The sequence below is a fragment of the Anabrus simplex genome, chromosome 13, assembly GCF_040414725.1.
Source record: "Anabrus simplex isolate iqAnaSimp1 chromosome 13, ASM4041472v1, whole genome shotgun sequence".
NCBI lineage: Eukaryota > Metazoa > Arthropoda > Insecta > Orthoptera > Tettigoniidae > Anabrus > Anabrus simplex.
Genome location: NC_090277.1, coordinates 49,498,537 through 49,570,625, shown reverse-complemented (window position 1 = coordinate 49,570,625; position 72,089 = coordinate 49,498,537). Strand labels below are relative to the sequence as shown.

General features: G+C 40.6%; 1 protein-coding gene across 2 annotated transcripts; it reads left to right on the top strand.

The window, feature by feature from the left end:
• The first annotated feature begins 36,023 nt into the window (after nt 1–36,023).
• LOC136884957 (heat shock factor 2-binding protein) lies at nt 36,024–70,370 on the top strand. Of its 2 annotated transcripts, none has more exons than XM_067157301.2 (5): nt 36,024–36,177; nt 40,450–40,682; nt 51,805–52,061; nt 62,443–62,647; nt 70,068–70,370. In XM_067157301.2, the coding sequence occupies exons 2-5, from the start codon at nt 40,452–40,454 to the stop codon at nt 70,278–70,280; spliced, it is 906 nt and encodes a 301-aa protein (XP_067013402.1). In that variant the 5' UTR covers nt 36,024–36,177; nt 40,450–40,451; the 3' UTR covers nt 70,281–70,370. The 2 variants fall into 2 exon arrangements, with proteins under 2 accessions (XP_067013402.1, XP_067013401.1); XM_067157300.2 differs by lacking the exon at nt 36,024–36,177 and adding an exon at nt 39,068–39,319.
• The last annotated feature ends 1,719 nt before the right edge of the window (nt 70,371–72,089 follow it).

The following is a 72,089-nucleotide window of genomic DNA, read 5'->3' as shown; positions in this document are numbered from 1 at the left end:
CTCCATATAAACACAACACACATTATTAGAAAATGTCACAGAAACACGCTATATTGAAATATACATCCACATTATTATTATTATTATTATTATTATTATTATTATTAATCCAAAAACCCTATTTTACATGTGGTATATTAGGGCTATAGATAAAAAACTAGATGAACTTAAAACTGGGACGACTCATAAATAAAATGAAGAAATTTAGCAAACGCACTATAAAAAGCATTTTTTTAAAAATAAAGCATTAAAAGGTGCTTGATATTGTATGTCGTCCGCCTCTGTGGAATAGTGGTTAGCGTGATTAGCTGTTACCCCAGGAGGCCCGGGTTCGACTCCCAGCTCTGCCACGAAGGGGGCCCACTCAGGCTCGAGGCAGAATGAAAATGGAGGAGGTCCGATACTTGGAAAAATGAAGGTATCGGAAAAAAGTAAAGTAAATGACCACGAAGAGCGCGAAAATGAAAGACTCCCTAGGCCTCGCAAATCTAATACCATCGGGGTCGGAAAAGAACAAGAGTTGACCAAAGGAGGTCAGACAGGAAAGGTAAGCGCTAGGAACCTGACACACTGGTAAGTGGAAGCAACACCAGACTCAGCTAGGGGAACCGTGGTCGCCAACCCACACTCCCAAGTTGAGAGGCCTTGGTCCCCCTTTTAGTCGCCTCCTCTTACGACAGACAGGGGATACCGTTGACGTGATTCTATCAACCCCCACCACAGGGGGTTGTAAGATTAAGTGCTAAGTACGTCAACCTCATGTCGGTAGATTTACTGACACGTAAAAGATGTGTGTTACATAAAAGCACCTTTATTATTTTTGTGCCAATTTTTGTCATTATAAATGCCTATTTTAATTAATTTACTGCCTATTTCCTAAATATTGAGTGCTTATTTGCCTGCCTATTTTAGCAAAAATAAATGCCTGAACGTCCGGGCTTTAGTTATCAGGATCATAACAGATGTAAGGCTGCCATCTACACTCCGATGACGTTGAATACAGCTGTTAGCTGGAATGGCAAAAAGAAAAATCGCACCACTCCTGTACCCGGAATGTCAAACAGATTAGAAGAAGTCAAAGGTCATCAAAATAAAGATTTTAAGAGAATGTTTTGTTTGAATGATGAGTAGAAATGTGCAATCGCTTATTTATTTATTGATTTATCTATCTATCACATGCCAGTTATATAAAAAAACAATGAAAGTAAGAAAAATACAAAACAGAGACTAGAACATTTTGTACAAAGTTATACAGTATGAGGCAAAATAAACGACACTGAATTACAAACGTCATTAACTCATTATAACATACAAAACGTATCTAACTGCGTTGGTACAGCACGTGTTCAAACTGTTCAACCTTACGTATTACGCATCATTATTCATAACGGTGTCTCCGAAAATCATAAAAAATATAGTTAATGGGAAGTGAAATCTACGTCCGCCTCTGTGGTGTAGTGGTTAGTGTGATTAGCTGCCACCCCCGGAGGCCCGGGTTCGATTCCCGACTCTGCCACGAAATTTGAAAAGTGGTACATGGGCTGGAATGGGGTCCTCTCAGCCTCGGAAGGTCAACTTAATAGAGGGGGTTCGATTCCCACCTCAGCCATCCTAGAAGTGGTTTTCCGTGGTTTCCCGCTTCTGAATTAAAATTAACTTTAGTCGGCTCTTTCAATCGTACTTTTTTTACCCCTCCTATTAACCTTTACTGGAATTTCAACATTGGGGTTACCCTTTAGTTCCGTCGTCTATTTTGTGCTTTAAGGCTTTAAGTTAATAAAACTAATAGCCTTCAAAGCTATAAATAAAGACAAAAATCTTTAAGCCTTAATAGTTTTACCTACTCCTTTAGAATTGCAGTCTAATATCATTATTGACCTAACTTAAGGCCACGGCCGCTTCCTTCCCTCTTCCTTGTCTATCCCTTCCAACCTTCCCATCCCCCCCCCCCCCGCAAGGCCCCTGTTCAGCATAGCAGGTGAGGCCGCCTGGGCGAGGTACTGGTCATCCTCCCCAGTTGTATCCCACGACCCAATGCCTGAAGCTCCAAGACACTGCCCTTGAGGCTCTAGAGGTGGGATCCCTCGCTGAGTCCGAGGGAAAAACCAAAATGTATAGACACCAAAAAGTACCACTACCCGGGTTTGTGGGATATAGTGGATGGGGTGCGGAGTATATACCGCTACATCAAAACTTTAAAAAATAACCCTACAAAATAGTATTTTTTATAATGCTCTCGCAGCGAATTTCGACAGAGAGGTAAAGTTTGACAGTTTACCAACTTAAGTGTGGTAATAACAGTTTTTTGAGATTTTGATTCACAAATACAAGTTGTTTTACGTCGCACCGACAAACATAGGTCTCATGGCGACGATGGGAAAGGCCCCGTGTCTAAAGGAAAGGGTAATAGACATAAAGCTTAAACTTACAGGCCAGTCAGTTTGACATGCATTGCATGTAAAATTTGGGAAAGCATTCTTTCTGATTTTATAAGACATGTTTGCCAAATTAATAACTGGTTTGACAGAAGCCAATTTGGGTTTAGGAAAGGTTATTTCACTGAAACTCAACTTGTAGGATTCCAGCAAGATATAGCAGATACTATCCTGGATTCAGGAGGTCAAATGGACTGTATTGCGATTGACCTACCTAAGTCATTTGATAGGGTAGATCATGGGAGACTACTACCAAAAATGAGTGCAATTGGACTTGACAAAAGAGTGACTGAATGTTTGGCTATATTTCTAGAAAATACAACTCTGAGAATTAGAGTGGGCGAAGCTTTATCTGACCCTGTAATAATTAAGAAGGGAATTCCTCAAGGCAGTATTATTGGACCTTTATGTTTTATATATATCAATGATATGTATCAAGAAGTAAAATCAGAGATAAGGCTGTTTGCAGATGATGTTATTTTATACAGAGTAAGAAATAAGTTACAAGATTGTAAGCAACTGCAAAATGACCTCGATAATGTTGTGAGATGGACAGTAGGCAATGGTATGATGATAAACGGGGTTAAAAGTCAGGTTGTGAGTTTCACAGATAGGAAAAGTCATCTCAGATTTAATTACTGTGTTGATGGATTGAAAGTTCCTAGGTGTTATTATAAGGAAAGATCTTCATTGGGGTAATCACATAAATATGATTGTAAATAAAGGGTACAGATCTCTGCACATAGTTATGAGGATATTTAGGGTTTGTAGTAAGGATGTAAAGGAGACAGCATATAAGTCTCTGGTAAGACCCCAACTAGAGTATGGTTCCAGTGTATGGCACTCTCATCAGGATTACTTGATTCAAGAACTGGAAAAAATCCAAAGAAAAGCAGCTCGATTTGTTCTGGGTGATTTCCGACAAAAGAGTAGCGTTACAAAAATGTTACAACATTTGGGCTGGGAAGACTTGGGAGAAAGGAGACGAGCTGCTCGACTAAGTACTCGTAGTATGTTCCGAGTTGTCAGTGGAGCGATGGCGTGAAATGACATGAGTAGACGAATATGTTTGAGTGATGTCTTTAAAAGTAGGAAAGATCACAATATGAAGATAAAGCTGGAATTCAAGAGGACAAATTGGGGCAAATATTCGTTTATAGGAAGGGGAGTTAGGGATTGGAATAACTTACCAAGGGAGATGTTCAATAAATTTCCAGTTTCTTTGCGACTAGTTAAGAAAAGGCCAGGAAAACAACAGATAGGGAATCTGCCACCTGGGCGACTGCCCTAAAGGCAGATCAGTATTGATTGATTGATTGATTGACTGATTGTAAGGGCTACGAGTGGGAAGGAAGCGGCCGTGGTCTTAATTAAGGTACAGCCCCAGCATTTGCCTTGTGTGAAAATGGGAAACCACGGAAAATCATCTTCAGGGCTGCCGACAGTGGGGTTCGAACCCACTATCTCCCGAATACTGGACACTCACCGCGACTGCAGCTATCAATTAATCACTACTGATCTGCATTTAGGGCACTCGCCCAGGTGGCAGATTCCCTATCTGTTGTTTTCCTAGCCTTTTCTTAACTAGTCGCAAAGAAACTGGAAATTTATTGAACATCTCCCTTGGTAAGTTATTCCAATCCCTAACTCCCCTTCCTATAAACGAATATTTGCCCCAATTTGTCCTCTTGAATTCCAGCTTTATCTTCATATTGTGATCTTTCCTACTTTTAAAGACATCACTCAAACATATTCGTCTACTCATGTCATTCCACGCCATCGCTCCACTGACAACTCGGAACATACTACGAGTACTTAGTCGAGCAGCTCGTCTCCTTTCTCCCAAGTCTTCCCAGCCCAAATGTTGTAACATTTTTGTAACGCTACTCTTTTGTCGGAAACCACCCAGAACAAATCGAGCTGCTTTTCTTTGGATTTCTTCCAGTTCTTGAATCAAGTAATCCTGATGAGAGTGCCATACACTGGAACCATACTCTAGTTGGGGTCTTACCAGAGACGTATATGCTGTCTCCTTTACATCCTTACTACAAACCCTAAATACCCTCATAACTATGTGCAGAAATCTGTACCCTTTATTTACAATCATATTTATGTGATTACCCCAATGAAGATCTTTCCTTATATTAACACCTAGGAACTTTCAATCCATCAACACAGTAATTAAATCTGAGAGGACTTTTCCTATCTGTGAAACTCACAACCTGACTTTTAACCCCGTTTATCATCATACCATTGCCTACTGTCCATCTCCCAACATTATCGAGGTCATTTTGCAGTTGCTCACAATCTTGTAACTTATTTCTTACTCTGTATAAAATAACATCATCTGCAAACAGCCTTATCTGTGATTCCACTTCTTGACACATATCATTGATATATATAAGAAAACATAAAGGTCCAATAATACTGCCTTGAGGAATTCCCTTCTTAATTATCACAGGGTCAGATAAAGCTTCGCCTATTCTAATTCTCTGAGTTCTATTTTCTAGAAATATAGCCACCCATTCAGTCACTCTTTTTTCTAGTTCAACAGCACTCATTTTTGCCAGTAGTCTTCCATGATCTACCCTATCAAATGCCTTAGCTCAGTGGTCTCACAAATAACCCACGGCACCGAGCTCGATAGCTGCAGTCGCTTAATTGCGGCCAGTATCCAGTATTCGGGAGATAGTAGGTTCGAACCCCACTATCGGCAGCCCTGAAAATGGTTTTCCGTGGTTTCCCATTTTCACACCAGGCAAATGCTGGGGCTGTACTTTAATTAAGGCCACGGCCGCTTCCTTCCCACTCCTAGCCATTTCCTGTCCCATCGTCGCCATAAGACCTATCTGTGTCGGTGCGACGTAAAGCAACTAGCAAAAAAAAAAAAAAAAAAAAAAAAAAAAAAAACCACGGCGCAGATTAAATACATTTACTTAATAAATAACATAAAGGAAAGAATTTAGTCCAGTGAAGTGAAAGTTGGTATTATCTCCCGCTGAAATTACAATTACGATTAAATGGAAGTACGGTGTGATTCTTCTTCTTCTTCTTCCTCTTCTTCGTATTCTTATTCTTATTCTTTTCCTACCGCTTTTCCCACATATGTGGGTTCGCGGGTGCGAACTGCGTCGCACATGTGGATTTGGGCCTGTTTTACGGCCGGATGCCCTTCCTGATGCCAAACCTCTATGGAGGGATGTAATCACTTTTGCGTGTTTCTGTGGTGGTTGGTAGTGTAGTGTGTTGTCTGAATATGAAGAGGAGAGTGTTGCGACGGACACAAACTCCAAGTCTCCGAGCCAGAAGAATTAATCAGAAGCAATTAAAATCCCCGACCCGGCCGGGAATGGAATCCGGGACCCTCTGAACCGAAGACCAGTACACTGACCATTCAGCCAACGAGTGAAAGTACAGCGTGATTATACAATTAAAAATATTTAGTATTTGACTACACACTAAGAATAATGAAATGGCGTATGGCTTTTAGTGCCGGGAGTGTCCGAGGACATGTTCGGCTCGCCAGGTGTAGGTCTTTCAATTTGACATCCGTAGGCGACCTGCGCGTCGTGATGATGATATGATGATGAAGACAACACAGACACCCAGCCCCCGTGCCAGCGAAATTAACCAATAATGGTTAAAATTCCCGATCCTGCCGGGAATCGAACCCGGGACCCCTGTGACCAAAGGCCATCACGCTAACCATTTAGCCTTGAAGCTACACACTAAGAAACTAACAGACACTAAAGAGACTGCCAGACTGACGAATACCAGGTGAATAGGCCGTGCGGTTAGGGGCGCGCAGCTGTGAGCTTGCATCTTTCATTTACACGGCACACCCTACTTTTCCCCTCATAATTTGATTTGCAGTACACTACTACAGTTTTCTCCAATTTTTCTGGTATAAATCTGTGGCGTCATGGGCGCCCGCAAGGGGGGGGGGGGGCAAGGAATTCTAAAAAGTTGATGTTCAATTGTTTAATATCATACCAGATTATTTCATAAACTGAACTTACTGACAGTCAACCAGCATCTGTTATATTCGTAAATTTCTGTAAAAAAAAAATTATTGTTGCTGACGTTATATTGATATTTATATTCAAGAAAATTGTTAATGTGCCCCCCCTTGGAAAAGATCCTGCGGGCGCCCATGTGTGGCGTTTGTCTGTTAAAACTAACTTCAATGCGGAGAAATGATCTCTCCAAATCTACGGATGTGACAGGATAGTACTTGAATTCGGGAGCGAGTGTAGGTGTTAAACATTCGGGTAGATCCACATTATCAGTGCCAGTAAAAAATTTGTTTATAGCTGCCATGATGGCGTAGCCCAGATTTTGTTTAAAGACATATCCGAGGTTTCCTGGGATACTTTTCAGTTCACGCTTCACGTTTTCCATAACGCCCAGCGAATCACTTTTTTTTTTTTTTTTTTGCTATTTGCTTTACGTTACACCGACACAGATATGTCTTATGGCGACGATGGGATGGGAAAGGCCTAGGAAGTGGAAGGAAGCGGCCGTGGCCTTAATTAAGGTACAGCCCCGGCATTTGCCTGGTGTGAAAATGGGAAACCACGGAAAACCATCTGCAGGGCTGCCGATAGTGCGGCTCGAACCCACGATCTCCCGATTACTGGATCCAGCGAATCACCAAGATATAACCCACGTATATATATATATATATATATATATATATATATATATATATGCACTATTAAACTTAATAATTAATCCAATTTCACCTTCAAACGCACTTTCTTGTCGGTTTTGGAGGTCTACTTATCGGCAAACAATATGCATTTGCATACACATTCGATGTCTACTCATGGTACACTCTGGACACGGTTGCCCATGGAAGGTCCATACATATGGGACAGACAATCTGGCCGCAGTCAAACGTGCCGAGATCTCCTGTCTTACCCATCCTGTGCCAACGCCACCTAGATTACACCTTGATTGATTCTGGTACCGTACATTTGATATTTGGAAGTGTGTCTTGATGCTTTGATGTCATTTTTCTTCGAATCATTTCATTACCTAGATTACATCTAGGCGACGTTGCCTGTGCTCACCTATTGCTTACACGGCTAGTATGAGGTATGACGACATCACAGTCATATACCACACCGAACTGTTACATTTGAGGGCCGAATACAGCGTCATTTTGCCAAACAGGCAGCTACCGTAAAATGGAGTGAATAGGGACAAAAACAGGAAAAATAATAATTTATTCTTCAAAATGTCAACTAAAGATATTTTGTTCATTTAAGGGAAATTGAAGTGTTCTTCATTCGTTTACCTTTTCAGAAAGTCTAAGGATTTATACAAAAACAAATATTTGTCACGGTGGCCAGCCTGTAAGGCAGTTGATGTTTTGGCGCCATTTTTTTGGTTCAGGAAAACTTTAGTTGCTGAGCTAATTTCAGGGGCTGAAACGGTGTGTTAGTATTATAATTACATTCGGTGATATTCTTTGACTACTTCTGAAGTTTCTAGAAGATTCCTATGACTAAACGGTGTGTTAGTATTATAATTACATTCGGTGATATTCTTTGAACTACTTCTGAAGTTTCTAGAAGATTCCTATGACTAAACGGTGTGTTAGTATTATAATTACATTCGGTGATATTCTTTGAACTACTTCTGAAGTTTCTAGAAGATTCCTATGACTAAACTGTGCATTATTTAATTTTTTTTTTTTTTTTTTAGAGACTTGTACCATATAACTTGAAAGTGGGGTGAATAGGGACAATGAGAAAAAAGTATAAAGGCCGGTCTCCACTGTTTAACATTTAACACCAACATGTTAAATTTAACATGTTACAGTTGACATGTATATTGTGATTGTGTCTTCCAATTGACTTTGCATGTTAACTCAGAATGTTGAGTTAACACTTTTAACATGTTGGCGTGTTTTCCGCTCCACTTGGAGCGGAAAACATGTCAAGTCAATTCGTTGTTCGTGCGATTTCGGCAACTTCCATGCTGTTTCCATGCCAACACGTAGCCCAAACGACGCAAAAGGCGTGATCCTCATGAAGTAGGATTATAATTACAACACTCATTCTCTTTGTTATAAGCTACTACGCGCACGTGTGTCGTTCTCTCTGCACTATACTAAAATGAAAAATCAGAAATGGAGTAGAGCAAGGAGATTACTCTGGACTTAATTAATGATATAATAGAAAGGTCTTATTTGTGGGATGTCTCATCAGAGGAATACAGATATAAAGCGAAGAAAGCCGACAGTTTCCAGGAACTCGAAAATATCGATAATGTTCCCGCGAGTAAATCGAAAAAAAAAGAAAAAGAAAAAAAACTAGCGTCCCTCCGCTCCTGAGCTTCTTTCCCCGGTTTTGGTCAATTTTGTTAAATTTCCATAAATTATTTTACTGATTCACACACTCATAAAACAGATAGATGCACGAAATTCAGCACACTCTTTGACACGACCATTGGCCATATGTAGACCGACCATCATTATTCTAGCTGCCTTGAATGTACGGGAAAACGGAAGGAATTTTTGGAAACGCTAAAAAAAATTGCAGCACAATGTATGTTTCTTAAGCAATTTATGGCGAAGCCCAGGGAGATACGGCAAAACCTCAAATAACCAAAATTCTAAGTCGTTTCACCGTCGACCTGCCTTCCAAGTTTCAAGACTCTAGCTGAGTGCTAAGGTGGCAAAATTATTTTTCAACTGGTTTTAAGCGGACGAAATTTCATGTGGATCGAAACGTTCACTTCTTTCTTTGATATAAATGGGCAAGATACGAGAAAATGGTTAAGACAGTAATGGAGACGACTAAAGGGGTCGTCGGATGATGCAATCCGTATTTTCATACGACGTACCGTTTTGCCGCATTAAATTTCTAAATAAAAGTCTGCACTATTTTGCGTGCACATTGCCTGGCTGTATATTTATTATATGAATAAAACCGTTTGCCTCACGGGCTGACACAAATGTTTACCCAATTCGGCATGAGCTAGAAACTTGAAATTTGGCAATATGATAGCTGTTAGGCTGTATTGTGGAAAAGTTCCAAATGTTCTTTTTTTTTTTTTTTATTATTATTTTTCCTTCCCTTCCCTAAAACTAAATTGTGGACGATATGTTGCAGTGCGCCAGAAAATTAAAATTTGTCGCAGTTACAACTTTGGCCTGCAACCGACGGAGAAATTCGAGTTACATTGTTTAACGTTTATCTCCAGAAATTATCGCATTCTGGAAGCAATTCTCATTATGGTGCTAACTAACGTTTCGAGGATTTTGGTGGCTAAATTGTAAGTCGTACCGCCAAATGGACAAGACGTTCGGATCCTATCATGAGAGATCTACAACTTCGGTCCAGGGAATTTAGTAGTATCTTGATCCCTTATGCCTTAGATAGAGCTGCGTTTTTCAGATTTAACGTCATTTCTTTACATTTTCCGTAATTAATTTTACTGTTTTACACACTTATAAAACCGATAGAATCATGAAATTTGGCAGGCTCACTGGAATGTTCATGGGTCACATGTGAGAAAAATGCATGATTCTAGCACCCTGTAAAAATGGAAAAACGAAAGTAATACGTAAACACAGTAACCCTAATCCAAGGTTCTAATCCAATCTAGGGTGAACTCGATGCAGATACGACAAAACATCAAATAACGGAAATATAGAGCGTTTGAATCACGATAAACCTACCAAGTTTCATGACATTAGCTCCCCGTTACGTTAGGAAAATAATATCTTTTCTTGTGAGAATCGTACGTAATTTTCACCACGTAGAAACGTTTAAAGCTATCTTTTCTATAAATCGTGAATATACGGTACGAGAAAATATTAGACGACCTAATATGTACGCGAATATATGGGTCGTATGGTGCCGTAATCCGCTTTTCGTAATGACGTACTGGTTCGTCACAGACGTTTTCCAAATGACCACCTCCAATGTAGAGGAATTGGGGGTTTGGGGGCGGAGCCCCCAACGAGCGAAAGCGAGTGTGCCTAATAAAACTGCATTTCTAAATCATGACAAGAAGCAACAGTGGCAATAACCAAGGCCAATTCCTCTTCATCTGAGTCCATTGTCCTTATTTAAAAATACTAGACACCACCTAAATGTATTACATAAATTGACATGATGAACTACCTGTATATAAACAAAAGGTGTCAAGTTTAACATGTTTATTAAGTGTGGACACAATGTTAAATGAAACAATATTTGACATTTAACATTTAACATGCTGATGGTGTCACCAGTTAACATTTAACACTTTACATTTAACATGTTGTTGTTAAATGTTAATCAGTGGAGACCGGCCTTAAGAGAGACCCTCATTCAAAAACTCATTTACCTGTGGATGCTGAAATAGTGGAAAAGGCAGTTTTGAAAGTGAAAAGAGGTATGTCAATACTTTCAGCAGCGGAGAAATTCAACATTTCAAAATCTGCTTGACAAAGATATGTTGGTAACACGGATGGAGCCGTAGGGTCTATGGAGAAGAAAGGTGGGCAGACAATTTATCATATGATTTCGAGGAGGAATTGGTTGAGTGTATTCTGACATGTTGTAGAACGAGGAATAGGCGAAGGAAGCTGGGGGAAGGTAAAGTTTTTATATGATCGAGGTGTGGAAAAGGTCTGTGTAGGAAAGGTACTGAAAGTGGTAAACCCAGGACTAAATTACATAGGAACATTTCTCAGACAGTCTACGAAAGTGTCTGGTATTTATCTGTTCCCAAATGTAACTGATGATTTTGAGTTCGAGCAGACACAGGTGGCAACATTCTGAAGCCACCGGTTGTAAAAAGGGGAAGATATACTTTCAGTGAATTGTAAAGTTTTCTGTTTGTTGTGCCAAACATGTAAATTCTGCACCCATAATAAATACATTGTACATTAAAAGCTGTTTAGAAACTTACATTGTGTCCCAAGCAACCCAAACACCGGTTAGAATAGGGACATCCATTTAAAATTCCGAGTGTCCCTATTGACCCCATCACTCGGGTGAATAGGGACAGCCCTTTTAAATAATATATACAGTTCTACAACTACATGAGAATATTCCGTGTGTATAAAATATAAACACGCGAGTTCCATTTTAATAGGGAAAATTACCCCATTAAAGTTAACCAGTTCCTTCAAAAGTTACTAAGTAAAATCCGAAAAAAATTGTCCCTATTCACCCCATTTTACGGCATCTCTAATTCAATTGCTCATCAATGTAGATTTCGTATAGGCTATGTATTCAAGTAGGAGATCGACAGAACGAACCTCTTTTGTAATTTAATGCACGATATGATACTCTTGTTGGATTGGTGGAGGTTTCTTGTAAAATTGCATATCCATCCCCATAACTGAGACGTTGTCAAATTTATCGCCCCACGGAGCACAAACCGTGTATTTCCGTATATGGGTAGCCTCTTGGAAAATGATCAGTTTGATGTCCCGCGCAACATACTAAGGTTTGGCAGTGTATGAAAGTATCCATACAGGATGTTTGAGACTTAAATACAAATAACCTTACGGAATATAGGGGTGAATTTCCGCAGTTCGTGTCCGACTCGTTGGCTGAACGGTCAGCGTACCGGCCTTCGGTTCAGACGGTCCCGGGTTCGATTCCCAGCCGGGTCGGGGATTTTAACCTTAATTGGTTAATTCCAATGGCACGGCGGCTGTGTGTATGTGTTGTCTTCATCATCATTTCATCCTCATCATGGCGCGCAGGTCGCCTACGAACGTCAAATAGAAAGACCTGCACCTGGCGAGCCGAACCCGTTCTGGGATGTCCCGGCACTAAAAGCCATACGACATTTCATTTTTTTTTTTCCGCAGTTCGTAAAATATTATAGATTTAAAAATTTAGCCGAGGAAAGAGCTTGAAGTAGAGTGCGTTGTTTGTGAGGTAGGTAGTAGCTTCGTTTCCCCTCAGCTTATTAACACCTTTCATACCATCCTTCAGACAGTACGCAATAGTGTTGGCTACTGAATTCGAAGCAGTGTATCGATTCATTCAAGTGTCCGAGTGAATCGATTTACAGGAACGGCGAGCTCACGGCACACGATTCAGCTTACTCCCAGCGGACAGTGCTGAGTGGCGCACTCACTGGACGTTGACGAGGAGCCGAGCTTCCGCTGCAGCGAGAAAAGTGAATCATGGCACATCGAAAGAATCGTGAACGAGCGCGGCTCAGTGAGACACATAATACACACGGCTCCTTATCGGCTCACTGGACACGCGGAGAGCCGAGCTTCCGCTGCAGCGAGACATACAGTGAGCCATGCTACACTGAAAAAATCGTATGCTATAATAGACTCTCGAGCTCAGCTCATTTGAAAATAATACCCATTCGCATTCACTGTCCTCTTCTTAAAGGGAGGTTTAAATCATAGATGGATTTATTTGCAGTGTTAAAAAGGTAGTCACAACATAATTCTGAAGTAACTAGTAAGTAGGTAGGCTATTAGGTTATACTATTTATTAGTTTAATGAATCTTAGTATTATAACTTAGTTGACATTTGACAATTAAACTCGACTCTAGCCTGCCCTATGACTATGAGTCATGCTCATGACCACTCAAAAGTACCTGTTTTATATTGGGAAGAACGGCTCAGTATTCTCTCAGTTCATATGTCACATCGTTGCACAAGACTTCAATCATATGTGGGCAGACGCAATAACAGTATGTTGAATCAGAAAACCAGCGGGCTACTGTACATCTCGGGTAGCCTATACAAAATATGACGATTTAAAAAAATCCTCAGCTGATAGAAAAATACATATTTTCAAAAATGACTGAGCGAGTTGTCGTGCGGTTAATATCGCGTGGCTATGCGCTTGCATTCGGGGGATGGTGGGTTCGAATTCCACCGTCGGCAGCCGTTAAGATGGTTTTCCGTAGTTTCCCCATTTTCACACCAGGAAATGCTGGGACTGTACCTTAATTCAGGTCATGGCTGCTACCTTCCTAATCCTAACCTTTCCCACCCTGCGTCGCCGGAAACCTTCGATGTATTAGAGTGACTAGCATTTTTTTCTAAGAAAGGAGTTCATAGTATGAAGACCAGATGGCAGCTGCGAGCACTGAATGCTGTTGCTGCTGTCTTACCAGCACATACTACACAGATGCAGTAGGGGCGGTGACCAATGAGCCGTGAATCGGATCACTGTATCGATTCAGTAACGTGAACGGAATCAAATGAATCGATTCAGTAAAATGAATCGAATGTCCCATCACTAGTACGCAAGTGTAATGTAATGTTTAAGTACATCACTGCACTGCAGCGGTACACATCACTTCACTGCGGCTTCAGGACGTACTATATGAATCCGGAAGTTGCATGAAAACGTTCTACGTTCAAGAAGCGTACGTTTTCACGCTGAAAAGTATTGTAATGTATGTGAGCAAAGCCCGAAGTCGTTCACGATTAAATACTACCGGAGATAAAAACATCAACTTTAAACTTCATTTCTTTATTTTCGAAAAATAATATTATTTTGACGTCATGTATACTCAGGGCCGTACCAATTACCAGCAGAAAAATATATTTGTTCTATTCTCCCAAACACCTGTATTTTAATTAATTAATTAATTAATTAATTAATTCATTCATTCATTAATTAATTAATTTGTTTATTTATTATTCGTTAATCGGACAACTAAGGATCACGATAGGTTTCTTTATACATTCTGGTGAATTTTTGGTTGATCCAGTAGGTCTTTATTATTATTATTATTATTATTATTATTATTATTATTATTATTGATATAAATATGTCTTATGGCTGGTGATCATCTGAAATTAACAGCCGTTGATGGATGGCCATGACTGGGAAACGTATTTTTTATGATCATTAGATTTTCGCAAAGGGTAAAGTGGTTTCTTTTTCTTTTTTTAAAAATTCTGCTTACTGTAGCTACTATCAAATACAGTAGAGACAATACGCGACACTTACGGATTTAGCCTTGCTAAAATGGGAGACAATTCGACGGTGGCGCTCCTAGTGACTTGACCTGAAAAGTCGCGCTAAATTCAAATATCAATGGAAATGTATATACGGAAATGGATAAATAAATTACGTCTAGAAAGAAAGTGTTATTGAGATATTAACTTCGAAGTTGCTAAAGCAATTCTGGATAAATAAATGAAGAATTATTTAAAAGGTTATTATTCAAAGACTGAAATTAGACATATAAACAAGATGTGAAATGGCTTGATCTTTCATTTATGCATTACTTTTCTAGCTTTAGCATTCCTGCCTGGACTCTTACGGTTGGATTTGTCTTTTTTCTCATTTAAGAAACATTGTATCATCACATTAAGACACGTGTCAATAAAAATATCGGCACATTCCTTACACGTACGATGCAATGAATTAACATTTAATAGCTGGACATTTTCCTCTTAACATGAAGCCTACTAACAGAAAGAAAATCTATAAAATCCCGGCTTTAATCTGAGAAGACGGATAAAACAAAGAAAAGTATGAAAATGTTGTCGATAGTGATGCTTTGATGAATATTTACGTACAATTAGAGTAAAAATGTAAGATACCCTTGGCTGTATAGTCGAGGATTTTTAAAGTCGCTGGCCTGGAAATGATCTGAACAGATCTTATAATTCTTATATAAGCGTAACGTCCCTTCTTTCTTGTACATCTTATCCAAATCACTTCTGTGACATTTCAAAACCCACAGATCACACCTACAACAACACATCGGTATCAAAGGTTAACAGCTGCACTATACAATAAAATAAGCGTATTATATTTTAAGCCAGTTAAAATATGGGTCGAGCAGGTCAGAAGATTATGAAGTACTATAAAGATCTCTGTCACTGTAAGAATATATATGCAAACAATATTACTTACATTTTCTTGTCACGAGGGAACCTGAAGAACGACCGCGCATTCTTCTCTTCCTCATAGTTACTGCAGCCAAACGCAGCACATACCTTTCCCCTCATGTTGAGAGGAGATATCAAGGAATGACACACGCTACTATTTAATTATGTCAACTCACTGAAAACGCATAAATAACACCAAAAACTTCACACAAAAATATACGTGCTCTTATGACAGAATCAGTAGTTTTCAGGTCTACTCGCTGGAGAGAGCTCCAATAGCTGTCCCTGGATATCTCGCTCAGTGTCGCGTATTGTCTCTACTGTATTTGCTACTATGTTCCAAAGACTCCGCGATGTCTTACGATGTCTTCTGTGATTAGGGTTGCCATACGTCCTGGAAAAGCGGGATTGTCCTGAATTTCAGCATGTGTCCCGACGTCCTGACTGAATTTTTAAAAATCTCAAAATGCCCTGAATTTTAAAAATCAGAGCAAATTATTTAAAATTTTGCTCAAATGTTTTTGAAAGGGAATGGAATTTTCTTGGTTGGTCATCCTGAAGCAGAGTCTGACGTCATCACCTGACGTCATGTTAACATACTTCATCTACGTGAATGCTATCTACTTCCGCCCAGGAGCAGCGTGTGGAATAATGATGAAAATGATTTTGTGTCCATGTTACCTGGTAATAAATGGGTTCAGTTTTTAAAGCAATGTAAATCCAGTGAACAATATTCTGACTTGCTTAAATTAGCTCAGTTCTATTTCTGTTTACCAGACCATAATGCATGTGTAGAAATAATTCTTTCTTTAATGAATTCGCAATGGACAGATTACAGAAATAGACTGAAAGTAGTATCTGTTAAATAAATACATATTGCTGCAATACAATTTTAAAGAAATATCTTGGCAAGAATTTCATGATTACATTTAAAAAATGATGAGTTGCTAAAACGTGTGTCAAGTTCAGAAAAGTATCATTGGTATCAGCATCAGGGCACTTCGGTGTCATAAATATCTTTAAGCAAAGGGAAATAAATGATGTTTTTAGTTTTCATTTATTCGTGTTATTTAAAAATGAGTAATTCCACGTAAGCTCTCCCATCTGTTACTCAAAAATCAATTTAAATAACATTGAATATTACATAATTTTGGAGTGGTCTGTAAAGTAAGTGTTTTACATAAAGTATGATTTCTTCTTATTTCTCTGTTTGATTTTTAACATGAATATCATATAACAAGTGTGTCTTTTGGTAACGGATGGGACAGTTCATATGGAATTACCCAAATACACTAGTTGGAATCATAGACGCTAAATTTGGTCTTCAACACGCGGGAAAGGATGAAAATATAAAACTTACTTATAAGGGCAAAAACACGATTGAGTGCCCGTACCACTATACAGTATGTATGGGGGCAAGTGCTCCCGCGGAGTCGGCACCTGTGGTTGGAACTTGTCGATGTTGGTGTTCTGAATTTAATCCTGAACCTTATGGCTACCCTATCTGTGATGTTCATTTCTTGTGGATCAGAATTATTAGACAGGAATCCGTTCAGTTAAAAGGTAAACAGATGGGTTGTACAACCAAAAAGTGAAATTCCAAAGAGACCAGAAACCAAGTGGACTGAAGAAAGTAAGAGAGCCCACAGAGAAAAAATGAGAGCCTACGGAAGATTAAAAAGGTGAATCATAAAAGCACTGCGTGATCCAACATGATCCATTAGCAAATAATAATAATAATAATAATAATAATAATAATAATAATAATAATAATAATAATAATAATAATAATAATAATAGGTTTGAAGATATCCGGAAGAGACAAAGAAAAATGCTTAGAAAAATTCCAGGCCCATGTGTAAAAACTGGGGAGAGAAGACTCAAATCTAACAAAGAATTGTATCAAGCAACAGAAGGAGAGGTTGAACTGATGAAGAGAAAGTTACAGTTCTAGAACACTTGTTAAGGAGAAGCCAAGAGAATCTTTAGAATTTTTCAGGAAGACGGAGCTCAAAATTGTTTCGAGAAGTGAGGTTGGATTTGAAGAAGATGATATAATGGACGAAAATCCATTTACACAACTCGTTAAAAAGCTCCGCGGTTTCCAGGAGACTGAAGAGACACGGGAGAGCAGAAGAAACTGGCAGAGAGCGAAGTGCACAGATTGTCAAACTGGGACTATAAGTGGACGAAACGAAAGAAAAATGAAACAATACGAAGGATGAACGACTCTCGATGAACAAAATGCTTTTTTGACAATTTTGACTCAAAACCAAAAACGTCAATAAAGACCTCCATGAAATGGGCCTACTAGGCCTACTAGAAGAACTTCCCAATACAAGCATCTTGACTTCTGCGTCTTTCGGGATGGGAAGTGGAAAATTGGTGCAAACTGGTGGAATGAAAGCCGTGCTTGCTTGACACAGCGAGCTACTGAAAACCTACCGGCTCAAACAGACATTGAATAATCGACCTCGATAGCTGCAGTCGCTTAAGTGCGGCCAGATTCCAGTAATCGGGAGATAGTGGGTTCGAACCCCACTGTCGGCAGCTTTGAAGATGGTTTTCCGTGCTTTCCCATTTTCACACCAGGCAAATGCTGGGGCTGTACCTTAATTAAGGCCACGGCTGCTTATTTCCCATTCCTAGGCCTTTCCTATCCCATCGTCGCCATAAGACATATCTGTGTCGGTGCGACGTAAAGCAAATAGCATTTTTTTTAAGGAAATTGAATAAACGTCAGAATGTATAATGAAACTTATCGTGGTCCCTAGTTGGCAGATAAGTGAATAAATAAATAAATAAATAAATAAATAAATAAATAAATAAATAAATAAATAAATAAATAAATAAATAAATAAATAAATAATAGCTTCCCACCTAATTTCAGGTTGGCGTTTACTGGTTTACATCCGTAAATGTGTTAGTAGTCCGCCTCTGTGGTGTAGTGGTTAGTGTGATTACTTGACACCCCCGGAGGCCCGGGTTCGATTCCCGACTCTGCCACGAAATTTGAAAAGTGGCCCGAGGGCTGGAAAGGGGTCCACTCAGCCTCGGAAGGTCAACTGAGTAGAGGTGGGTTCGATTCCCACCTCGCCATCCTGGAAGTAGTTTTCCGTGGTTTCCCACTTCTCCTCCAGGCAAATGCCGGGATAGTACCTAACTTAAGGCCACGGCCCCTTCCTTACTTCTTCCTTCTCTATCCCTTCCAAACTTCCCATCCCCCCGCAAGGCCCCTGTTCAGCATAGCAGGGCGAGGTTCTGGTCATCCTCCCCAGTTGTATCCCCCGACCCAGAGTTTGAAGCTCCAGGACACTGTCCTTGAGGCTGTAGAGGTGGGATCCCTCGCTGAGTCCGAAGGAAAAACCGACTCTGGAGGGTAAACAGATTAAGAAGAAGAAGAAGAAGAAGAAGAAGAAGAAGAAGAGTTTATGTATTTTCAGGGAACGAACTTGAAGCTGACCGTATGTTAGGTATTATTCCGATATCTCCCTGAAACATGAACCTGAATAAAATTATTTCTAGGGTGGCTGAGAGCGGAACTTTATCCCAGTTTCGTGTTTAGAGCAGTTAACCGAAGTCGGATCAACTAGTTCCTAGTATAAATAATGAAAGTCGGAAGCTATAGATGAATCCCCCATTTTAACCGCAATGAACAGGCATTGATTCACTCGTTGAGGTTTCCTTCTTCTTATCAGTATTATGGTAAGAGCATAAGTCACCCACATAAGTCACACTCATGTTTACTTAGCTATGGTAACCACATTGCTCAATATAACGAGAATTTTGAATCATCTCATGGCCAACAGACCTAGCAGCTGCAGAGAGATTCTTTATCACAAAGAGAAACTTAATACTCCCTTAGATTGACATTCATGGGTCGTTCAATTAATTCGTATGCTACAAAGAAACTTATTCTGAGTAGCAACATCAGTCTTCTTTACTAAGTATTAGTAGATAGAAAAAGCGACATATATTTTCTTGACTGTTCGGTGATATGATCATATTACAATTTTTTATTATTATGGACACCACACCGACCTTTACGAGGCGAAGAGTGTTTATAGAGGAAATAATTCTTATAAGGCCACAGCGCGCTTACTATACAGAAAACCTTGAAAGTCAAGCAGTTGTCTTATAACGTAGGCCACGTATAGGACAGTGCTAGATAAACAGAAGTGAGGAGCCAATATTGTTCTTTTAAAAGGAGGGGGAGTAAGCATAGAGAAGGGGAAAAAAAGAAGGAAAAGGCCCGATCAATCGAAATTTCGGCTAGTAAAAGAAAAATCTCTTAAACTACAGCCCATTCGAGAAAATGTTCAAATTGGTATTGATTTTGTAGGTACCCATGTAGAATAACCTCCCGGGAGCTTGACAAGATTGATGTCCGTCACATTATAGAGTCCCCCTTGTAAGTAGAGAAACGCGTTAAAATCTCTTCCTCGGACATCCAGAGAGCAATTTTCTGTCGTTTGCCACTTCGACTCCAGAAAAATATTGGCATTGTACCTACACCTACCTAACATTTACTAGAAGTGATAATCGAGAAAGTGAACATTCATTATTTGTTCATAACATCACCAATTCATAATCGCTGACTGCTTTATGCAAGGTAAACAACATTGTAAATCATGCGCATATATGTACATTTACAGTGATTTGTAGAACGAAGGATGTCATTCTTTGTTTAATCGTGCGTATTTTTTACAGGCATGTTCTAGTCCTAGTGTTTTATATTGTGTTCTGAACTAATGTGCTCCACCGATTGAAAATCTTTTAAGCATACCTGTCAACTCTCCCGATTTAGGCGACATACTTCCGATTTTACACCATTTCTCCCGCCCTCCCGCTTAACGTATTGATTCTCTCGATTTTTCAAAAATCCCGCGCCTAATTTCGGAATAAAAGTGCGGGATGACAAACCCCAGTCGTCCTTCGAATAGATAGATTAGAAATTGATTTTCCATGTTTTGAAGTGTGTTTTGATACCTCAGTCAAGACCGACTCCAATCCTCAGACCGTAATATAAAAAACATGGCGGCCGAAGTAGCCGGATTGCTGGTATTGGCTAACACGAAAATATCACGTACATATTATGTTACCGTGTTTTAGCGGTAGGTAGAGGTGAAAGAAGGTGCGGGTGTGAATGGATCTCAAGCTACGGAATTATAGTGCCCGTAAAGTAAATTTAAAATTTAATACGGTTATATTTTCTTTTCAAAATAAATAAGTAACAAGCATGGCAGGTACAGAATAGCAAGTCAAAATAAGGTAGTTACAATATTTACAGAATTTGGGCTTCGCGCCCCGAGTTCACAATGCTTGGGCAATCAGCTCAGTTTTACCCCAAACACAAGTTTTAACAGAGGGGCAGAAAACCCCATTCATACCTAGGAGCCCTTGCTCCAAATTACACTGAAAAGCCTCATCGAGGCATACAACATACAATTTTCAAAAGAGCCACTCGCTCTCAAATTTAAGCCTCTCCCAGGCCACACCAAACTCCACCTTCAAGCTGTCCTCAACGGACATAAACACAGGGGTAAAATACCCAATCTACTGAGGTCTATTAAACGAAAAGAATGTTAATTAAATGACCTCTAAAATAACAATTTGAGAGGAGGCGAACTTGCACTCCTAATACACTAGATTAAGACCTACTTGGCGCTAGGCCGTAAATACAAGGGCTAATCCCATACTAAAGAGGTGACTTAAGAAGAGAACAATTGGTTTTACATTAACGAAGAATAGGTTGAGAAAAATAAGTTCACCTCAAAACAATATGAGTGGGAGCTCGAGAGGGTTAGCACTCTCTATCCCAGAATGTAGCTTTCCAAGAGAATAGATGAAAAGAGTAGTTACATTTACATTTTAGGAAAAGGTTACATGGTGGAACGCTTCGCACCCGCCCCGAGAGTTAAACTGCTGAGCTAGCAAAGAAAGAATATATTAATCGGCCATTACCTTATAGTTGACCGCTGCCGGAGAAAGAGGCGCTTCCCGCCTCCTGCTATGTACTTAATACACTGAAAGATGGAACAGAAGTGGCCCGGAGACCCAAAAATCAGCAGTTTATATCCTCTCGCGGAAGGTTCTAGGTGTTAGGGGAAAGAAAACACCCTCCCACAAACTTTTTATTGGCTAGGGTATAGAAACATATTCAAGTTGGGGGAAGATACCAATGATTGGTCAGAAATTAATAACAGAAATTCGGGATTGGTCAAATACAAAACAAGGGGAAAGAGAGGGGTATACAGCCAACTTAAACAATAACAGAAAGAAATTTAACAAAGAACAAACTTTTGAAATAAAATTTTCTCCAAAGAACAGTTATTTTTCTTCCCACTAGGGTGCACTATTGTAGTTTTTCAGTGGTGTCCTCTAGAAGAGAAAGTTCACACTTCTTACTTCAAGCAAAACAAAAGTACGTCGAAAATGACACAGTTCACAAACTCAAAAATTTCCAGGTGGTGACATCTTCTGAGAAACCAGAAAATTAATAGGGTAAATAAAGTTCAGACTACCTCCAGCAGAGGAGTTTCCACAGGCGCACATTTTAAATTAGCGGAGTGGAGGTGTACCGCCCGGTACAGACCTCCCCCCCCCCAAAAAGTTCCACGAGGGATGACACATGAAGTCAGTTTGAAACAAGTTCCAAGTTATGATGTAAATATGAAGATAGATTGCAGAAGCATTTATGAGATTTTCTTAACTTGGTTTGTTTCAGTTTCAAAATTTTGTTGTTGCAAGTGAAGTAAAGTCTTTCTGTTTGTAGTAGTTGAATTCTGAGGATAAACTTTTAATACTTAAAAGTGAAGAAAAATTTTGCAATGTCCACCAAATATTGCTGTTGAATTCCCATGAAACGGTATTAAGGTTGAACAGGAATGTCTATGTAGTTGATGTAGGCAAGGTTGGATGGCCAGACCGGCCGTTACAGCTTGCGTCCAAAGGAAGCCGCTCGGACCCCTCAAGTACCCTGAGATACCGCTCGCCCGCACTATGAGGGGAGCAGAGGTGTAGAAGCACGCCGCACCCGCGGTGAACATATACAGGCTGCGGGCAAGTAGCAGGTCGTGCGCCGCACATCAGCCTTGGCCGGGAGGAGAGCTCCGGCTCGCCGTGCACATGTCGTCCTCGCTGGGGCCGAGGGGGCCCGTCCTCGAACCCAGCCGCGGCACAGCGCCACTCGGCTGCGGGGGCACTGAAACATTAAAGCTAGGCGGCAGAATTGTGTTGGACCATCATTTTTCTTTTGAGGGCACAGGCATGTAGAGAGATTGAGGGGCCAGCGGCGTGCAGATATCCATGGCATTTCATCTAAGCCAGCCACTGTGTGTAGTGGAGCAGGAGACGGGAGCGTGGTAATGGCCGTGACAAGGACAGGATGGCAGTTTAACAATCGGGGGAGGTTTACAAGAAATGCTTACATATAAAATAAAATAGAAGGAGCAGAATGCCTTAAGAGTGGAACTCAAAAAAAAATATAACCATCATATTCCTATCAAATTATATGAAGCAAGTTGAAACAAATTTACACCGGTTTCACCTGGGACAGGTGAACCCTAGATATCCTCTCGGTGGCTGGATTGCTTACTAACAATGTAACCGGAGTAAGAAAATCGAGAATGATGCATGGCCCATGAAATCTGGGGGCAAGCTTGCCCGCGGGAACAAAATTCTTGACCATAACCTGGTCACCTACCTTCAAAGGGGTGGGTCTCCGTCCACGATCATACCTTTCCCTAACCTTTTCATGAGACACTTTAAGATTGGCTTTAGCCTTCTTCCAAAGATCTTTAATGTTGTCCGGATCTATTGTCTCGGGTAGAATGTCACTCAGAGACCAGAGGTTAGAGAGCGGCGTGTTGGGAACAAACTTGAACATCAAAGAAGCTGGAGTAAACTTGTGAGATTCATGAACCGCCGAATTCAAAGCAAAAGCTATCCAATGCAGGGACGTGTCCCACCTGGAAGGATCTTCATGATGATAGGCAATAAGTGCGGACCTGAGATTACGGTTAACCCGTTCAGCCAGAGATGGTTGAGGGTAATAAGCCGAAGTAGTTACATGAGAGATGGACAAGTCAAAACAGAATTTACGAAATAAATTAGATGTAAAAGCCTTAGCATTATCAGATACCATATATTGGCACGGACCAAAAGAAGCAAAAATAGAATTTAAGCAAGTAATGGTGGACTGAGCGGTAGCCAGCTTAGTCGGAAATAACCAAGAAAATCTGGTAAAACCATCTACACACACAAAGATGAACTTGTTGGCATTACCCTTTGACTGGGGGAAGGGTCCTACATAATCAATATACAGGCGTTCCATGGGGCGCGACGCTTGCTGAGAAGACAAGAGGCCTACCTTGGTGGACATGGTCGGTTTACTAAGCAAACAGGATTTACAAGCCTTTACTAGTTCACGGATTTCACCGTCCATACCTTTCCAGATGAACATATCACGAATTTTTTCACGAGTTTTAAAGATACCAAGATGCCCTCCTAATGGGGTCTCATGATAATACTTGAAGATCATAGGTACAAGAACAGCTGGAACAACAACTTTCATCATCTTATCATGCCTCGAAGGGCAACATAGAACCCCATTCCTCAGAACATAAGGGACAACATGTTCCCCAGAAGAAAGGGTTTCCATTATCGGAGCCAGCGTCGGATCTTCACGTTGGTATTTCTCGATATCCCTAAAAAGCATGGGAGCATCTGTTAGGATGGCATTAACCTCAGATAGTATGGACTCGGAAGGTGATGAACTGTCGACCGGTTCGTGGGTCTCGACGTCGTTAGAAAACATACGGCTGAGTCCATCAGCAACAACATTTTCGATACCTCTGATATGTCTAACATCAAATTGGAAGTCAGAAATACGGATGGCCCAACGGGCTATACGACCAGTACGACGCGGTCTACCTAAGACCCAGCTTAAGGCTTGATTATCTGTCTCCAGGTCGAATTTGACGTGTTCCAGATAGAGACGGAACTTTTCTAAGGCGAATAAGACTGCCAAACCTTCAAGCTCATATATGGAGTACTTTGCTTCTTGAGCCGAGAGAGTCCTAGATGCATAGGCGATGGGGCGCCTCCCTAGTTCAGTCTCTTGGAGAAGGACTGCAGCTACCGCCGACGACGATGCGTCGGTTTGGACAATGAATTTCTTCGAGAAATCAGGCATAGCAAGTACAGGGGCATTACAAAGTGCTAATTTAAGGTCTTCAAAAGCGGCTTGTTGAGAAGGTCCCCACTCGAATTTGATGCCTTTCCTACGAAGAAGGTTTAAGGGCGCCGCTCTATTAGCGAAGTTAGGAATAAACTTCCTGAAGAAATTCACCATACCAATGAACCTGGCGATACCTTTAATGTCCTTGGGAGGTTTAAAATCACGGATGGCCTGTGTTCTAGAATGATCGACTGCTACACCATCGGGTGACACAATATGCCCTAGGAATGACATAGAGGGCTTAGCAAAGGCAACCTTGGACAACTTAACAGTTAACCCAGCCTTACGAAGGCGATCGAGAACTTCTCGCAGATGATCTAGATGTTCTTCAAAAGTCTCTGAAAATACGACGACATCATCTAAGTAGTGATATAAGTACTCGAATTTGATGTCGGAGAAGACCCTATCTAGTAGCCTAGTGAGCACAGCTGCCCCCGTGGGGAGCCCGAAAGGTACGCGGTTGTATTCATATAAATTCCAGTCCGTGGCAAACGCTGTAAGGTGTTTAGACTCTTCGGCAAGGGGAATTTGATTATAGGCCTGATTCAAGTCCAAGATGGTGAAGAACTTGGCCTTACGAAACCATGAAAAACAAGAATGTAGGTCAGGAAGGGGCACAGATTGCAACACCACCTTCCGATTGAGAGCCCTGTAATCAATGACAGGCCTGAAGCCTCCTTGGGGTTTCGGGACTAGAAAAATAGGCGATGAATACGCCGACTTAGAGGTCCTAATAATACCATCCTTCAACATCTGATCGATAATTTCTTTCAGAGCCTTCATTTTAGGTGGAGATAGCCTATAAGGTGGAAAACGGACAGGAATCGAATCCGTGACCTCAATTTTGTATTCAATAAGGTCAGTAACACCAAGAGTATCAGAGAACACCTCGGGAAACGACAGACACAGTTTGCGAATACTATCAGCCTGCTCCTCAGGTAGATGTCTAAGGTCTAACAACATCTCATCCTGGGTAGGCGAAATAGAAGAACATGACACAGAATTACACTTTAATAGTGGGATTTTACAATTAGAAGCAAATTTGAATGCGCACGACCTAGACTGGAGATCGAGCACAAGACCAGTGTGAGAAATAAAGTCAGCTCCCAATATAATGGGGCAAGACAATTGCTTGGCCACAAACAATTTAACTTTCCATGTAAACTTAAAAATACGAATTTTGACCAGTAAGGAACCTAGAATTTCTAATGGAGATGAATTAGCCGATACGTATTGAACAGGAGAAGAGACATAGTCAGGAAGTTTACAAACCGTTTTCAATTTAGAATACCATTCAGCCGAAATAATCGAACAAACACTGCCTGAATCTAAGAGAGCTGTTATAGGCTCGTTATTTAACTCAATCTTAAGAAAAGGAACAGGTGCGGGGGTATCCGCCGCAATCCTAAGACATTCTTTAGGGCATTCAAAAGATGAATTTGAAGGCTGATCGATCTCTGCATTTACAACCTGTTTACTAGGGTCTGAGTCTCGGGAAGATGGATTAGTCGACTCAGCCGAAGCCACTAGTCACTTTTTAGTATTGGCATAGGTGGAATTTGCACCAGAAGTTGAGCAGGAGGGGGTGCTATTTGAGTTTGGGCAATTCTTGGCGATATGTGAGAAGGCCCCACACTTAAAACAGCCTTGTGATGACCCGGCTCCATTCCTTGTCCCACTTGACTTGATCAGTGGACACTTGTTGCGCAGATGGTCAGGCGACCCGCAAGCATAACATTTACGGGGATTGACTGGTCGGCGAGGTGGAGGCCGAGTATTACTAAAGGAAGGCGGGGGTTCTTTCGCGACACGCAAGGAATCGGCGTATCTAACTCCTTCCGCTGAGACGGCCAACGCTTCAAGTTCAGAGAAAGTTTGCGGGCACGCCGCGAAACACAAATATGACCTGTAGGGTGGTGAAATCCCTTCCACAATAGCTTGTACAATCTGATCCTCAGGGAAATGAAGAGCAAACACCCTAGTATAAAACTTAATGTCCTGTATGAAATCAGCCAAGTTTTCATCCAAGCGTTGTACACGGTAATAGTACTTCTGAATAAGGGAGGACCTGGCCCTAGCCGGGATGAAGTTAGCTAGCAAATGGGCATGGAAATCCTCAATAGATGATTGCTCGGCAATGGCTCTTACGATTTTATCTGAGAGAATACCAATAGCATACGGATAGATAATTTGCAAAATTTGACATGGAGAAAGAGAAAACACAAGGGCATGATCCTGAAATTCAACTAGAAATCTTAAAAAAGAAATTACATCACTGGTGGTATTAACGGAAAACTTAGAGATACCTCTCAGCAACATTGCCAATGGATGAGGCAAGCTGCTAAACCCGGGTGACATAGTAGGTAAAGGTTTCAATGGCAAGGAAGTTAATTCAGAACGGATGTTACTCAAAGATGCACGACGTTCAGATTCGTTGTCCAATGGGGCAGGGATAGTTTGAGCAGCAACGGTTATCCTATTAACTTCTCCCTTGGGAGGCGCTTCCTCACTACCTCCATTCACTATGGTGGGTTGATCAGATTTGGGAGGAACTTCCCCAGTTAACAATTGAGTGACCTTACTAGATAATTCGGAAATATTTTCCAGGAGCGTACTAGCTTCCTTCCTCTGACCGTCATTCAGTTTTAGAGACAACAGATCGTTAACCCTATTCGAAAAATGATATAGCCTGCCTTGCACACGCTTAATTTGATTAGGAGACGGATCATTTTCATCAAAAAAACTAACTACAGAAGCTAGCCCAGTAATATTCTCGACGATCGTGGAAAGAGAGTCATCAATTTCTTTCTCTCCCAAATTGGGGATGGAAATGGGCAAATCAAGGGACTCTCTAAGCTTGTTAGTGTCTACTGCAACCGTGCCTCCAGATTGCACATTTCTGATAGTTAATTCATAGATCAACTCCTCTTTGCGCAAATAGTTAAGATGGAGAACATCGCGAGGGCCGGGCATGGTGACAGAACAATTTTGAAAAACTCAAAATTTCCAGCAACTGGGAAAATAGTTAGAGTTCGGAACAAACAATGTTTAGCCGTCAAAAGGGGCTAAATTGAGACCCATTCAACCACGCTCTGCTACCACTTGTTACCGTGTTTTAGCGGTAGGTAGAGGTGGAAGAAGGTGCGGGTGTGAATGGATCTCAAGCTACGAAATTATAGTGCCCGTAAAGTAAATTTAAAATTTAATACGGTTATATTTTCTTTTCAAAATAAATAAGTAACAAGCATGGCAGGTACAGAATAGCAAGTCAAAATAAGGTAGTTACAATATTTACAGAATTTGGGCTTCGCGCCCCGAGTTCACAATGCTTGGGCAATCAGCTCAGTTTTACCCCAAACACAAGTTTTAACAGAGGGGCAGAAAACCCCATTCATACCTAGGAGCCCTTGCTCCAAATTACACTGAAAAGCCTCATCGAGGCATACAACATACAATTTTCAAAAGAGCCACTCGCTCTCAAATTTAAGCCTCTCCCAGGCCACACCAAACTCCACCTTCAAGCTGTCCTCAACGGACATAAACACAGGGGTAAAATACCCAATCTACTGAGGTCTATTAAACGAAAAGAATGTTAATTAAATGACCTCTAAAATAACAATTTGAGAGGAGGCGAACTTGCACTCCTAATACACTAGATTAAGACCTACTTGGCGCTAGGCCGTAAATACAAGGGCTAATCCCATACTAAAGAGGTGACTTAAGAAGAGAACAATTGGTTTTACATTAACGAAGAACAGGTTGAGAAAAATAAGTTCACCTCAAAACAATATGAGTGGGAGCTCGAGAGGGTTAGCACTCTCTATCCCAGAATGTAGCTTTCCAAGAGAATAGATGAAAAGAGTAGTTACATTTACATTTTAGGAAAAGGTTACATGGTGGAACGCTTCGCACCCGCCCCGAGAGTTAAACTGCTGAGCTAGCAAAGAAAGAATATATTAATCGGCCATTACCTTATAGTTGACCGCTGCCGGAGAAAGAGGCGCTTCCCGCCTCCTGCTATGTACTTAATACACTGAAAGATGGAACAGAAGTGGCCCGGAGACCCAAAAATCAGCAGTTTATATCCTCTCGCGGAAGGTTCTAGGTGTTAGGGGAAAGAAAACACCCTCCCACAAACTTTTTATTGGCTAGGGTATAGAAACATATTCAAGTTGGGGGAAGATACCAATGATTGGTCAGAAATTAATAACAGAAATTCGGGATTGGTCAAATACAAAACAAGGGGAAAGAGAGGGGTATACAGCCAACTTAAACAATAACAGAAAGAAATTTAACAAAGAACAAACTTTTGAAATAAAATTTTCTCCAAAGAACAGTTATTTTTCTTCCCACTAGGGTGCACTATTGTAGTTTTTCAGTGGTGTCCTCTACAAGAGAAAGTTCACACTTCTTACTTCAAGCAAAACAAAAGTACGTCGAAAATGACACAGTTCACAAACTCAAAAATTTCCAGGTGGTGACATCTTCTGAGAAACCAGAAAATTAATAGGGTAAATAAAGTTCAGACTTCCTCCAGCAGAGGAGTTTCCACAGGCGCACATTTTAAATTAGCGGAGTGGAGGTGTACCGCCCGGTACATATTATATAAACGGCGGTAGTTTAACATGTTAAATGTAACATCATACGGAAAATCACTTTTTTCACGTACGAAAACGCTTCGCCAACAAGTACGCACCACATATAATCAACTAGAATCGCATAAAGACTATTCTACTAGAAAAGAGAAAAACAAGCTTATTATTTATAAATTTCAATTAGGCAAATAACGGTTTCTCTTAAAATTCGCTTCGCTGGATAGAAGAATATACTGTACATGATAAAACTTAAAATGATATTTATCACGTCATTTTAAATTTTTCAATATAAATTAAGGTGTGAAATCCCTCAATTCATTCGCTCTCATGAGAAGTATGAAACCTAATTTGTTGCCTTAGTTTTGAAGTGTTGGACAATTTCTTATATTCAGCACACAGATGAAAAGGGAGTACACCCGAAATAATAATGTTATTGGCTTTACGTCCCATTAACTACTTTTTACAGTTTTCGGAGACGTCGAAGTGCCGGAATTTAGTCCTTCAGTAGTTCTTTTACGTGCCAGTAAATCTACCGACACGAGGCTGACGTATTTGATCACCTTCAAATATCACCGGACTGAGCCGGGATCGAACCTGCCAACTTGCGGTCAGAAGGCCAGCGTCTTAAGCGTCTGAGTCACTCAGCCCAAGTACACCCGAAATGATTATATTAGCCCAATGAACGGCCCTGGTAATGTTAACATAATGTTGACATATGGCATAGCAGCACTTCACACAATGATGGTAACGTTAGCAATGAAACATTCAGGCACTAAAGGTATAATAGGTTTTTACCCATTAAAGAACATGACTGCAAAAAAACTCTATTAATTCTAAACATTGATATTTAACCACATGGACGAGCTCCAGTTCGGTGTAGTCTGCTTAAACAGATAACCACAAGCATGAATCGGAAGATGTTGGTAGTGTAAAAACCTGCGTTACAATCCTTCCAATTCACCATTTCTTATGTGAAACAGTATATAGATTGCTCCATCTGTCACACTTATAAGTTTTGGTATACTCCAAGATCCAGCCAAACATTTCCACAGGCAAGTGCAGATGATTGTAAAATACACTTTCATCTAAATCACTCGACACTCTGAAGCACATAGACACTGACGGAATATCACAATATCAATGATATTCTATCTAAATTAATATTTTTCGAGGAACAAAAATCGTTTGCAATTGGAGAAAAGTCTTCCCTAACCTCAGACTTATTCTCAAAATGGTGTGTGCACACTACAGTTTTGTCATCGACTTCATAATAATCACGATCTATATTCCTAAACCATTTCTCTTGTAATTTTTTATTCCGTAGAAAACTTAAGAATAATTGTACGAGAGATATTGTCACAGTTAGAATAAAACCTGGTTCACAATACGTTCAAAACAAGCACATTCTCACATTGTATGTTGGGTATTCAGCTCGAAGGCTGGTTTGATTCTCAGCAGCTCTGCCAACAGCTGTCATAAATAGCTTAGGCGTCACTGAAGAGGCGTATTAGGGAAATGAGGAGTGAGGTAGTTTCCCGTTGCTTTCCTCACCGAGCCAGCCGCTGCTATTACATATTAGTCTGCCAAGCCCACTGAAATGCATGCACCAACCGGCCCTATGAGCGATATTTTCACACCATTCATAACAGGGACTGGCTGCAATTTACTGCGTATAATTACAGACCCTAAGTATCCACTGACTCATACAAATACATTCGCACACTTACATTCTACAAAGAAACTAATATGTATTGTCAAATTTCATGAAATTACACCGACTACATACGATAACAACAAACCAAAACAAACCCACACTTCCAACATTTCCGGCTACTCGATTCGCCATCTTTGAACGATTGAGAGTAGCATTAAGGTCTGAGGATTGGAGTCGATTTTGCCTCAGTGTCACATTGTATCGATAATTTATCGATTATTCTCCGTAACAGTGTGTATCTACTATACACATAAAAAAAGTTTTGCATGACCCCTGTGTCTTATTTAACTGTGTTGCTATCTTGGTTTATCCTTTGCATAGGGCCTACTGGAAAGACGTCCGACTCGTTGGCTGAATGTCAGCGTACTGGCCTTCGGTTCAGAGGGTCCCGGGTTCGATTCACGGCCGGGTCGGGGATTTTAACCTCCATTGGTTTTAATTCCAATGGCCCGGGGGCTGGGTGTTTGTGCTGTCCCCAACATCCCTGCAACTCACACACAACACATAACACTATCCTCCACCACAATAACACGCAGTTACCTACAAATGGCAGATGCCTCCCACCCTCATCGGAGGGTCTTCCTTACAAGGGCTGCACTCGGCTAGAAAAATAGCCACACGAAATTATTATACTGGAAGGACGATCCTTAAGATGTTTGTAAACATACTCACAATTGCACGTACCCTAACCCACGTTTTTTATAGAACGCCATGCTCAAATGGGACATAGTATTTCAGATTAAGTTGTAGCACTAGTGTGAAAGCATTCCAGGTGTGTTCTAACCAGTGTAGTGAACGTCTAGGATGGCACGACGTGCAATGACGATATGTTAACGTATGCATAATCACATTATGTCAAGGATGGTCAACAAGGGCACTTGCTTGACGTGTGGGCCGAAATGAAAGTTATGTGGTTCGAATATGGAAGCATGAAAGAAATTGCGTATGGCTTTTAGTGCCGGAAGTGTCAGAGGACATGTTCGGCTCGCCAAACATAGAAGCAGTACAGGGAGACAGGAACTGCTGATGATTTGTCTCACGCAGTTCGTCCAAAGGCTACGACTGCAGTCGATGACAATTACCTTTGTATCTTGGGACAGACACAGGTCACCGCTTTTTATCTCAAACTGTGAGAAACAGGTTGCACAAGGCACAACTTCACTCTCGACGCCAAAGGCGAGGCCCAGCTCTCAAATCTAGACATCATGATGTGCAGTACAGGTGGGCTCAGCATTACGTTGAATTGTCTCTTTAGAATCGGCATAAAGTCTTTTCACCGATGAGTGTTACATACATGTTGTTTTTGACAATCGTCGGCAACATGTTTGGAGGCAATCTAGTCAGGTTTCAAGTCGAGCAGGGCAATGACATGGCTGTACGATACAGAGATGGCATCCTCCGACCCGTAGTGACATGGGAGAATTTGTCGTAATGGACGTAATGCGCATCCAACGTATGATTCTCTTGATCACGATATCGCTCGACTAAAGTGGCCACCATTTTCCTGGACATTACTGTACTCTATCGAACATGCCCAGAATAAATTAAAGAAGGCTGTTTATGGACATCACGACCCACCAAGAACCCTGCGAGAAGATCTACGCCGAATCACCATTGAGGAGTGGAACAATGTACATCAACATTACATCGATGAACTAGTGGACAGTCTGCCAAGGCAAATTCAGGCATGCATCAATGCAATGGGACGTGTTACCCGGTGTTAACGTACCGATGTGTGTGCTGTATTCAGTGGCACAGATTGAAAAAAGCGTTGAAAGGTATTGTTGTAGAGACTCTCTGTTGTTTTGTTGGACAATAAATACTGGAAATATGGTATCTCTGTATGTCTCCCTTTTAAAATTATTTTTTATAAAGAGTCAAGAACTCTTTGGTCTGAGGTGATGCAATTTTTTTTAAAAATGTTTATTATATTTCCGGCGTCGCGTTTAGTTAGTGTTGAACATCTTTGAACTCGTTGATGGTTAATTTAGCTCGTGTTGGAAGTTTTGGATAATAGCCTGTGGGTGAGAGGCAGTTGTAGGCTGCGGAATATTGTATAATTTGTTTCACAGGTGAAATTATGTAGAACTTACATGGTGAATTCGCCCGCGAAGCAATCTGATTGGCTAACTTTAGCAGACGATAAAATGACAACGGCGCGAGATGTTATATTTTATCAAATTGGTTATTAGTACCGGTATGATCAACCCTCTAACGTTCATATACCCGATTCACATTGTTTCCGACCATCATGTATACAGGCACTTCGGCTTCCATGAGTTCCATAGGAATATATGTCTAACCAATGGATTCCATACTCCAAGGGAGGATTGTGTATGCCAACTTTGCGGCAATCCCTGTCATCGTTACCACCTAATCAGTGACGTAGATACGATTTTTCCTTAGGGGGGGGGGGGGATGTGAATAATAATAATAATAATAATAATAATAATAATAATAATAATAATAATAATAATAATAATAATAATCATAAAAACACACTTTAAATAAGCAGGGCTCCGTTTAAATACACTGACTGACAGAGCAAATGCAACACCAAGAAAGAGTGGTCAGAACTTTATGCCAATTGCAGGGTAGACTGACGTCACTGAGGTATGCTCATGATGTGAAATGAGCCGCTGTGCTGCGCACGTAGCGAACGATAAATGGGACACGGCGTTGGCGAATGGCCCACTTCGTACCGTGATTTCTCAGCCGACAGTCATTGTAGAACGTGTTGTCGTGTGCCACAGGACACGTGTATAGCTAAGAATGCCAGGCCGCCGTCAACGGAGGCATTTCCAGCAGACAGACGACTTTACGAGGGGTATGGTGATCGGGCTGAGAAGGGCAGGTTGGTCGCTTCGTCAAATCGCAGCCGATACCCATAGGGATGTGTCCACGGTGCAGCGCCTGTGGCGAAGATGGTTGGCGCAGGGACATGTGGCACGTGCGAGGGGTCCAGGCGCAGCCCGAGTGACGTCAGCACTCGAGGATCGGCGCATCCGCCGCCAAGCGGTGGCAGCCCCGCACGCCACGTCAACCGCCATTCTTCAGCATGTGCAAGACACCCTGGCTGTTCCAATATCGACCAGAACAATTTCCCGTCGATTGGTTGAAGGAGGCCTGCACTCCCGGCGTCCGCTCAGAAGACTACCATTGACTCCACAGCATAGACGTGCACGCCTGGCATGGTGCCGGGCTAGAGCGACTTGGATGAGGGAATGGCGGAACGTCGTGTTCTCCGATGAGTCACGCTTCTGTTCTGTCAGTGATAGTCACCGCAGACGAGTGTGGCGTCGGCGTGGAGAAAGGTCAAATCCGGCAGTAACTGTGGAGCGCCCTACCGCTAGACAACGCGGCATCATGGTTTGGGGCGCTATTGCGTATGATTCCACGTCACCTCTAGTGCGTATTCAAGGCACGTTAAATGCCCACCGCTACGTGCAGCATGTGCAGCATGTGCTGCGGCCGGTGGCACTCCCGTACCTTCAGGGGCTGCCCAATGCTCTGTTTCAGCAGGATAATGCCCGCCCACACACTGCTCGCATCTCCCAACAGGCTCTACGAGGTGTACAGATGCTTCCGTGGCCAGCGTACTCTCCGGATCTCTCACCAATCGAACACGTGTGGGATCTCATTGGACGCCGTTTGCAAACTCTGCCCCAGCCTCGTACGGACGACCAACTGTGGCAAATGGTTGACAGAGAATGGAGAACCATCCCTCAGGACACCATCCGCACTCTTATTGACTCTGTACCTCGACGTGTTTCTGCGTGCATCGCCGCTCGTGGTGGTCCTACATCCTACTGAGTCGATGCCGTGCGCATTGTGTAACCTGCATATCGGTTTGAAATAAACATAAATTATTCGTCCGTGCCGTCTCTGTTTTTTCCCCAACTTTCATCCCTTTCGAACCACTCCTTCTTGGTGTTGCATTTGCTCTGTCAGTCAGTGTACAATTTACAGGGGATGAAAAATTAAAATCCACAGCCTATTTTCAATTTCAGACGGGTCAGGAGAAGCCCCATCTAGTGGTGAGGATAGAAATTGTGCAGGCAATGATTAATGACTGACAGACGAAATTAAATCATATTGGAGAGTGTTGCCGGACTGAAAGATGACAGGGAAAACTGGAGTATCCGGAGAAAAACCTGTCTCGCATCCGCTTTGTCCAGCACAAATCTCACTTGGATTGACCGGGATTTGAACCACGGGACCCAGCGTTGAAAGACCGGCGTGCTGCCGTCTGAGCAAAGGAATTTCTGACGGGGGTGGGAATAAGAATGGTAATAATAAAACACATTTTAAAGGGATGTTTTTGCAAATAGATGTTTTTATTATTTTGTTATGTTTTAGTATCTATTTGCAATAAGGAGTACAAGCGCCTCATGGGGTGATATATGCCCCTTACCCCTCCCCCCGCCTTACCTACACCACTGCACCTAATGAACTTATATAGAACGCATCCTGTCCGTTAATTTGCTAAAGACTTGTGAAAAATTGTGAATGATGTATGGTATAAGACCCGTTATGTTTCTGTGGATATTACATATACCGTATGTGATGCTTGTGTAGATCTTCCATTATATTATTATGTAGTCTATGCACATTGTGCTTAATCAATATTTATAAATACCGTATATAAATAAATTCCATAACCCAAGGAAGAGTAAATACGTGCTCGTTTATTTAAATTTCCAGTCCGGCTCCATGGCTAAATGGTTAGCGTGCTGGTCACAGGGGTCGCGGGTTCGATTCCGGCTGGGTCGGGAATTTTAACCATAATTGGTTAATTCCGCTGACACGGGAGCTGGGTGTATGTGTCGTCTTCATCATCATTTGCATCTGGCGAGCCGAACTTGTTCTCGGACACTCCTGGCACTAAAAGCCATAGGCCCTACGCCATTTCATTTTCATTTAAAATTCCACGTGCTTGCTGAATAATACTCTAATTCGAACATGTATTTGTTCCACTGAAATAATTAATTACCATAAAATTCTGCACGGAAATAAATAAATAAATAAATAATACAGAAAGAGGGAAAGAATTGCTAAGAGTAGTAGGTAACGTGTGGGTAAATCTTCCTTGACTCGACCAGTCTTGATTATTAACGATATTTCGACCTATCGATGTCTTGAAAGTCACGATCGTCGCATGTGCTGATGTGTTGTCATTTTAAACTGGGGCGGGAAGATTACAAGGTCGTCAATTATAAAGCTGAACTGTATTCTTCTTAGTGATTTTTAAATACGACCGAAACAAGTTTGTTAAATCATTCATAGCATGATGACTGAGATCCAAGATCTATCTTATATTGAAAATGAAGTTAAGGATGAAAGCATATTTTTGGTAAGAATATGAATGCCTTATACACATTAAATGTTACAAATTCATTTTGTATAATGCTTAATAATATAAGTCTTAGAAATAATATTATTTTTTAAATAATAAATTAACCGTCACATTAGGTGAATGAGAGGTTAGGGTTAGAGAAAATTAGTAAGATATAATTGCCTATACGAATTTCTCAATACTTTATTTTCATGGTGAACAACAGATAAAATAAAACTATCATTCTTAAACTCATAATCCTCTGTACACATATTTTAGTGTATAACCATGAAAATGTTCACTTTCGTTTCCCAACAAACACTTCAGCTATTGTTAGGAACATTAATTATAAGAATCACTATGGATTCTTACCTCAGGTGGGTAAACCAATGGGTCTTAAGTTTTTAATAATTAGGTAATAAAACCCAATACATAATTATGTCCATCCAAATTAAACATGTGTGTTAAGTCTAAATATCCATTTGCAGACTAATTCAACATTACTAACTATGGACAGATTATCAGTTGGTTAAAAGGTATGCTGTTATTTATAAAAAAATAGAGAAGTTCTATTTATATGTTAAGTTTTTTCAACTGAACATACACAGCAGCTAGACCTATGATAATTTTTCATTGATTCATTTATTCATAAAGGCATTAAAAAAATATTAGACTACACATGTTTATCAACTGAAGCAGGAAAACCAAATTTCTTCCTCTTTCATTTGTGACTTATGAGCTCATGTCATTGCCAGATGTGGTGGCCTGTCTCCATACTGACTATGATATATAAGTTATTGGTAAACTACATTTTCATAAAGTGACGTGATTTCATGTGGCCTCCGGAGAGGCCTGGGGCAGGTTTTCTTTTTGATGCCCATGGGTGACCCCTGAATCTGGGTGTTTAATGAAGATGATGATGATGATATAATAATAATAATAATAATAATAATAATAATAATAATAATAATAATAATAATAATAATAATAATAATAAAGGCTATTGCTAGCCTGGTGCAGTCTTTGTAAGGCAGACCCTCTGACGAGAGTGGGCGGCATCTGTCGTGTAAGGGAAACTGCATGTTATTTTAGTGTATGAGTTGTAGGGATGTTGGGGACATTACAACCATCCAGCCCCCAAGCCAGGTGAATTAACCATTTAAGGTTAAAATCTCCATCCCAACTGGAAACTGAACCCGGGGCCCTCTGAACCGAAGGAGACTACACTGACCATTAAGCCAAGGAGCTTTACATGATGATGATGATGATAATGAGGTTGGAAGAGGGTGAATCTTGGTGTCAGCACATAGCCTACACCTGTCAAATAACACTAACGGGTCTGCTGAAGGCTTAATGTCTCCATCTGACAGAAGAATCACCATCAATAGTGTCACATGCCCTCACTCCACAGCCCCATCTGGAGCGACTAAAAGGGGGAGCGTTGGTTGGCGACTGCAGGGCCCTTAGCTGAGTCCTGGCATTGCTTCCACTTACTTGTGCCAGGCTCCTCACTCTCATCTATCCTATTCGCCCTCCCTTGGTCAACTCTTGTTCTTTTCCGACCCCAACGGTATTAGAGCATTCGAGGCCAAGGGAGTATTTAATTTTTGCGCCCTTCGTGGCCCTTGTCTTTCTTTGATCTCTTTTACTGATATCCTGCATCAGTTTGCTTCCTAAGTATTTGAAGTACTCCACAATTTCAAGGTTTTGTCCCTTTCTCCATTCCCTTCTCTTTCTCCTCCAGTCATTACCATTGTCTTACTCTTTTCCATGCTGATTTTCATTCCATAATTTTCAAAAGTCTCACTCAATATGTCAAGTTGCCCTGGGCTTCCTCTCTATTTATTCCCCACACTACATATCATTTACAAACAGTTTTACCTTCAGTTCCCTGTCCCCATATTTTAACTTTGTTTCCTTCACAATTTCATCCATATTATGAATAACAGTGGTGAGAGCACACTTCCTTGTCGTAGTCCAGTTTTATTCCAAAACCACTCTATTCTCCCCACGTGTGTTCTGGACACTGCTGAAACCATTTGTGTACATTGCTTGCACATATTCCACGATTTGCTTTCCAAATCCTTTCCATACCTCTGCTCTGGCTGTCAGTCTTCTTCTTCGTTTCCCATTTCCAGTATTTTGGGTCGGGTTGTGAATCAAGGACCTCCACAGTTTTCTATCTCTCCACCTCTCCCTTCCTTCCTCCAATATTTCTTCTACTTTTACTCCTCTCTTCTCTATACTCTCCTTTGCCGTATCCATGCACCTCTTTCTGGGCCTTCCCCGTTGTCTTCCTCCTATTATTTTCTCCATAAATACTTGCTTTGGAACTCTATCCTCTTCCATTCTCATCATGTGACCATACCATTTCAGCTTACTGGTCTCTATCTTGTCTTGCAGTTTAGGGAATCTAATTCTCTCTCTGATTTCTATGTTTCTGAGTTCATCCCTGAATTTTTCTTCTTAAGGAATTTAATTTCAGCTACTTGAATTCTGCTTTCATCATGTTTTGTTGTTGTCCATGTGCCTGCCGTGTATGTCAAAATTGGTGTGTAATACACTGAGTACAGAATTTTCTTGCATTTCTCTGGGACATCCTGGTTCCACACTATACCTCTCACCCACTGACTTGTTGGATTCTCTTTACAATTTCTTCACTTATTTTTCCATCTTCTGCAAGTATACTTCCCAAATATTTGAAGTTTTTCACAACTCCTAATTGTCTTCCATTTACTTCTGCTGTCAGTATAGTGGATAAATAGCTATAGCTAGTCTTTTATAAGGTAAGGCATGTCAATTTCACAATGTCTAATGATTTAACATTAAACAAATTAGGTTTGTTGGTAGGCAACAGCACATCTTTTCCTTCATACTCAACAGGGAGGACACCCTGTACAAAATATTATTGCATGCCTAAATTATACTGGATAATTAATAGTCATGCAATATTAAAAAGAAGGATTGCTGTTCCAGGATGGAGTGTGCAAGCTGCTGACATCTGTGGGGAATAATCTCCAGACATTATTGTCGGACTTTGCAAACCCACCCGGTTTCATCTCCTTGGATTCAGATATATCACGCCTACAACGGGAGACTTGCAATCTCCGAGATAATATTGACTATCTGGTTGGAACGAAGCTCCATGGCGCTCGGCAAGGTGAGGAAGTTAATGTCAGGAAAATCTTTAATGGTTAGGTATTAACAATACATTCTCTTAGATCAGACCATTCCAAGTCAGTGTCTGAGGGCTAGGTATCCCTGACGCTGCCTCATTTGAACCCAAACCCAATCCCCTCCACTCACTATTGCTGTGGCTGTGGTGATGTAGGAATGCACGTGCTAGATTGCTGACCTTTCCCTTTTAGCCAACATTACAAAGCATTTGAGTGATTTAAATGTTTCTTTGCAAGTGAAAAATATGTAGATTGGTAGAATTCATGCTTTTAAGATGGTGCTTTCATTGTTTGAGTCTGCCTATGTGGTGTATTGGCTACTGCGATTAGCTACCACCCCCAGAAGCCCGGGTTCGATTTCCGGCTCTGCCACAAGATTTGAAAAGTGGTATGAGGAGTAGAATGGGGTCTGCTCAGCCTTGGGAGGTCAAACGAGTAGAGAGGGGTTTAATTCCTACCTCAGTCATCTTCAAAGTGGTTTTCTGTGATTTGCTACTTCTCCTATCACATCTACCAAGACGCATGGGTAGTCCATACCGTGGAGGCCACTGCATAGGCTTCTTAGAGCCACTTGCAGTGCCAATGTACTATGAGAGATAAAGTGTGGTAGGTGTGCTAGTTACCAACTGATGAGCCCAAATTGGCATACTGGGGCGCGCTGGCAATAGGAATGAGTTAACCGGAAAATTCATAATGTCTAATAACGGATCAATTATATTGGTATTATAAATTTTCTCATTTGGGAAAAATATTTCAGGTTCCCTATGGGAATGTATTTCTGTAACATAACCTCATATTTTGGAAAAGAAAAATGTTCTTTACCGATCCAATTACACTATCATTCTTAACATAACACAAAGAGCATCCCTGATTTTTTTGTCAGAATAATTCTGATACTCCTGTATATTCAATGTATTGTTATTATAATGTGTTACAGAGTTTGTTGCTAGACTAGGTACACCGACTCCAAGAGTGATGATGATGTTGATGATGATTGTTGTTTAAAGGGGCCTATCACCTATGTCATCAGCTCAACTACAAGAGTTTTTTAAGATCTATGCTCTAAGTAAAAAAACAATGATGGTGTTACATTACAATGTTTGGTTCATTTCAGAAATGGCTTGTACTAATTACGAGCTTGAAGAATTGCGGCTAAAATATGAATCCCTGCAGACGGAGTGGGACAGTCAACAGGAACACCTAGGAAGGCTGCAAGGAGATATGTACAAGCTGCGTAATCAACTGCAACATCAGAGTCAGTTCTGTGCTTCTCTAGGAGCTGTCATGGGCAACCTGATATGGAAAGCTTCAAGAATCCCACAAGTCGTGGATATGCTGCTCTCCGGGGTAAGAGGGAATAATTATCTCATTATTTTTCCCCTTTGCCTCTCAATCGGACCGCCTAGAGCAGGGACAGTAGAAATCCTCTCCATATCGTAAGAGGCAGCCAAAAAGTACCCAAGAAGCTCTCAACTTGGGAGTGTAGGTTGGCGACCAAGCAGTCTTAACCCAGTCTGGCAATCCCCCTGTGGATGGGGGTGGTAGAATACCCACGGTATCCCCTGCCTGTTGTAAGAGGCCCCAGGGGATCTGAACTTTGGAGCGTGGATTGGCGACCATGGGGCCCTCAGCTGAATCCTGGCATTGCTTCCACTTACTTGTGCAAGGCTCCTCACTTTCATCTATGTCTGACCTCTCTTGGTCAACACTTGTTCTTTTCTGACACCGACGGTAAAACGTATGGAGACCTCGGGAGTCTTTCATTTTCACATCCTTCGTGGCCCTTGTCTCCTTTGGCCGATACCTTCATTTTTCGAAGTATTGGAACCCTTCCACTTTTTTCTCTCTCATTAGTGTTATATAGAGGATGGTTGCCCAGTTGTACTTACTCCTAAAGCTATAATGCCCACCAACATCAGTCTGGCAAGTGCTAGGCTTCTCACTTCAACCTTTCCTGCCTGACTTTCCATGGTCAACACTTGTTCTTAAACATAACCATGTTTTGATGTAGGCTTTATCCATTACCAGTCACTAGGAAACTTTATTAATAATTTACAACACGTTTTGGATACTGTGCTCCAACTACAGGTGGTGAAATAGGTTATGAGGAGGAGTAATTAATAATGTTATTGTTTCTACATCTCACTAACTACATTTACAGTTTTTGGAGATGCCATGGTGCCAGAATTTTGTCCTGCAGGAGTTCTTTTATGTGCCAGTAAATCTACTGACACGAGGCTGATGTAACCGGACTGAGCCAGGATCGAACCTGCCTAGTGGGGCTCAGAAGGCCAGCACTCTACCATCCGACTTACTCAGCCAGGCATTATGAGTAGGGTTCGGATGTTTAGGACCTAAAAATCACGTAAATATGCAGGCAAATATGGTCTTAAAAATAGCTAAATATGACCCCAAAAATTCAGCTTTCAGGTCTGAGCTTCAAGTTTCACCACAATGTCACAAACACATTTACACAAGCAACATCGGGTATCACATTCAAAGTACAATACATTTTTTCGTGCAAAATATGACCTTCAACAAGTCAAATGAACGAAATATGACCAAAGCAATAAAAATGATAAAATAAACATTTATATGTCCTATAAAACAAGTCTAAATATGCTCAGAAATGTCCAATTCATGCTTAATTCCAACAAGTAGCCAAAATGGAAGAGGGGGGGGGGGAATCCTGAACATCTGAACTCGAAACAGTTTAAAGATATTTTAAGAGCATTCAGTTTAAATAACTTTAAAACCATAATATTTAGTGAAATACATTCTTGTTCCTTTTAGAAATATAAATTAATCATAATAATATTATTTGATTTACGTCCCACTAACTACTTTTACGGTCTTCGGAGACGCCGAGGTGCCGGAATTTAGTCCCGCAAGAGTTCTTTTACGTGCCAGTAAATCTACCGACACGAGGCTGTCGTATTTGAGTACCTTCAAATACCACCGGGCTGAGCCAGGATCGAACCTGCCAAGTTGGGGTTAGAAGGCCAGCGCCTTAACCATCTGAGCCACTCAGCCCGGCAAAATATAAATTCATGTGACATAGACTGATATAAGAAAACTTGTAACCTATTTCACTTCCAAAACATGTTGTGAATTATTAATTTCAAGTGACTGGTAACAGTGTTTTAAAAGTGATATGTTTTAGACTGGGGGTCTATATGGAATTAGCATCATCATCATCAATTTCCCGACAACACTGTAACCATGGCAACCAGTTTTGTCTATGTGTATGTATGTTTAGTCCTCAGCCCGAAGGCTGGTTGGATCCTCAACAGTTCCGCCATCAGCTGTCATAGATGGCCTAGGCATCACTGAAGAGGCGTACTAGGGAAATGAGGAGTGAGGTAGTTTCCCGTTGCTTTCCTCACCGAGTCACAAGTTGCTATTACACATCAGTCTGCCAAGCCCACTGAAATGCATGCACCAACTGACCCTATGAGCAATATTTTCACACCATTCATAGCAGGGACTGGCTGCAGAAGGAATGGCATTACTAGCATTACTCATACCTCAGTCACTTTCATTTTGTCAAAGCTAAGGATAAAGCTGGGACAGGTCAATGAAAGTAACAAAATTGCTCTAGCCCATACCAGAAGACATAGTGCACTGTAAACACTAGGTCCTGCCAGCAAAGGCACTTTGTCTATGTATACTAGGTCAATAGCGACATCTTCTATCTCATATCAGGTCTTCAGTCCAGTATTAAAAATCCTTGAACTGGCTGGAGAACAAACCCAGGGCCTTGGAATAAAGACAGGCACACTACCTCTACACCAAAGGGCTGGCTAATAATAATAATAATAATAATAATAATAATAATAATAATAATAATAATAATAATAATAATAATAATAATAATAATAATAATAATAATATATTATATTATATTATATTAATAATAATTAATAATATTAATAATATATTATATTATTATTGCCCCCTTTTTTCCTGGTGTCACGAAGCCGGGCAATACGAGAGATCCCAAGGTGCACCATTCATAATGCTGGCTGTTCAATTATCAGAGGCATTAAAAGGATTGGGTTGATGACAACACAGAAATGCACACAAGTTAAAATAAGACTAACATTTATTAATAATGATATAGCACATCACAATCAGTTTTCCAATGCTCTCTTCTTCTTCTTCCCAATATATTTCTGCTTATGCAGGTCGTTCACAGAGCCTCTTCCAATAATCTCTTTTTTCCCCACATTCTATCGTTCATCACTGTTTGCCACTGTAGTCCTCTCCGATTTACGTCATCCTCCACCTGATCCCTCCATCTTGTTCGTGGTCTTCCAATTGGTCTTCTTCCAGATTCTGTCCATTCCAGAGCTCTTCTTGGTAACTTTCTTGTCCCATTGTTTTGACGTGGATTTCTGGATTTCTCTCCACAGTTTGTTTTAGAGGGCTGATCTGTAGTGTGTTTCGTATGGTTTCATTTCTTATCTTGTCCCTCCTTGTTTTCCCCAAAATCCCTTGCAGAAAATGCAGCTCTGTCGCTTGTAATCTACTCAAATCTTTTTTTGTCCAAGTCCAATATTCTGATCCATAGGTCAGTATTGGCAAATAATATGATTTATATATAATGATTTTTGCTTTGGTACATATTTTCCAATTTCTTATTATGTCTGATACCAAGTAATAAAATTTTGAGCAATTTCCTATTCTCTCCAAAATTTCTTCCTTGATGTTTCCTTTCCCAGTTACTTTCTAGGTATTTAAAAGCATCTACTTCTTTAAAAACATTTCTATTACAACTAACATCCCTCATTTTTTGTTTTCTCTACCGATTTTCATTACCTCACTTATCGTTAAATTTATTTCCATGCCCGCTTCTTCAATTGCCCTCTGCCAGGTATTTAGTTGTTCTTCCAATTTTTGTTCATTTTCTTCCCATATCATTACATCATCTGCATATGCTATGAGTTTCGTATCATTTGCTGTTGACCCTTGGCTAACTTTCCTCATAATGTTGTCCATCACTATATTAAAGAGCACTTGTTTGTACACTTCCTTGATTTGGTGGTGGTGATTTTTGTTTTAAGAGGAAGTACAACGAGGTAATCATCACTTCCTTGTCGAACTCCTCTGTCTGTTCTAAACCATTCTGTTTTTTTTTTTTTATTATAACACAATTCAGACATTTGTTATACATGTTTCTAATTGTGAATTGCATTTCTCTTGACAATTCCATTGTATTCAGCCCTTGCCATATCTATTCTCTTCTAACTGTGTTATAAGCCTTTTGTATATCTATGAATGCAACTGCGATGTCTTTCCCAAATTCCCATTTCTTTTCTACTATTTGTCTAGCTGTAAATATGGCATCAATAGTTGATCTTCCAGGTCTAAATCCTTGTTCTTCTCCTAATTGTGAATGTGTCTTGTTCTTGATTTTTTGTAAAATTATCTTTTCATAAATCTTCATGCAGTGACACAGTAATGCTATTCCTCTGTAATTCTCACAAAGTGCCTTATTACCTTTTCTAAAAAATAGGTACAATAATTACCCTTGTCCAATCATCAGTAATCTCTCCATCAGTCCATACTATCTTCATTATTCTATACAGCCCCTGCATTCCAATAGATCCTGCAGCTTTAATCCCATCAGAAGAAAACAAACAAAAATGTTTCCGATGGTGAAATGCAAAATAGTAATTTCTTGATGGTGTTAAAGTTCTTTGATCTGCTCACATATTTTATAAAATGTAATTCAAGATAAGCCTGATGATGACTGATGACCTTGACAATATACTGAAATATACCAGAAAGAACCGAAATATTAACCTTATGTCTCGGTTAAGTGAAAATACTCTGAAAAAAACCCCACCCTAATTCACACGCGTAAATTTGTTCACTCGTCAAATTAATTTCAGGTCATCTTGGCCTATATAAAAATGAATCTGCCATAAAGCACTTGAAGTGAGTTCACTTACTCGAATAAATGTCAAAATAAACTTAAACTAACCACCACATGTGACTAATAAAAAATCTAACTCCATTCGAGTTGTTTACAAATCATTTGGTTTAAATTAAACTCTGATATAAATTCTCTTAGTCTAGTCTGTCATTATTTATGATTAAACAAAATCATTAATTACATTTTCTCACATTAACCTGTTAATGAAATTTTCTGGATCAAATTCCTAATATTTAAGATTCCGATTAGATCCTGCTATAATTGTTTTAAGACTTTAACAAATTTATATTTTACATTGTATTTTAACATTTATTAACATTCCATTAATTCTTGTTTGTAGTTCCTCCTTTTCTAGAATAAATTACAATCTTTAGGTTTAGCAAATTAATGAATTATTCCTATTATGTCTGTCTTGAGATATACTATAAGACACAAATATTTCCACCAGAAACAAATAATTTCACTGGAAATGCCTAAATGATTTTTCTCCATGGCAAAACATGAGGAGAAACTCTTCTTCTTCATAGTACCGTATCAGGTCCCCCTGACGTTGGCGATCACTGTGGCGAATGCAGAACGATCTCTAGCTAGGTGGAAAAGTCTTTCAACACTGTGAATTCCAGTCCATTCTTTGATGTTTCCAAGCCATGATGTTCGCCTCCTCCCGACACCTCTTCGACCCTGTAATTTGCCTTGTACAATCCGCTGTAAGATGAGGTAACGGTCATTCCTAAGGATGTGGCCAAGGTAAGAGATCTTCCGGAGTTTTATTGTTTGAACGAGTTCCCGACTTGCTCTTGCCCTTCTGAGTACTTCTTGGTTCGTTAGTCGTGCAACCCACGAAATCCTGAGCATCCCACGGTGGATCCATATTTCAAAGGCTTCCAAGCGTTTCACTGATATGTTCTTGAGAGTCCATGTTTCCACACCATATAGCAAGGCTGACCATATATAGCACTTGACCATCCTCTGTCTAAGTTTTAAATTTAAGTAGTCATTGCAAAAGAAAGATTTCATTTTTGTAAATATTTTTCGTGCTATTGCTATCCTCTGTTTCACTTCTTTCTCGGGATCAAGTTGTTCAGTGACAATGGCACCCAGATATTTAAAAGTGGTTACTCTCTCAATCTGTCGGTTGTTTAGTTGTAAGATTGCCTCAGCATTGGCACGTCTGCTGAAGATCATGAACTTGGTCTTGTTTACATTTATTTTTAGTCCCATGTCCTCACTTACTGCACTGATATTATTGAGCAGGAGCTGGAGACCTTCAAAATTGTCACACAGGTGACTGTATCATCCGCATATCTTATGTTGTTAATTATGCCGCCATTTACTTTTATTCCATATTGTTGATTTTCTAAAGCTGTTTTGAAAATTTTATCCGAGTAAAGGTTGAATAACAATGGAGACAAAACACAACCTTGTCTAACTCCTCTTTGGATGGCTATCTCGTTTGTAGTTTGATTTCCGATTCGGACAACGGCCTTTTGTCTCCAGTAAAGGTTTTCAATAATGCGGATATCTTTGCTGTCAACTCCTATATCCTTTAGGAGTTCTACAAGTTTTGGATGTTGTACTCTGTCAAATGCCTTTTCAAAATCAATGAAACAAGGAAACACTTCTTGCTGTTGATCTAGACTGTTCTGAATTAGGATATTTAGCGCAAACAATGCTTCCCTTGTACCAAACGAATTTCTGAACCCAAACTGTATTTCGTCGAGGTCTTGTTCACACTTAGTCTTGATTCTGTTATGTATTACACGAAGGAATACTTTAAGTGTGTGGCTCATGAGGCTTATTAGCCTATAATCATTACACTTGCATGCCTTTTGCTTCTTTGGCAACGTGATGAATGTAGATAACAGCCAGTCAGATGGGATGTCTCCAGTATTATATATATTATTGAACAACTTTACCAAGAATTGGATATTGTCTTCGTCAATCATTTTAAGAAGTTCTACAGGGATGTTATCTGGACCTGGTGATTTCTTGCTTTTTGAAACTTTCACAGCATATAGCACTTCTGATTTAAGAATGTCAGGGCCTTCACAATTAGCTCGTTCGTTAGATTCCTCACCTCTCTGATCACAGAAAAGTTCTATCAGATAATTTTCCCAAGTATTTAAAACTTCTTCTTCATTAATAATAGGCCTGTTTGTAACATCAACCAGTACAGAAAGGTTACGTTTTCTGTACATGCCAGCTGTTTCCTTTAATTTTCGATGTATATTGAACAGATCATGTTTAGACTGAAAGATTTCCATTTCCACACATTGTTCTTTCATCCAGTTCTCTTTCGCAGCACGTATTTCTTTCCTTATGTGGCGTTGTAATTTTTTGTATTCCTCTGCATCATTTTTTACTAATCTTCGTTGTTCCATTAGTTCAAGAATATCATCTGTCATCCATTTCTTTTTCTTCATTGGATGTATCTTTTGATCTTTGTTTTGAAGAAGTATCTCTACCCGACTTTTAAACTGATTCCATAAATCATTTGCTGTTTCACAGTTATTGGTATTGATTTCTTTTAAATGCCTATTCAAATCCTGAGCAATTTTCTGCCAAGCTTCACAATTTTGCAGATTAGGTGTATTTAGTACCTTTCTTCTAGGCTTATTCTTCATGATTTTCGGACGAACTCTTACGTTAGCTATCAATGGATTATGATCCGAGGAAATATCTGCACCTGGATATGCTGCGACTCTTTTGATGGAATTTCTGAAACGCTTATTTATCAGAATGTAATCAATTTGGTTCCTTGTTGAGTCAGGATTCTGAGGATCATCTTTAGGAGCTTTCCATGTGTATAAACGACGTTTTGGAAGTTTGAACCATGTATTGGTGAGAACCATTTGATGTTCTACACAAAATTCGTACAGCTTTTCTCCCCGGTCATTGCATTTACCAAGCCCAAATTCGCCTACCAAGTCGGAACGACGCCCTTGACCAATTTTTGCGTTGAAATCACCCATTATGACAGTTATTTCGTCCTTCTTCAAGTCTTTAAGAACAGTTCCAAGTTGTTCATAGAATGTTTCTACTTCGTCATCGTATTTTTTGTCCGCTGTTGGTGCATATATCTGCAAGATGTTTACGTTGAAAAGTCAGCATGAACGCTGTAATAACATGATTCGATCAGAGACTGGTACAAAGTTGCTGACATACTTCATAAGTTCAGAATTTATAAAGATTCCGACTCCATTTCTATGATCTTTATCATTATCTTCGCTACCAGAGTAATAGAATGTACCATCATCACGATGACATTTACCTGCACCCGGCCAGCGAACTTCACTAATTCCCATTAATGGTGTTCTTAATCTAACCATTTCCTTGATAAGATTGTCAAGCTTGCCAGCTGCATAGAGACTTCTGACGTTCCAAGTCCCCATTCTTATTGCGGAATTCACTAATTTGAGCCGGGAGATTCTTAGCACCCCTCGCTCATTTAAGGGCTGCCCGGGACTAGGGGCCGTTTCTTTCTGATTCCTCGCCATAGTGATTTCCTGGGAATTTATACCAGTGTGGTTTCCCCTTGCCTTCACTGGTGTAGACTCAGCCGCCCCTAACATGGAGAACAGACGCTGTTGGTAGCCGCTCCTAACATGAAGTACAGACGCTACCTGATGGTTTCTAGTGGCATTTCCTCCACTAAGGGACCATCACCCTCCTAAGGGAGCTCCTCCGCCATAAGCCGTTGGCTCCTTTAGGGTGTCAGGTTATTTCCCGCCGCCCAACACTCGGCGTTGAGTCGCTGGCTGTACGGTCTACTCCATACCGTAGCAGGATAACCTGGCCAGACAGGAGAGGAGAAACTACAATCCACAATATAATATCACTTCACTCAAACATGGACATGGTAAAATAATTCTAACTACACACACACCCAATCTACACGGTATTTACCCTACTGATTATTTTACACATCTCTTAGACATTATTTTTAGTTGTGATTATTAGTGGGTGACTGATATTAACTTATCATCTGGATGACCTTTGCTTTATTTAAATTTCAGTTCATCATCTATCTAGTGATTAGTGATCAGATTCTTGGAAATAAGAATGGTGCTAATAATTAACCATCAATGTTTCCATCAATTAAGAAATTATTCTGAAGAATACACAGTTTCAAGTAAATTAAATCACCACACACATGGCCTCGGTTTTCACATGGTTGTCATTAAATTAATGGATGTTGAGTACCTCACTATAATAATTATTATCAATAAATTGTTACCAAAATTGCAATGTGTTCCTCATAATCTAACATACATGGATAGTAATCCTAGCAAATGCTCCACAGTAACTAACATCATGACTCGCAAGTCTATCATATCTCTGGCAAATGCAATATTGTGTGAGCAGAACTTTGCTTCTTGTAATCATTATCAACGTTAACATTTATTTTACCACACAACACCGATTAAATCCATAATTTAACACAATGTGTTTCACATAATTATTAATTATGATTTCTACTTCGAAACCTCCAGCTGTAATGAATTCAGAGATAAGTGATTACAGGGAAAATAGCAACATGCTGTAGAAATATTGCCAGATGGCAATGTCTAACCCATCATAAATTTATTAATGCATCAATTCACCAAAAATATCATTAAATGCATATTTTAAACTTGTGGACAGCAAATTATTATAAACATTATTATTAGAGATGAATATTCTGAGATATCATCCAACTGAAGACAACACTACTCTCTAATACTGTATGATAGAATCTATTCCACATTCACACCCAAAAGCTGCCATCTCCTAAGTGAAGTGGAAAAGTGAAAATATCAACTAAATATTGCTAATTTATAGAAAATATTACTATAATTCTAGAAATAAGATTGAAAAATAGATGGATTATATGATAAAAATGTACTTACAGTAAACGTGGTGATGTGACTCGATCCTTGGATGATGACCTTTTACAGCTCCGAATGTTCCATTCTTAGAACCTGACTGCTGACAGTGGGTTTCCAACCAGCTATCTCCTGAATGCAAGCTCACAGCAATGTGATCTTAACTGCACAGCCAACCTGCTTGGTCTTTCCCATTTTTACACCACGCAAATATTGTGGCTGTACATTAATCAAGGCCAGGGTTGCTTCCTTCCCACTCCCAGCCTTTTCCTGGCCCATTTTCGCCATAAGACCTATCCACGACGGGGCGCCGTAAAGCAAATTTAAACAAAAAGAGAGCAAGGTGCCAACTATTACGGATTGTTTGTAATTATTACGAATTTCACCTCACAATTGCGGCAGTACGGACGAAGGAGAAATTATTACAGACAAATACATTATCATAAAAATATAATTTTCTACGGAAAAAAAAAGAAAGAAAAATGTTTCGAACATTACTGCTCAACCCTCCTGGTTTCAGTGCTTGTGAGTTGGCAACGATACTTGTTCAGTCATCATTTCCTTTTGCTACCCATGAGCATTGTGAAATTAATTGTAAATGAAGGACCCCTCCTCACTATAAAACCTTAAGTAATGTTGTATTTGCAGTATTAAGTGTACCTGACAGAGTAACTCTCCCACAGAAACCATTTTCAGTATTGATAGGAAAAATAAGACATTTGAGGCCTACATTAAGCAAATCTACACTGGAATAGCATATAGTTGAAAAGAGGAAAACGTCATCACAGGGGGAAGGATGCTTCAAGAAAACCTACTCTGAAAAGCAGCTCAGTGCTGCTCGAGCAATACCGCGTATCTGACAACGCTCTTCCTGTCCATTATTTTCTCTAAGACTGGTCACATCTCCCAGCCACATATTTATGGATATGCAGTCCATCAGAACAATTTTTGTTGTGTTCATTTTCCTATGCATGTGTGTAAAGGAAAATGAACTGTACCGTACCTCACTGTAGAAATGTATGTTTGCATGACGTATTTATGTACTCCTACAGTAGAATGTATATAAAGTTCATCCTTGATACATACAATATGATATAAGTAAGAATGAATTGCTGTCGGGAAGCAGAAACAGGGTGTTATTATCGAGAGGGGAGAAACATGCTTTGGGTTTGACTCAATTTTCTGATAGGGTGGGGGGGATTACCGATAACCCACTTCAAAGGTTGGCTCTTCTGATAACGTACACATTCATGTTCAAAGAAATAGCTTTGTTCATGATGACTTTCTGATATCCGGTGGCAAATTTAAATTACCCCAAGTCGACTTTCAAAACTTCTAAATAACTACAATAAATTATCACGGACCTTTGTCTTTTCAGCCCAGACTTCCTTCTTACACTATTAAATCATGAATTGTCCATGAAATCTATGACATATGGCAAACCTACTCTTACTACACTACAAGCAGATATTCAAATGGAGCTGGAGAAGCAAGCCTGTTCATAAAATCAAGAGGGCTACGGCTTAATGAAACCAATCAGCTGAAAATCTACTCTGATGCAAATGTTTCACTCTGTTCTGTTAATTAATAGCATAATGTTCCCATTTTAAAATATAAAGTAAAATATCGAAGGGGGCAATTAAATGTACCTTTTCTTCTCCAGAACAAAGTGGGCGAGTTCCTTAACATCGTCAACGGGACCCTCATGTCGTTTATGGAGACATACGACAGCCAGATGCCCGGGCAGTGTGCCGATGAGAGTCAGTTCATCATGGCCATGTGTGGGATTGTAACCAACATTGCAGCATCCCCTGCTGGACGGCAGTTTCTGGTCATGAGTCCCAATGGCAAAGAGCTTCTAGAGAGCTTTGTTAACATCCTACCATCTGTACCCTGTCCCACAGGCAACTGTCTCAAGAGGTAAATTATAACCTAGTTACAAATAAGTCTAGAATTAATAATACTCATCATCATCACAATCACCATCATCAGCTCCTTCCTTCAGTTATAAATTGCAAACAATCAACCTCATTGTCCGTATCAGTGTATAACGTAAATGGATAAATCAACAACAGTTGTTCCACGTAATCGATACACTATATTTTGCCTCAAGCAAATTTGTAAATTAGTAGTACATGTTTCATTTAATCTTTCAACGTCATCAGCTAGAAATATGTTTAGGTGAAAATCTTAAAAAGGGTATAAAGATATGGTCTTCATATATGGTCTTAAAACATTCTCTAGTACTTAAAATATTGAATATAATGAACAGGGGAGAGGGAGGGGGTAGTGGGGTGTAAGGAGGGGTGACTATATCTATCCACTGATTAAGGAAGTTTTGTTCCTTAACAACATGCCCAAATGTTAATTAAAAGTCTTAGAATGATCTTGTAACCTCAGGTTGTTAAAAACTAAGACGTATAAAGTGTCCTCTTGTGTCACCATATCCTTTGACAAATTGTTGATCATTTCAAATGTGATGAGACTTGTTGCATATCGTGTGGATTTAAAACTTCATTTAGCAGTTGTAGTGAGATGTTATGGAATTGATTGTACTGTGTGGTTGTTGGTTTGCAACTCGATCCTTAATAACTGATGTGTCCCTTTAATCTTCGCTACCTTGGGGGTGATCTCACATCCGTAGCTCCGGTTTATGCCTAACAAAACATGTACTACTAATTTATGAATTTGCTTAAGGCAAAATATATTGTATCGATTAGGTGGAACAATTCTTGTTGATTTATTCATTCAGTTATGAATGTCGGTGACCTATCATGTAACATGTTTGACTAGTTGCCTCTATTGAACCAAATATTCTGCTTCATGGCTTAGGAAGATGGTTGCCAAGTTGTACTTCCTCTTAAAACAATAACACTACCACCTTCATGGCTTGATTGGTCCAGCAATTAGCTAGTTCTTCCTTTCACCTGGTCTAAACATAGAGCATTTTTCTCAAGATCTTTGTCCTTCAACTTTTCTCTGAAGTCAAGGTGTGGGAAAGTCAAGGGCTACACCTTTTCCACTTTTCAAGTCATTGCAACTTGATCCAGCCACCACTTAAGATCATAGAAGTAAAAGTTTATAGAAGTACTATACACGTCCACACTGTTGCCATCTCCATGCTGTGAATCTGTTTCTTTTGAACAGATAAACACAGATTCTTTCAAATCACCACCGGACTTAATTTCCTGAGTTACGGTGAACATGAATTATGCGCATCAGAATTCTATTAGATTTTTGTTGTTGACGAAGATCCAGCAGTAAATTTATCACGCACTGATACCTTAGTCTTTTTATATTTTATGAACATTTCAGACTTTTTATACAGGAGGACCAAGAAGTCCATTAACATTTGATAAGGCAATACTTCATGGAATATTGAAGGTAGAGAGATAATAACTGACACACATGATTGGCATGACATGGGTTTTTATTGACACCATAATAAAACACACAAAATGACCAACAGATGGCACTTCATATGATACACAAGTAATAATTAGCATAACAACCGAGATTTAGTAAAGATGATGTTCTTTACAGCACATGCTCAACATGCCGGCTGTCATTCATCAACACCTGTAGTCACGGGACAAAGTTGTAAACAGCACTGTACAGCATATCCGTAGGTATGGTGAGAAATTGCCTTCGGATGTTGTCTTTTAGCACCCCTAATGAGGTGGGATGATCGCGGTGGACTTGCAACTTCAGGTTACCCCACAGCCAATATTCACATGGATTGAGGTTGGGGGACTGGGGAGGCCAATCATGAGATGCTGCAATTGCAGGTGCATCTGACACCCTCTCTCACGACAGTCCTTTTATACCATACACGGGACTCATGCTGCGTCAGTGATGTGTTGCTGTCCAGCGCCATCTGTTGGCCCGTTTGTGCACTCCTTGTTTGTGTCAATAAAACTCCATGTCATGTCAAGCATGTGTGGCCATTTGCACCTGACATGTTGCTGTCCAGCGCCATCTGTTGGTCATTTTGCATACTTTGTTTTAACCTCATGCCATGCCAATCATCATCATCATCATCATCACTGACGCAACAGCCCTTTGTGGGCCTTGGCCTTCTGAAGAAGTTTCCCCCGTTCTTTCCTGTTAAGTGCAGAGCTCCTCCAATTCTTGATTCCAATTATCTTTACATCCTCTCTCACCCCTCCTTCCCACCTTAACTTTGGTCTGCCAACTTTCCTGATTCCTTCTGGCACTGCATTAAATATAAAACATTCCACGAACCAATTCTCAAGTCCTTTACACGTTTGCAAGGTCGTCGTAAAAAGGTCAGGCCGGCTATTTCTTCTTCAGATTTCATAACAAGAGTTTTTTACAGATTGGGTTGTCAGCCCAATGCCAACCCCCAGATATCCTGGAGGGCCGATGTTGTCTTTCGGGGTTGTCTCCCTTAGCTGGTGAGTCCCCATTTTGAAGCATCGGGAACTCCCGTTTTCGCCCTTACATGACTTAGCCGTGTACACGCAGTGTACCCGTTGCCCAGGGGCCACGGCGTGGACATGCATGTATCAGACTTGGTAGGAATAAATGGCATCTCCTGTGCTTTATTAGTACACTTCCACCAGCAAGTGAACCCACAGGACCACATACTACCCCTTCGGTCCCCATCATGCCAATCACGTGTGTCAATTATTACCTCTCTACCTCCAATATTCCATGAAGTATTGCCTTGTCAAATGTTAACCGACTTTTGGGTCACTCTGTATGTGGCACGTGGCTCCAGAGATGCCTGGTGCAGGTCTCTCGAGTTGACGCCTATAGCTGACATGTGCATCTGTGAACATGGGGTCGTATCTGTGATGAATAATGCTGAAGATGACACACACACAATCTCCTAAGCCATCAGAATTAACCAATGAAGGTCAAAATTCTTGACCCGGCCAGGAATCGAACCTGGGAGCCCTTGGATCCAAAGCCAGCATACCCTTGGAGCAGGACTAACGTGTGAGATGAAACCATTTCATGTTTCATTATTTTAAGATTGTTGCTTGTATAGGACTACTACATACTTCAGTATCAACAGACGAAACTGTCGAACAAATGACAAACACATTGTTTTGTAACCTAATATTACTGCCATCTGGATCTCATCTCTTGTGCATTGGATGTTAATAGACTCCAGATTTTTAGGCAGTAATAAGTTAGAATGCAATCTAATTTGGTTATTAGGAAGTTCTTCAGTTATGTAGCAACAGTAACATCAATGCTAGAGGTTCTGATGGGCAGAACCTCTAAAGTTTATGCAAGACTCATAACATACCATTACCGGGCGAGTTGACCGTGCGGTTAGAGGCGCGCTGCTGTGAGCTTGCAAATGCTGGAGCTTTACCTTAATTAAGGCCACGGCCGCTTCCTTCCCACTCCTAGACCTTTCCTATCCCATCGTCGCCACCATAAGACCTATCTGTGTCAGCGCGACGTAAAGCAACTAGCATAATATAACATACCATTGTGCAGATTAGACTACACTCGTTACCCACTTCAATAAGTTTGCATACTAACCTATTACTGCATAAAAATCCAGACTCTCATTATTAAATATTATCCATGCATTTACTGAATGATCACCAGAGTTGCCAATACTCATGTTACATCTTTCAAATGGGTTTGAAATACGGCACGCATTCCAACATGCTGCTTGGTGCTCAAAGTATGTTAATGCCTGTTCGGCCCCGCGTTGTAGGGGGCAACGCGACCGCCTGTCACCCGGCGGCCCCGCGTTTGATTCCCGGCCAGGTCAGGCATTTTTAATTGTAATGATTAATATCCTTGACCTGGGGACTGGGTGTTAGTGATGTTCTTAATCTTCCTTTCCTCACACACAACATTCCACATTACTGCCATTCCAATTAAACGCAGGTTCATACAATATGGTACCAGTAGGGGCAATAGATCCACATGGGTCGACACCCTGAACAAATGACATTAAAAAATAATATGTTAATGCCTGCAGTGTTACCCACTTGATGCTAGCTAGCAGATGATACACTCATGGACAGATTAACTGTTTAATATAAGGGCAGTCAAATAAAAACCAAACACCCACTACAACATGACCATGGAATGGTGTTATTCGAAAGTAATTACCAAAAGCATTAATTAACCCGATGAGTGCTACGCCCGCCTATAGGCGGGCTGATGCGGCCGGTTCACCAGTGCTACGCCCGTCTATAGACGGTGCGCGAGAATTTAAAATTTTTAGTTTCCCGGTTTACTTTCGAGTGCGAATTTGATCTCTGACATGTTCTGCCATCTGTTGGGCATTATGTAGAACTAACTGATCAGGGATTATATCTTCGGGAAGTAACTTACATAGCATTTTGTATACGTCTGTGGAGTTCATCTGTCATGTAAACAAACATGGCGGAACAACAATTTAGTTGCCCTTGCAGCGATGTTATTTCGGACACAGAATCTTTCAGTTATTAACCACAGAGGAAAGTGATGATGGAAATGATCATTTTAAGGAATTGTTAAGCGATTTTGAAAGTGAGAGTGCTGAAAATATTGTATGTGAGAGAGAAACAGAGCCTCCTTCTAAATGAAAGAAGAAAAACATGGTGAGTACAAAAGCAATTTATCACTAATTTTGTGGCGGACGGATTACTTTTCTTCACCAGAGTTTCAGGTAACTGTGACAGGCTCTAAGGGCCAAGTAGTGTTTGATGACAACCCAAAAATCATTGATTTTTTAGAAACTTTTGTGCCAGTGGAGTTGGTGCAGATAGTTGAACAAATCGGCATCACAAACAACCAGTAGAAAACATTTAACTATCACCACATTCCAGGTTTGGAAAGTATTTTAAAATATCAACTTATATACTTCTAAGAAGTTACATGTATTAGTTGCCTACAGATTTTAGGAAATAATATTATTTTGGGCTCTTTACTTTGTATAAAAATAATGCACGCATGGGCACATAAGTGTAATTTTGTTTTCTCTCAAAATAATATTGAACATAAGTGTAGGATTTTCCATGTGCATGTAGATTTATAAACAACCAATATTTATGAACATTTTAAGCTAATCTCCCCACTGATAAGTTAAAAATTTAGGCTTCTACAAATTTTTTTACATACGAATGAAAAAACTCAGCACTGAGGTATCAAACAGTCAACTGGTAACTCAGCACTTAAAAGGTTAATACATTCATTCCACTGGAAAACGAGGTGTTCAATTCCAGTTTTGTAGAAAGAGGTAGGTCACTGACGGATCCACACCCGCACCCACTCTTGCATTTTCTCATTTGAATGAAACCAATTTCAACAAATGTCTTTCTTCAGTTGCAAGCAATCGTCCACACTTTCCGTATCAATGTTATACACTGTTAAAAGAAGTAAAAAGCACAACGGTTCCACCTGATTGATACTGTTTATTTGCTTAAGGCAAATTAAAAACTGTACAACATGTTCCGAACAAGAATGTGTCCTTGTTAATTATGAAATATGCCTCAACATATGTAGCTGACGGTGTCTACAAAATAGACAAAACATGTTCTACAGTTTTTCATTTGCCTTAAACAAACAAACAAACAAACAGGTCTGATCAGGTGGAACTATTGTATTTTTTACTTCTTTTACCAGTGTTTTTCTTCAGGTCACCAAAAATGTACAAATCACAAGATGAAAGATCCGGGCTGTGTGGAGGATGTTGAAGTGTTTTCCAACCAAATCGCTGAAGTGTAGCCTTTGCCAGGTTGGAAGTATGGGGGTGAACATTATCATGCAACAGGAAGACTCCATCCTATAACATTCCAGGGCGTTTTGAGTTTATGGCGCGTCGCAGTTTCTGTAAAGTGTCTTCAGAGTGCTGCGCCTCCAGAAAACGAACCACACTTCTCTGCTTGTTTCCATTTCTACAGCTGGACGAACATACTAGACCAGTCCGTACATCAACAAAGACATAACCCAACAACTGCGTGCACCTGTGAGTTGTCACTATGCAGTTCGCCTACCACAGCGATGGCAGTATCGATACGTAACAACAGTTTTGCCAACTTTTGCGCCAAATGTGTGTTATGGTGGGTGATTGGTTTTCTTTTGACTGCCCCTTATAAATATGATCATGGACAACAGACATAAAAAACAGCAAATTTTAGTTCCTGGAAGCAAGAGATGGGGAGAACAAGTTTCCCCAGCAACGAAAACATATTGCTGTCATCAGCCAGGAAAACAATTTTACAAGCTGGAGATTTTCCTCCCCTTCCCCCTGTTAATTCACATACTCCTCATGCCACTTGTATAGGATAAACAAAGCAGCTTCCCTCTGTGAGTGGGAGTGATAGAATACACCCATCATATCCCCTGCCTGTTTTAAGACAACTAAAGGGGGTCCCAGGGGCTCTTACCTTGAGAGCATGGGTTGGCAACCACAGGCCCTTATCTGAGTCCTAGCATTGTTTCCACTTGTGACAGTCTCCTCATTTTCATCTTTCCTTTCTGACCTCCCTTTGTCAACTCTTGTTCTTTTCTGGCCATGGCGGTATTAGAACATTTAAGACCTAGGAAGTCTTTCATTTTCACGCCCTTCATGGTCCTACTCTTTCTTTGGCCAATCCTTTCCATTTTTTTCCCTCTGTTGTTTGTCCAACCCTTGTCCCGTTTCCCTACGGGGTCGGGTATGAGGTGAGATGAATTTGTCGTGGCGGTTTTTTTATGACCGGATGCCCTTCCTGACGTCAACCTCATCAGAGGAGTTAATGAGAGATGAAATGAATGACGTGATATATGATAGTAGGGAGAGGGTGAAACCCGGTGCCGGCACATAGCCTACTCCTGTCGAATAGCACCAAGGGGTCTGCTCAAGGCTTAACGTCCCCATCCGACGGACGAATCACCATCAACAGCGTCATATGCCCTCACTCCATATGAGCACTGCGGAGAGGTTTGGAATTTAATCCAGGCTTTTGGCACGCAATCTAGTGATTAGAAATTGTATACCACCACCTCCCCTACCCTGCCGGCCAACATTCTGATGGTGAAAATTTTTTCGACCAACGGGACTCGAACCGGCTAACCTCGGTGTTAGACCGTTTTTAGACTTCAGCGCCTTAACGATCATGGCCACCAGGCGGGCTCCCATTTTTTTTCCCTCTGATTACTATTAATAGAGGATGGTTGCTGAGTTGTACTTCCTCTTGAAACAATAATTACCACACCACCAGTAAAGCTGCCTTCCCTCCACAAGTGGTCAAAATTAGTGGAAAAGCTACAGTGAGTTTTTCTCATCGGTTGGTCGGCAGGTGCGCCCAGCTTATTTGCCTCCCATTCACTCATCACTCCCCGCTCCGCAGCATAGCAACAAGGACAGTACTTCGCTCACTTTATCCGTGCATGACATGAGATAACAATTAAAATTAAATAAGAATTATGAAAATTAGTAATTAAGAAAATAAGCTCATACCTTATGACAGGAGATGTTGGAAATGTTCTCTCCTGCATCCACACATTTCTGGCATCATCTTAGGAAATTCCAATTCACACGCATAAGTTCATCTTCCGTAATTGAGGCTATTTCTCTCCAGACATGTTCTTTCAGTTCGTCCAACGTGTGAGAGTTTTTTGCGTATACTTTATTTTTTAAGCTCCTCCATAAATAAAAATCACAAAATGTTAAAGCTGGGGACCGTGATGGCCATAAGTCCATACTAATAACACAGTCTTCAAAAATTCCTCAGTTAAATTTAATGTGTCATTAACTGTATGCACGGTGGCAGACTCTTGCTGAAAATAACCATTTCGACAGTCAGTGTCAGTAAGTTCATCAAAAAAATGGTTTGAGTGTACAAAGGTGTGTGAGAAAAGTAATGAGACTGATTTCATACTAACTAAAGTTTTTATTTTTTCCAAACAACAATGTTATCCCCTTCAAAGTAGTTCCCTTGGGTAGCTATACACCGGCAGAGTCGTTGTTCCCACTCTTGGTAGCAGGGCTGGAAATCTTCAACTGGTATGGCTTTTAACTGGTCGGTCACAGTCTTTTGAATGTTCTCCAGAGTTCCAAAATGACGTCCTTTTAGGACATGTTTCAGTTTCAGGAAAAGGAAAAAGTCACAAGGACTCAAATCAGGTGAATAGGGGGGTTGAGGAACAACAGTAATGCCTTTTGAGGTAAAAAATTCACTGATGGAAATGGCCGTGTGACACGGGGCATTGTCATGATGAAGCATCCACTTATCTGCAATTTTCAAATTATCTGTTAAACTTTGATGTACGGTGAAAGTGTTTAAATTTAACTGTTCACTCATCATCCTTATTGTAGTCTGATCTCACAAGAGCCCTCACACGTTCAACATTTTCTTTATTTTTTGAAGTTGAAGGTCTCCCTGAGCGAGGTTCACCTTCAACGTATTCTCGGCCTTCCAAAAATGATTTGTGCTAGCGGAAAACTTGTGCTCTTGATAAGCAATGTTCCCCATAGACCTGTTTCAAATTTTCGAAAGTTACACTCGCTGATTCACCAAATGAGCACAAAACTTCATTGCACAATGTTGCTCTAAATTCCTATGCTCCATTTCTGAAAAAACACAACAAAAACTCAACTTCACTGATGGCGCTGTCAAAAATAATGTGTTAGCTGTATGGAGTTGTAACTCGGACTGAGGAAGTGGAAGGGATAAACAAATCGGTCTAGCACAGGCCGGTAGACACATCATTGCCAGATCGCCTGTAGTGTTGCCAGTCTCATTCCTGTATCTTTATGCATTAATTGTGCCCTGAAAAAAGGTAGGCCCTGTAATTCTGTATCCATTCACTGCAAACCATACTCCAGTCTGTTTGTCATGTAGAGGAATTTTGTATATGCGATGGGGGTTTTCTGTACTCCAATATCTGTTATTCTGCGTCAAAACTTACCTGTGTAAATCAATTATTTCTTTATGAACATTTCACAACATCCAATTACAAAAATATACCAGCTTATCATGATTACGGGGATGCAGTTTGAATATTACAATTACCTTGTATGGTTTCAATTGGACAGTTGGAGCAATAGATCAACGCTTAATACATGTTCTAAGCACGGACCTGTACTTCGAAGTGCGGGCATTCCTGTGCTGTCGCTGCGCTGTGTAACGGGAAGTGATGAGTCAATGAGAGGCAGATAAGCTGGGTGCACTTGCCGGCCAACCGATGAGAGAAATTCACTGTGTAAGACTCAACTTGTTTGACAAGTTCCAACTCACCATCCTCCAACTTCAAGGCTGCCAAAGCACCACAAGATAGCTCATGACAATAGTAACAAGTGACAGTGATGAGTCTTTTATAAGTTGGTGGCTGATATGTTTATTTATTTATTTATTTATTTCTTCTTCTTCTTTGTTGTTTAGGCCTACTGAGGACCATGGGGCTCATATCTACCCTGTAGTCTTCTTACTTGTAAGGGACGTTGGGAAAACTCCCTGTCGGATGGCTTGACAGAACAGTAGTCGGTTGTGAGTTTGTCCCAGTGGGATATCTAGTTGTTCCATATCCGACTTAACTGATGTGATCCATTTATTCTTAGAAGCCTTGCCTCTTCCTGTTACTGTTGGTGAGTCTTTTGGAATCCAGATGGGCCAAGTGTCCATAATAGGTCAGGTGCCTTTTCCTTATAGACGTGACGATGTCCTCCTGGTGTTCATACAGTTCATCATTATGGTGGATTCTGTAAATGCCTCCTTCCTCTCTGATTGGTCCTAATATCCTCCTCAGGATCTTCCTCCTTTTTAACTCCAGCTTTCTGAGTGGGCCCTTCCTGACCATTACAAAACACCCAGAAGCATACAGAATAGATGGTTTGATGATCGAGTTGTAGTGTCTGAGTTTGAAGTTCTTGGAGAGGCACTTAGATGAACAGATACTACGACAGGAGTGATAAGCCCTTTCAAACTTGGTACATCGGCATCTATGGCTAGGTTCTCGCTCTAATTCGCAGAGATCCATTCTCCCAAGTACTTAACTGCAGGCACTTTTCGTATGGTAGCGTCTGTGAAAGGAATGGTAGAAAAGGCCTCCTTGATATTGGTCATAAATTCAGTCTTCGGGATGCTGATCTTCAAACCAGTCTTAACTGCTACACCATTGGCAAAGACTAGGCATGGGCCAATGAGGTTGTCTCTCTTGTACCCAAGCTTCAGTCCAGCTTCTGGTGGTAGCATCATTCTCCATTCCCTAATGATTTTTTCCAGGACACAGTTGAAGAGAATTTATTTATTTATTTATTCATCCACCCTAGTAGCCTCAGTCTCAAAGTCACTCTTGATGCTATGACATTGCTTTAATGTTCATTCTTTCTTTCCAGGTTACTCTTGATGGCTCTGTACAATATCAGTATTAATCAGTATGGGCTTGCATTTCTTCAAGAGCAGAAAGATATTCTACCAGCAATATCACAAAGTTTACAGTACGACTCCACCGTCGAATTGAGATTGATGTCCCTGCGACTTCTCCAGTCAATAACTTATGAGATACCAACACAGCAATTACTTGAAGAAATCTTGGAGAATGTAAGTTTTATTAAAAAAAAAAAAAAAAATAGGTATGTAGGAAGTTCAGTATCATGCAAATTAATTGGAACAAGGTATTTATTCCAATAATTTTGCCAACAGTTGGCAACAGTGTACTACACATTGCTTATTCTTAGATGCTGCACTCTCTATGCATTTTTTGCATTGTTATTCGCTGGTAATTAACCTGTGTGATAATTGTTTTAGGTTAGAGGTGTATTTATTTCAATGTGTGTCACTTTTGAGGAATCTTCAAGTTTCCTTGTGATTAGTAATACCTATGTTTTCAGTGGGTGATCTGTGACAAAGTGTTATGAAAGTGTCGCAAACTTCGGGCTGGAAAGACTTGGGAGTAAAGAGATAAGTGCTCGACTAAGCAGTAAGTTACTTCAAAATAAAAAGACTTGAGATTTCCACCTTTTCAATACACAATATAATCACATTAGCAATGAAATTATATTAACCCATTGCCATGCAATTAATTTCCTTGAAAAATGTACCTTGGAATGCGATTATTTTTTTACCCTTTAAGTTATGGGTTCTAAAATAGTTACAAAAGCATACTGCATCCAACTGACAACATTTTGTGTTACAGTTTAACTTCCTACAATTAACTGAAGTATCTTATGGTATGGTACACCTTGAAACATCCCTCCACGTGGAGGGCAACTTTGCATTTGTTGCACTCTAAGCAAGATTCTTTCTGGATTTCACGCTTACAGACTTTACATCTCCTTGATGGGGTTGATTTACTTGCTGTTGGACCAAACTTCTCAGGAAAATGAACCCTAATGCCTTCACTGTAGTCTCACTGGTGTGCTATCTGAGATGAACATTCCCTAGTGGCATAATCAGGAAGGGTGACATCTTCCAGAATTTGCCCTCCAATGTTGACACTGAATGATGAGAAGCTCATTCTCTTTTTCCTTGTGCTTAGCATGTCATGTATGTAGCTAGAATTCTACAGTGTCGTATCCATCAAGTAGAAGTGCAATTTCTTGTACCCTTTTACATATCCTCATTGCCTTTCGGAACGTTACTGACCAAAATCCAGTTCCAATTGTTCGATGTGGTGAGGTTATGTACAGAGTTATCTTCATCCTCACAATCGTTTTCATGAGCGGCGTCACAATTCTAAAATGCACTATCACTGCTAAAACAGCTATCAGATAATTCTGAGATATCTTCATCACCACTATCAAGAAGAGATTGCAGAATTCTTCCCTCTTCCTCTTGATGATGTTTACACAACATCTTGCTCAGGAGCATTCATTTCATGAACAAGATGACCAGCTTTAGAAGAAAAATATACATTGACAAAATGGCCTTTGGATAATAACATGCTAGCACTGTCTAGGAACGCAATTCTAAAGTACAACATCACAATCAAAAGAAATCGATCGTCAAGATGTATTTCTGACTTGAGTACATGGTCATACCCGTCATTGCATGTTAATGAATGTGGAACACTTGACGGTTCTACCTGTCACTGTAGCGGAATGGGTTAATGTAAAAAATATATGCAGGACATTTTTCGTCTCTTTGAGACATCATCAGCCACTTATTTCCAGCACAGACTAAAAATAGACATGTCAAGACAAAGATAAAGTCACCTCCGTACAGGCCATGAAGGCCCTTGGAGGAGTGGAAGGTAAAGGCTTCCGCCATTGTTAACCGCGGCACGTGATGGGGTAGAGTGGTTAGCTCTACGCCCGGCCGCCTTTTCCCCCAGGAATTAACCTGGTACTCATTTTTGGTGTAGGCTGAGTGAACCTCAGGGCCATATGCACCTCCGGAAGTGGAAATCTTGTTTCTTAAATTTTACGACTTCCTGACGGGGATTCGAACCCATGTCCTTCCGGGCGAACTAAAAATAGACATGTACAGGCAGTAAAGAGTTGTCGTACACTTATGATTCCTGTAAATAACAATCATGAAGTTATGTTCACTAAGATCAGATAAAATGGTGCATACTCATCATGCAGATATTGACTGAAAGGCAACACTTGATTATCCAGAATGTTTAAATAAATTTGCTGGTTCATCTCAGTGAGCAAGCCCAATCCATGATACCAAAAACACCCCCAAAACATCACAGACCCACCTCCGGCTTGAACCTGATATTGCACACATCCAGGATGAAATGCTTCATTTGGCCTTCGGTGCACACGACGATGTGCGTCATTGGAAAACAGGCAAAAACATGATTCGTCAGACCACATTACATTTCCCAGTCAGCTACTGTCCGCATTCGATGATATCTAGCCCATTGAAGATATGCAACTTTATGTGCCTGTGTGAGCAATGGTTTCTTGTGAGGTGACCGACTCCAAATGTTCATTGCATGCTGTTCCAGTCACAATGTTTTCTCATTAACAGGTTTGGATGGTCTTCATTCACTCTTCTTCTTCTTCTTCTTCTTCTTCCTCTACTGCTATTCCAACATCTGTGGGTCGCAGGTGCGAACTGTGTCGCACATGGTGATTTGGCTCTATTTTACAGCCAGATGCTCCTCCTGATGCCAACCCTATACGAAGGGATGTAATCAGTATTGCGTGTTTCTGTGGTGGTTGGTAGCGTGTTTGAATATGAAGAGCAAAGTGTTGGGACTAACACAAACACCCAGTCCCCAGGCCAGAAGAGTTAATCAGAGGCGATTAAAATCCCCGGCTCGACTGGAAATCAAACCCAGGACCCTCTGAACCAAACGCCTCAATGCTGCCCATTCAGCCAATGAGTCAGACATGGTCTTCATTCACTGACTGCAGGAATTCCTGTCGGGTTTGGAAGCGAGTTTGATTCACAAGCTGTGAAAAGCGTCTCCGGTCCCTCTCAGTCAGAATCGTTTTCCGACCACAATTCTGACATCATGTTTCGTGGCCACTTTTAGTGCACCACTACTTGTAGACACGTTGAACAGTCTGCTGCGAAACACCAACATATCCAGCAACTTCATGCACCATATCACGATGGGCATGGCGAACACGATTTCCCATTTTTGCCACATCCTTATATCTACCCATGTTGACATACACTGTTCGCTTGAAACATCAGTGTCTCATTAATCGCTCTGCCTTATGCTCATGCAGAGGCAGTGCGCGTGTGGTTGAGCATGGGACTCATTCGCTGCACCATCTGCACAGGCTTAACAATCCATCTGTGTGCGCACTAGGGTGACTAATTTTTTGTCCGGTAAGTTTACTTTCCTGTGAGTTATTTCCACCACAATGTCATGTGTTATACTGAGAAATATTTGCATTACTGGAAAATTTGAAATTATACAATAAGTGAAGTAAATTTTATCTAAACAAAATTTACCTTATAACTGGAAAGGTAGGAACATTTGAGGAGGAATACACAATAGGACAAATACAGTTACAGGTCAGAATGGAAAGAGGGGAAAATAAAAGGAAAACATGAAAGGACAACAACAGTTCTCCACGTCTTCTTCTTCTTCTTCCATCACCTTTATCCAGGAAGCTCTTGGGTCAGGCTGTGGACCTTTCACCTTCAGCCACTTCTTGCACCTCCCTGGAGAGGTAAATAAGTGGCTATTACTTTAAATTACAATACTGAGGAATATGGTATGAAAATCAGTGTGGACAAGAGCAGAAAGAGAAGGAAAAGGAATCATTAGTGTTAGGGGGAAAAAACCTTGAGGTTGTTGAGTACTTTAAATATCCAGGAAGTGAAATAATGCAAGATGCAAGGTGGGATAAGGAGATCAGCAGAAGGCTATAAGCAGGAAGTACATTCTACCAAAATGTAAGGAACCTGGTGTGGAACAGAGAAGTTCCTGTGAAATTTAAAGAGATAATGTACAAGATGTACTATAACCCTATGATTAATGTATGCATCAGAGACTTGGACTCTGACAGAAAGAGATGAGAGTAAAATTCAGGCCAGTGAGATGAAGCATGTTGTGGTAGGGGTAGAAAAACTGAGTGATAGATTGGAGAAGAATAATTTAAGATGGTTTGGACATGTTATGAGGATGGAGCAGGGAAGGATACCAAAACAAGTGTTGGAGGCTATGATAGAAGGAAAGAGGGCAAGAGGGAGGCCCAGAGCAAGATGGATGGACTCGGTCAAGAACAGTATAAAGAAAAGAAGACTGGACTGGAATACAATTACTGAAGAGGAGTGGTAGAAGGGGAGGCAATGGTGGAGAAGTACCATCAGCACCATGACCTGGCAAGTGCTAGACAAGAGGAAATGAAAATGAATATGAAGTGGCTGTTGTTAGCTAGACCCTCCAATGTGGATGGGTGGTATCTGCTGCGTATAGGAAATTGCATGTAATTGTGTTGGAGGACAGTGTAGTGTGCGGTATTTGAGTTGCAGGGATGTTGGGGACAGCACAACATCCAATTCCCAAACCAAGGGCCATTTTAAGGTTAAAATTTCTGACCCGACCAGGAATCAAATCTGGGGCCATCTGAACCAAAGCCGCTATGCTCACCATTCAGCCACGGAGCCAGACAAATAGGCTATTGTCACCTTGGGCTCACCGCACCTGAAGCATTTTATAACTAATTGCCAGGTTTAAATGAGGCTACCCTTACCCTGGAGAACAGATGCTGCCTGCAGGGTTTCACTGGCATTTCCGCCACTGGGGTTCCAGCGCCCAACTAAAGGAGCACCTTCGGCCCCTTTAGAGAGTCAGGTTATTTACCACCGGCCAACACTCGGTGTTGAGACGCTGGCTGTATGGTCTACTTGATTACCATAGTGGAATGTCCTGGCCGAAAGATCCCCGTGTGCCTCAAGTTAAAGATCACCACACAATAATCTGCCCAGTGGTGCTCTATGGCTCTGAATGCTGGCTAGCAATGAAAAGACATAAGCAGATGTTTCATGCAATGGAGATACGTGTACTGAGAAGGTCCAGGACCATACCAGCTACTGAAATGTTTAGAAGGGATGACTTTAGGCACAGGTCTCTTAATTGGACACTGAGAAGCTGCTCTGTCCCATGGAAACTCCTCATTTAGTAACCCTTTGAATTACTTCTTCCAGCAGTTGTTAATGGCGTTAATGTTATTCAATAATATTCCCCAATCATCATGGATATATTTGGTGGTGACAATATCCCTGGGTTGTCTTCCACACTAAGCAGCAATCTTGTAGATCCGCTGCACACCCTCTGGTGTCTCAAAGTCTTCACAGGGGCCTTCCTGCGCTTCACATTTAGCTATTGCTACAACTCTTTAGGCCTGCTTTTTTATGGCCTTATATTCTGCTTTTAGGTCTTGTCCATTCTGGTTGTCTTTCTTTTTCCACCATGCTTTAAATGCAGTATTTTTCCTCTTCATTGCCTCCTGGATGTTATATTTTCACCACCAGATTTCGTTTCTATTTTCAATCTGCCATTAGAAACTCCAAGGCGATGCCTAGCCCTGCTGGTACAGTACTTCTGGAATCTCTCGCACATTTGATCTGGGATGTCATCATTCTTCTGCATGTCCTGGACAATATCAGCCCTGATATCATCAATGAGTGGTTGTGCTGTCTCTTTATCACGCAGCTTAAACCACTTAATCTTCATAGTTGGTCTGACTCTGTAGTTTAGCAGACACCGTAGTAGGAGCTTGCCAATCAAAAGCCTATGTTGAGATGTCAGAGGCTCTCCTGCGATGATCCTGCAGTCAATAAACTCTCTCACGTTTGCAGAGAATGTAATCAATTAGCATACATATGACTGTCTTTTCCACTCAGTCTTGTACCATTGACGAGGTCTTCACCTTGATGTGATAAGGTGCCCGTCCTTCTTTGAAAGTATGTGTTGAATACAGCTAGATTGTATGCTAAAGCAAACTGGAAGATCTCTTTACTCTGGTCGTTCCTCATTCCATAACGAAAGCCTCCATGATATTCAGAATAATCTTCGCCAGTCCATCCAACATGATCATTAAGGTCACCCAATGCAATCTTGTTCTCTTCATCTGGCAGCTACTGCAATAGATGATCGTAGTCCTTTGTTTGGTGATTCCATTACAGCCAGCGGCGCGTATGCAGAGATCACATTCAGGCAGACGGTATCATCCATGACTAGTTTCACTGCCAGTAGACGTTCTTAGAAGTAAAAAAGTTCACATTTCGACCCGGAAGCTTCTCAATCCAAGTACAAAAAGTACAAAAAATGACGTCCAGTCAACGTAAACAGTGAAACTTATTGGAATTCAAAGTACATCAGACTCTATCGATGTTGAAGCTACTTGGGGACAGGTTAAAGAAGCAATTAATGCAGTACGTCAAGGAAAACTGAATACTGAAAGAAGGATGAACAAAGGATGGATGAAATCTTCCTGTTGATGGATGTACAGAGAAGCTACAAGAACAAGAACCATATGAAATATAGGAAGTTACAGATGGAGATACGGACAAAGATAATAACACCTTTCTCGAAAATTCAGCAAAATTGAAGAACTCGACAGGGAACACGACTCCCTTGACATGCACAAAATGATGAAGCAATAAGCTAGATTGTACAAGAACAGAGATAGTGGGCTTCTGTGTGTCATCCCCAGTCTCCCAGACATTGGCAAAAAATATAACTCGAAAAGAGAAATTTACGTGCAGTATTTGAATTCACTGTTTTAGAGTGAACCAAACCAGTGGTGACGATGTAGCAATTATTCCACTAGACTTAGTGGACTGTTTTATAGCAGAGGAAATTTTTTTAAAATGCGAGAAAAAATATAACCCAAAAAGATAAATTTTTTGCATCGCAGCCAAGTGACCCTAACTGCACAGCCAGCTTGCTCAGTCAAGGTACTGTTGCTAGGTAACAAAACGTTCGTTTCTTTAAAAACTGACTTTAAATCGCACTGACACAGATAGATCCTATGGCGACGATGGGACAGGAAAGAACTAGGAGTAGAAAGGAAGTGGCCATGGCCTTAATTAAGGTACAGCCTCAGCTTTCGCCTGGTGTGAAAATGGGAAACCACAGAATACCATCTTCAGGGCTGCCAACAGTGGGGTTCAAACACATTATCATTAGCTCATAGCTAACCGCATGGCTAACTCGCTCGGTACACATTTTGCTATATGGCACTATTGTTACACAAATTTTTGGATGACCCCAGCTGTACGACACATTTATGTTAATAGGACTTGCCTTGCACCTTTTTGTATCTCAGTCTCTTCAGTAATGTGGTCTCTAATTTTAATGTGTGCTGTCTGGTTCCAGTACAGCTTCTCGATGATGTTTACACCGTCAAGCCCAATGTTTTTCAACTGATGTATAATGGTACAGTACATGTTTAATGGGGTGAAAAAATTTAAATAAGCTGTTTTCATAATCATTAATACACCTTTAATGATGATGCTTGTTTTTTAAAGGGGCCTAAAATCTAGGTTATTGGCCTTATTAAACCTTTTATACAGAATATGATGGACTCATTCCTTTGTTCAGGTTTCTATGGACACTGTGGAGGAAATGTGCAGTACTGGTGATGGTGAGACCAAAGCGGTAGCCCAAGAAATACTGGACAACATCGAACGAGCTCGTCAGAAGTTCGGAGTAAGCAATGCAGGACGTTGTCAGAAGACAGTGCCCTTTAACCGATGCTACTTTGTGCAAACAGCCGAAAAGGCTCAGGCATGCAAAGGCAAAAAATCCTTTTAAAAATTCCTGACTTGGTGGTATAGAAAAATGTTTTGGAAGATTGACAAGACAGTTATTTAAAATTGTGTATTTGTGTATATTTTGTTTATTGGTTAAATATGTACAGTCAGTTATATTGGTTGATAAAAAATTAACAGATGTAATAAATGTAATGAAGATATTAGCATTTCGGTTCATTTTAATCTGCTTTAAGTATTGGAAAGGAACAAACCAGTCACATACAGGGTGTATCAGAAGTGTACCCACAAAAAAAAATCAGGGATGCCTCTTCCTGTATGTTAAGAACGATGGTGCAATCAGATTGGCGGAAAAAATTTTCTTTTCAAGAAATCGAGGTTACGTTGTTACTTCCGGGCACGCGATACAAATTGATGAACTTGCTGGGTTTGCTATGCCAGAGTACAAGCTGCCGCTGTGCTTCAGGAAAGAGAAGGGAAGGGAGGGGAAGTGGGGTGTATGATGGAGACAGAGATAATGCTCCATGCGTATGCAGAAGTTTCCTTGTTTGACTCGCACAGGATTGTTCTTGTCTCTTACAGGCAATATTCACAGTTCGTTTCTTAAACAGACATAACTGCACACACAGTTCAAGAACACACTGCAATTAAGACACACTTGTCAGTCAAGGAATGCACCAGATCATTTCTCCTCTTGTCTGTTGGTCGCAGTAATTCTTTATAACATATTCGAAGATGCAACGCTGTGTCCCACAATTATGTACTCCTTCACTCACAACAATATAAATGGAATTTGATGCTGAATGAAGGAAACATTATACCCAATGGTTTAAGTACAGTAGATGTTAAATATGCCCCCTCCTACTTTGATGCACATTGGGCGAGTTGGCCAATGGTTAGGGGCGCACGGCTGAGAGCTGGCATCCGGGAGGTAGTGGGTTCGAATCCCACTGTCGGCAGCCCTGAAGATGGTTTTCTGTGGTTTCCCATTTTCACACCAGGCAAATGCTGGGGCTGTACCTTAATTTTTTTTTTTTTTGCTAGTGGCTTTATGTCGCACTGGCACACATAGGTCTTAAGGTGACGATGGGATATGAAAGGCCTAGGAGTTGGAAGGAAGCAGGCATGGACTGAATTAAGGTATGCACCGGGCGAGTTGGCCGTGCGGTTAGGGGCGCGCGGCTGTGAGCTTGCATCCAGGAGATAGTGGGTTCGAATCCCACTGTTGGCAGCCCTGAAGGTGGTTTTTCGTGGTTTGCCATTTTCACACCTGGCAAAAACTTTGATGCACAGCTGACAACGGTATAATAATGACCTTTGGACTCTGTTCAGGATATGTGGTGTGTTGCGAATGACCTGGAAAGCTGCCTGTATTCTTGGTACAAGTTCATCTTCTCCTTCTACGGGGTTTGCATAGTAGTTAATTTGTGCAGAACAAGGTGTTCATTGCCTTCTGGGGCTGGGAAGCGACTATGCAAAATGAACGATGAACCAGTGCATTCGCACCAAGCATTACCTCTGTCTCCCACTTCCCATCACTTCCCTCCTCTGACACACAGCAACAGGCAGCAGTTTGTGCTCTGGCATAACAAACATGGCAAGTTGTTCAATTTGAATCGTGCCCCCGGAAGTAACAACGTAACCTCATTTTCTCGAAAAGAAAAATTTTCTCTGCCGATCAGATTACACCATCATTCTTGACATAACACGAAGAGCATATGGAGAGATGGGAATAAGAAAAGGAATAGGCTAGCCCCCAACAATCTCGTTCCTTCTTCCGAGCTTCATCAGGAGTTCGGGCATCAACACTCACTGAGGAGCCATCTTGTCAGATATTGTCTTGATGCAGGCA

What these genes read in the sequence shown, in the direction of transcription:
- LOC136884957 (XM_067157301.2), top strand. Translation starts at nt 40,452, where the DNA reads ATGGCTTGTACTAATTACGAGCTTGAAGAATTGCGGCTAAAATATGAA. An exon ending in TGGATATGCTGCTCTCCGGG is followed by an intron (nt 40,683 to 51,804) that starts GTAAGAGGGAAT and finishes TTTCTTCTCCAG; the next exon opens with AACAAAGTGGGCGAGTTCCT. An exon ending in TTGAAGAAATCTTGGAGAAT is followed by an intron (nt 62,648 to 70,067) that starts GTAAGTTTTATT and finishes TCCTTTGTTCAG; the next exon opens with GTTTCTATGGACACTGTGGA.